General features: G+C 39.7%; 3 protein-coding genes across 5 annotated transcripts; 1 reads left to right on the forward strand and 2 right to left on the reverse strand.

The window, feature by feature from the left end:
- Positions 1-10774: 10774 nt before the first annotated feature.
- On the reverse strand, positions 10775-25733 carry LOC104219543 (TOM1-like protein 9). 3 transcript variants are annotated; one of them, XM_070155697.1, is made up of 11 exons: positions 25385-25461; positions 23640-24147; positions 23128-23206; positions 18269-18367; positions 18055-18171; positions 17416-17576; positions 15087-15168; positions 14758-14843; positions 13269-13457; positions 12291-12724; positions 10775-11710 (listed from the first exon to the last, which is right to left on the reverse strand). In XM_070155697.1, the coding sequence occupies exons 4-11, from the start codon at positions 18323-18325 to the stop codon at positions 11037-11039; spliced, it is 1800 nt and encodes a 599-aa protein (XP_070011798.1). In that variant the 5' UTR covers positions 18326-18367; positions 23128-23206; positions 23640-24147; positions 25385-25461; the 3' UTR covers positions 10775-11036. The 3 variants fall into 3 exon arrangements, with proteins under 3 accessions (XP_070011798.1, XP_009768540.1, XP_009768541.1); XM_009770238.2 differs by lacking the exon at positions 23640-24147 and having other exon boundaries at positions 25385-25733; XM_009770239.2 differs by lacking the exons at positions 18055-18171; positions 18269-18367; positions 23128-23206; positions 23640-24147; positions 25385-25461 and adding an exon at positions 17952-18014.
- Positions 25734-42763: 17030 nt separating this feature from the next.
- LOC138875817 (uncharacterized) lies at positions 42764-56131 on the forward strand. The gene is made up of 2 exons (XM_070154688.1): positions 42764-42905; positions 55455-56131. Exons 1-2 carry the CDS (start codon positions 42764-42766, stop codon positions 56129-56131), a joined length of 819 nt encoding a protein of 272 aa, XP_070010789.1.
- A 10653-nt stretch (positions 56132-66784) lies between these two features.
- Positions 66785-67455, reverse strand: LOC138875818 (uncharacterized). Its single transcript, XM_070154689.1, has 3 exons — positions 67408-67455; positions 67160-67246; positions 66785-67087 (listed from the first exon to the last, which is right to left on the reverse strand). Exons 1-3 carry the CDS (start codon positions 67453-67455, stop codon positions 66785-66787), a joined length of 438 nt encoding a protein of 145 aa, XP_070010790.1.
- Positions 67456-72089: the final 4634 nt, after the last annotated feature.

Here is a 72089-nt window from a genome sequence, read left to right on the forward strand (position 1 = left end):
GAAAGAGTGACAGTCTTAAATGCCCTGTAGCCTCCTACTTATAAGTGTGGTTCACAACACACCCATAAACAAGACTCTACTAGACACGTCTTGTAGACTCCCTAGGGCAGATCGGCTCCGATACCACTTTTGTCACGACCCAAACCAATGGGTCACGACGGGCACCCGATACCTTACTTAACCGAGTACCAACATAATGTATCTTTCGTATCATATTATCATAGGTAAATGAACCAGAAAGGCTGTCAGGAGATAACTAGAATAAAGCATGACGGAATACTCGGTATAGGATGACCCAACATGATATACCAACTTATACATATGATGTACAGGCCTATAAAGCTGGCATGATCCTTTATATACTCAAAACATAGGTCGACAAGGCCATACAAATATCCATATACATGACATGTGTCTACAAGCCTCTAAGAGTAGATAAATACCATAAAGGTTGGGACATGGCCCCGCTATACCGATCAATACATGTTAAAAGCATACTGACCAAATAGGTGACTCCAGAGCAAATAGAGCATACCAACACCTTCTGTTGAGCTGATAGCCTACTTGGAGGACTCTCAAACTGTCTATCGGGACCTACGAGCATGAAATGCAGCGTCCCCAGGAAAAAGGATGTTAGTACAAATAATGTACTGAGTATGTAAGGAATAAAAATCAGTAAATAAAAGTCATGAGAGAAACATGGAGTAAAAGACTCAACATGTGAGTCTGAATAACTCTGTGAATTATTTAATATTTATAATGTCATGCATATGCGTACAAATGGCATAGCATGCATAGTTATATGCGTACATAACATCAGGCTCTGAGGGCATCCCATCATATCATCTCGGCCATTGTGGGCAAAATCATCACCGTATACCAGCTGATCAGGTAGTGGTGCATATATAACGCCATAATCTTTCCTCATACTCCATATACATATATATATACGCGTATATAATGCTATCTAGTCATAGGTCAATGTGCATGTATAATTGAACGCAATGCATAAGAAGTGAGTTAATAAGATTTCTCGGTATGTCATAAGATCATTACGCCTTTAATTAATATCAAGAAATAAACTTTATCAACTTACATATTTTCTGAGACCCATGAACAGATGATAGAATAATAGGACATATAGCGAATCAAGAACATAGGAACCCTTAGTACATTTAAGAATAGAGTCATTTGTGAAAGTTGCGTGTTTGCTCGTTTTGTGTGTATCATATAGACCATGTCAAAAGGAAAGAAGGGATAGCCTTAACATACATGAGTCGATTCTCTTAACAATCCCTCTAACCCACGTCTTTTGCAAAAAATACGTAACGACGGGTGAAAGTATGAAAGAATCTGTATGATATTCTTGAGAAAGATTATACCGTGCTCTCTTAAAATTGCATCTCACGTTGCTGTTAAGTTATGAAATCTCGCATGAATTTTTGTTGAAGCTTTCCTCCATTACTTAGCAACCATAACCTCACATTTTAATGATGTAGGGAGATGTCTTATCATTGTGGGTTGTGGGCCCCATTTGATAAGAATGAATTTTGCCCCAAATCTCCTAAATATGTCACCTAGCCCTATGACTTAGTCATATGAATTCCTTTCTTGCTGCCACGTTGGGAGGTTAATGTTTATCCATCAATTCCTAATTAGCTTGTTAATGTTTCATTAAACTAATAATTAATTAACTATCCACATAATTAAGAATTATCTCAAATAACTTAAAATACTAATCACTTTTAACACATATTATACACCTTACTATCATGGTCATGTGGTATATTGTGTGGCAATAGTCCATAAATACGGGGTATTATAGCTTGGATCATATTTTATTCCAAATTGGCAATCTTCAACGAAACTCATTTTCTTTAATATGTTTACCCTTTCACCCTCACGAATTTACTTATCACTTGTTTAAAATAGCATAATATTTATAACCTCAAAATAATTTTGTCCTTGGACTGATGTCAATTATCTTACGACAAATCCAACGTACAATACTACGGGGTGTAACAAGAAGGAAAAAAGTTTATATTTTTTTTGTGGTATTTTTAATATATTATTTAGGTTAAATAGAGGTGTTGTTATTTTATTTCTTGTTTTTTGCTATGCCACCGCGTTTGATTTCACACTGTTGGTTTTGTTTGCCGGTGGTTAGTCGATGGCGTAATAGGCACAGTTTATGTTGGAATTAAGTGTTTAATAGGAAACGGTTTTAGTTGAAGTGACAAAATGGAATTCGGAACCAACTTTAAGGGGCTATGTATGTATTTGGCTTTTTTCTATATAAATATTTGATATTGATTATTACTTCTTCACTCGTACATAGTCTCTTTCGTCATCAAAAAGGCAAGCATTTGTTTTGAAAAAAGAAGATTTAAACGTAATCAATCGTTTATTATCAAGTACTCTCCATTTTTCTTTTTCTTTGGTCGAACAGTCGGTTATTTTTCTTTTTCATGCGCAATTGAACCCAAACGTATTCTTTTTATTGTAGTTCAATTTGGTTAAGTCTACTAAACTTAAATGACATTAATTCACATTTTTAGACTAAAATTCAAACGTTTAAAATCACCTGAACTATAGAAATACTTAATGATAAATAAATTGTTTTAAACTCTGTAAACCTATCATAATTTTTATTTTTCAAGTCGCCAAATTAGAACAATTTGATTAGATTCATCCGTTTAGCGAAAAGGAACATGAATGATCTGGAATGTTACTTTTTAAATAATACGTAAATCAACATAATATATTATCCTGAGCTTGAATTCAATTTGGATTTAACAAATTAACTTGAAAAATTATAAAATAGGAAGAATACTTTGATGTGTTCTTGTTGTAGGTATATAAAATTTGCGAAATTAAATTCATAAATTAATTTAGACTATATTTTAAATTCAAGATATATTGATCCCAATAAATATGATGGGCTAATATAATTGGATTAATTATATAAATCCAACATATATGGATTAAATAAATAAGTCTTAATCCATTGGGCTAGCTCATTTAATTGGGCTACAAATGATGAGCCCACTTCGTTTAGCCCAAGATGCCATCTTTCTAGAGGCACAGTTTGGTGCCACGTGTCAAATGACGTGGCACGCCACGTCAAATGGAAGAGCCAATAGGACCATGCAGCGTGCCAAAATGACAAGGCATGCCAAGTCACATTAAAAGGCTAATGAAATCGCGCCACGTGTGCAAGTGACATGTTCTGACCAATCAAATGCGGTCATGTCACACTTCAATTTGATTGGTCGGAAAGAGTTTGTTCTTATCACAACTCCTCCATTCCACAACTATAAATAGGGTCTTCATAACTCAGAAAAGACACCAGAAGTTATAACAAGAAGCAAGAGAGGGCTCATGGATCAAACGCTGCAAATTTCTCTACAAGTTTCAAGCTTCAAGCAATCAAATTCAAGCTCAAGAACGAAGAACAAATCAAGGTCAAGTTCAAGCAATCAAGCTCAAACTCGAGAACAAGATCATCGTTCGTGGCAACAAACATAGATTCAAGATCAAGCTCAAAGGCCCTTGAATTTATTTACTATTGAAAAGAAGGATCAAAGGATTCATAGAGATTGTAACACTCAAGTATTTAAAATAAAATACTACGATTGTTACAATATCTTCAGTCTTGATTTTATTTTCTTGACGCAATTTATTGTCTACACTTGTATTCTTAACAATACAACATACGAGTTAGATCAACTTATTTGTAACTCCACGTTTAGTCAAACTAAAATACAAGTTACGTACTATTCACCATCAGAACGACATGTTTTTGGATGAGCAAACCTTGGCAAAAAATTCTCTATTTATTTTTTCTTTCAATTCAAATAACGACATGACTATGACGTTCCATTGAGTGACCGGAAAAGTGGCAATAATTGTCCTTTTTTTCCTGGTGTATCTTGATTCGAAGATTTAGTTCGACAAGGTAACTTGTGTAATTGCTTGAATTAAAGGAGAGACCGATGTGTTGCGGAAGCCAACTGTATATAGTGTGAATAAGTCACAATTACTATACCAAAAATTATGACAGCCACCAAATAATAAATAAGACAATAAAGCAACAATAAAGGGAACACCAGAATTTACGAGGTTCGGCTAATTTTGCCTACTCCTCGGACACAACCAATATTTTATTTCACTCCAAAAATACAAGTGAAATAATACTAAAGAGAGAAGATACAAATGCCTTAAACAGATGAGAAGGCAAATGAGAGGTGTATTTCAATCCTAAACATTAGGCCTTCTTTTATAGGGGAAAAATCCCCCCCAAACTTAACTCCCAACCAATGTGGGACTTTGGCATTTTGCCAAACTTCAACAAATCTCCACCTTGGCAAAATTTCACATTTTCAATTCTCTCTCAATAACAAATTTTGGTTGTGTCTTCATCTTCAATCTTCAGTGTTCAACAATGTTGATCAAATCCAAACAATGTTGAAACTTGATCGCAGTCACCACCTTAGTTAGCATATCAGCAGGATTCTCCGTAGTATGAATTTTCTTCACTGTGACTCCTCCTTCTTCTATGATTTCTCGTACGAAATGATACCGAACATCAATATGCTTCGTCCTTGCATGATAAACTTGGTTCTTCGCTAATTGAATAGCACTTTGACTATCACAAAAAATTGTGATACCTTTTTGTTCAACACCAAGCTCCTTTAGCAATCCTTGAAGCCAAATTGCCTCCTTCACAGCCTCTGTAATAGCCATGTACTCTGCCTCTGTTGTAGACAAAGCAACTGTTGACTGCAAAGTAGACTTCCAACTAACTGGTGCTTTTGCAAAAGTAAACACATAACCAGTAGTTGATCTTCGTTTGTCCAGATCACCCGCAAAATCTGAGTCACAATATCCAACTACAGACTGATTGTATTCCTGCTCAAAAACTAACCCGACATCTACAGTATTATGAATATACCGTAGAATCCACTTCACAGCTTGCCAATGCTCCTTCCCTGGATTGTGCATATATCTGCTAATAATTCCAACAGCTTGTGAAATGTCAGGCCTTGTGCAAACCATTGCATACATCAAGCTACCAACAGCATTTGCGTATGGTACCTTTGACATATACTCTCGTTCAGCTTCATCCATTGGCGACATAATAGTACTTAGCTTAAAATGGGAAGCAAGTGGAGTACTAACTGGCTTAGTCTTGTCATCTATGCCAAAACGTTGAAGTACTCTCTTCAAATATTCCTTTTGAGATAAACAGAGTTTCTTTGAACGTCTATCTCTAATTATCTCCATGCCAAGAATTTTCTTTGCCTCACCCAAATCCTTCATCTCGAACTCCTTCTTCAGTTGAATCTTCAACTTATCAATTTCTTCCGAATTCTTGGAAGCTATCAACATATCATCAACATATAGGAGAAGATATATAAAGGAACCATCTTTAAGCCTGCGCAAATACACACAATGATCGTATTTGCTTCTCTTGTACCCTTGCTGCAACATAAACTTGTCAAATCGTTTGTACCATTGTCTAGAAGATTGTTTCAAACCGTACAACGATTTTTCAAGTTTGCACACCATATTTTCTTTTCCAGCAACTTTGAATCCTTCTGGCTGAGTCATGTAGATTTTCTCCTCCAAGTTTCCATGTAAAAATGCAGTTTTTACATCCATCTGAACTAGTTCCAAATCCAATTGTGCTACCAAAGCCAACATAATTCTAATGGAGGAATGTTTTACAACTGGAGAAAACACTTCATTGTAATCAATTCTCTCCTTTTGAGCATATCCTTTGGCCACCAATCTTGCTTTGTAGCGAACATCTACTTGGTTAGGAAATCCTTCTTTCTTTGCAAATACCCATTTGCACCCAATTGCTTTCTTTCCCTTCGGGAGATTGGCCAATCTCCATGTATGATTCTGATGAAGGGACTGTATTTCATCATTCATGGCAATCCTCCACTTATCTTCTTCTGAACTTTGGACAGCATCTTTATAAGTGGTAGGAACATCATCAGCTACAATTGAGGTTGCACAAGCAACCGTCTCTATGAGACGAACAAGTTTCGTTATTGTTCTTTTTGGCCTGCTGGTTGCTATTGATTCAAGTTGTTGTTGAGGTTCCTGAGTTGGAATCTCCTCTACTGGCTCTTCTTCCAGAGGGTAATCTTCATTTGTTTCCTCCTCTGCTTCTTGTGTAGGAAAAATAAATTTTCCCTCAAACTCCACCTGCTTAGAAGCACCTTTATTTTGTTTGGTGTCTTCTGTTACCTTATTTACCATAGCAGATTCATCAAAGGTAACATCCCTGCTGAATATTACTTTCTTTGTCATAGGACACCATAAGCGATATCCTTTGACTCCAGAAGTAATTCCCATAAAAATAGCCTTCTTTGCCCTTGGATCCAATTTTGACTCCGTCACATGATAATATGCAGTTGAGCCAAACACGTGCAAAGAGTTATAATCTACAGCAGGTTTTCCATACCATTTTTCAAATGGTGTCTTGCCATCAATAGCAGCAGATGGTAGACGATTAATGAGGTGGCATGCATATGTAACTGCCTCAGCCCAAAATTCTTTGCCCAAGCCAGCATTGGACAACATACACCGTACCTTCTCCAGCAAGGTCCGGTTCATACGTTCAGCCACTCCATTCTGTTGTGGTGTATGTCTAACAGTGAAATGTCGGACGATGCCATCATTTTCACAGACCTTATTGAAATGATCATTTTTGTATTCACCTCCATTGTCTGTGCGAATACACTTGATCCTCTTGCCTGTTTGATTCTCCACCATCGTCTTCCATTTGAGAAAAATTCCCAACACTTCATCTTTGCTCTTCATTGTATACACCCATACTCTTCGGGAAAAATCATCAACAAAGGTTACAAAATAGTGCTTCCCACCCAATGAAGGTGTTTTGGAAGGACCCCAAACATCAGAGTGTACATAATCCAAAATGCCTTTAGTATTATGGATCGTTGTACCAAATTTAACCCTTGTCTGTTTCCCTTTAACACAATGCTCACAAAACTCCAAGTTGCAAGCCTTTACTCCTTTTAACAATCCTTGATCTGATAGAGTTTTCAAGGATTTTCCTCCAGCATGTCCCAAGCGCATGTGCCATAGCTTGGTTGCTTCTGCCTCTTTGTCGTCACTGGATGTCACTGTCGCTGTCCCAATAACTGTACTGCCACAATAGCGGTACATATTATTATTCTTCCGATTAGCCTTCATTACCACTAGTGCACCGGAGCATACTCTCATCACTCCATTTTCTGCAATGATTTTAAACCCTTTTGATTCCAGGGCTCCCACAGAGATGAGATTCTTCTTCAAATCCGGTACATATCGAACATCTGTTAATGTTCTGATCATTCCATCATGGTTCCTTAATCGTATTGAACCAATGCCATATGAGGTAAGAGGGCTGTTATCCGCTGTGTGGATGACTCCATATTCTCCTTCTTGAAATTCCACAAACCAGTCCCTGTTGGGACACATATGATGGCTACAAGCCGAGTCCATCAACCATATGTCTGATGATGTTGATGACTCTGTTGTAACTAATGAGAAGTCTGAATCATCACAATCAGCTACATTTGAATCCATAATGGCCTTTCCATTGTTATGTTTGGCCTTATTCTTCAACTTCGGACAGTCTTTCTTCCAGTGCCCTTTTTCTCGACAAAAGGCACATTCATCTTTGCTGGGTCTGGATCTTGACTTGGATCTTCCCTTCTTTGTCCTCGTTTGATTTTGAGGACGACCCCTCACAAACAGTGCTTCTCCTTCTCCGCCCTTCTGTTTTTCTCGCTTTCTTTGTTCATAGCTGTACAAAGCCGAACAAACTTCTCTGAGAGAAATTTCGTCATTTCCATGGAGTAGAGTAGTTTCAAGGTGCTCGTACTCATCAGGAAGTGACGCCAACAACATTAAGGCCAAGTCACCATCATCATAAGTTGTATCCATATTTTGCAAATCTGTGACCAACTTATTGAAACTGGTGATATGTTCATTCATCGTGGTACCAGGAACATAGGTGAAGTGAAACAGTCTCTTCTTCATGTACAATTTATTTTGACTGTTTTTCTTCAAAAATTTATCCTCTAGTGCTTTCCATAATTTACTTGCAGAAGTTTCCTTTGTGTATGGATATTTCTGCTCTCTAGCAAGGTAGGATCGAATGGTACCGCAAGCAACACGGTTGATAATTCTCCAATCTTCTTCTCCAATAACATCTGGTTTCTTTTCTTCAATGGCCAGATCTAGCCCTTGTTGAAAAAGGACATCTAGAACCTCGCCTTGCCACATCCCAAAATGTCCGGACCCGTCAAAAATTTCTACCGCAAATTTCGCATTTGACACAATTCTTGTCATAAGCGAAGATGCCAATGATGACGTATTGTTGACACTTGATGTAGATTCTTCTTGTTTATTGTCTCCCATATTTGACACAAATATTATTTAATAGCTGACGACACAAATCAAGATTATTTCCTTTCTGATGTAGAAGATCAGACTAAGCTGCAACCACAGAGCATACTCAGACAGAACCTTGACACAGTTACCAAGATAAATCTTTTCTGATGTGGAAGATCAGACTATGCTGCAACCACAGAGCATACTAAGACAGTACCTTGGCTCTGATACCAATTGTTGCGGAAGCCAAATGTATATAGTGTGAATAAGTCACAACTACTATACCAAAAATTATGACAGCCACCAAATAATAAATAAGACAATAAAGCAACAATAAAGGGAACACCAGAATTTACGAGGTTCGGCTAATTTTGCCTACTCCTCGGACACAACCAATATTTTATTTCACTCCAAAAATACAAGTGAAATAATACTAAAGAGAGAAGATACAAATGCCTTAAACAGATGAGAAGGCAAATGAGAGGTGTATTTCAATCCTAAACATTAGGCCTTCTTTTATAGGGGAAAAATCCCCCCAAAACTTAACTCTCAACCAATGTGGGACTTTGGTATTTTGCCAAACTTCAACACGGTGGAGATTTTTCGCGTTAAAGAGTAGATTAATGTAACGGACCTTAAGACTCCCTTCTTGAGGAATGAGATAAACACATATGTATGAAATAGAAGGGGAAAAAATATCAGTTTTGCGAAGTATTCCATTTAACCATTGCTTATTAATTATCACAATGATGCTTAACCTTTTCTCAGCTTTTTATATCCGCGGTGCTTAACCTATTTGTAATGAGTTGTTGGAGACAACAATTAAATAGTATATGTTTTTGATGTTGTAAATTGCGAATGATATGTTTGAAACGAAGACAAGTCAATATGAAATGTTCAATGCTTTTGTTAGTACAATTGTCCGAACAGTCGTTTTCTATACATCTGTATTCAGTTCTTTTCTTTTAACAATATTCAATATGAATTACTCCTATTGTTATGCACCATAAATACCCACAAATATATAATATGAAGGCGCTATTTTGGTAAAAATTGCATGGGCTAGTCAGTTTTTGGACTGGTCATTCAAAAATAGCAAGCGTTTGCAAAGTCATTGAAAAATAGCCACTATTTTGTTGCAACATGGAAAGTTCCGGCATAATATACTTGAGATCAGTGCACTTGTGTATGAACTTTCAGCAAATTATGTTGGACCGGTATATTATACTGAAACTCCAGTATATAATATGATGGAAATCCAGTATATTAAACTGGAACTCCCCAATATACTTTGCTGGAACTCCAATATATTATACTGGAGTTCCAGTATATTATACTAGAATTTCAATATATTATGCTGGAGTATTTTTCGGATTTTGAACAGTGGTTTCATTCAGATTTATCTTTACATGAAAAGTGCTAAATTTCGACTACTTTTGAAATTGTGGCTATTTTTGAATGACCACTTGTAAATCTGGCTATTTTTTTTAATTTCTCCCGCTATTTTGTGTATTCTTTCAAGTTTCAAGGGGCAGCTGAAGCATAACACAACTCATTAATTGGATAAAATTGCAGTCTTATCTCATAAATCCCCCAGTTAATCAATAATCAACAGGGAGTAGAAAACATACACAGGCATGGTCAAAACTGGGGATTTTTGCAGCTGCAAACCATTATTATCTACATCCTCCAAATCAATCTGGCAAATTTAGCCTAAAATGGATAATCTGAGACCTATAAACCAAAAGACACACCCTTAAATGGTCTTAATGCAACTTACAAGGGCAATACGAATGATTTATTGAAGCATTTGTTAATATCCCAGCTCAACCAACCAGTATAAACACTTGGCAGTGTAGAATCTCAATCTTCCATATAAACCAAAGAAATCTAGTACGACGAAACAACTACCACAACAGAAAACAGCAAGAGACCGTAAAAATTAACCTCCCAGGTTGTAGCTCAGCATCGTATTTCTTATATTGATGTCATTTTATTATGATTCTATTGATGGTACTAATATATTGTCTCTTGTGGCCTTCTTGAGCCGAGGGTCTCCTGGAAACAGCCTCTCTGCCCCTCGAGGTAGGGGTAAGATCTGCGTACATATTACCCTCCCCAAACCCCACTTGTGGAATTACACTAGGCCGATGTTGTTGTTGTAGCTCAGCAATCATTGGACAACAATGGATTATCTTATCACTTTACAATATTGTAAGGTGAAATATTGATGCAATATTTCCCCTGTGAGCCATAAAGTTCTTCCGCTACATGGGTTTCCCAGCATTTACACAAACTTCCCAGTAAAAGCACAAATAACTGCATGACTAGTTATAACAGCAACCAGCTGCACAAAAAAAAAACATAAATGAAGGCATTCTATACATATTCAAGCTGATAAAAAGGAGGTTCGTCGACTTTCTTTCTTTGTGATTTTGGTTTTACTCTCTACAAGAAATGTACAAACTCTCATGAAGAACCATTAAATGAATATGGACTAAAAGGACCAATCTGCGAAAATCAAGTGTTAAGGAAAAAATCAGAACAAACAACAGAAGCTTGATCGCTAAATAGAAGTGAGAACTATATCGGAGGAAAAACAGTGCAGAAACCAGTCACTGTCACATGCTACCAGCTCTGCCAGGAGTAGTTTTGGATGATTTGAACTTTGAAATGTCAACAAGATCCCCAAATAGTTTGTCTTCCGGCTTTGAGGGCTTTCCAGATGGTACATATGAAGGAGTTGAAACTGGATATGACGAATTATTTAGGACGCCATCATCCCTCACGGAGAGCCCAGACATTCTCTGGTTAAGAAATTGAGTGTTCTGTGGTTGGGCATAACCATAGCCATAACCAGCCATTTGGTTGCCATAAATTTGCTGAGGATACATATAACCCATCTGCCCAGATGGCATTTGTTGTGGAAACATACCCATCAATTGCCCACCTTGCATTGGTTGAGGTGACAAGCCTACCATTTGATTGCTTTGGATAGTCTGGTTCATCATGGCAGGATGTCCACCAGTGATCTGCTGTGCATACATACCATGGGCATATGAACCACCAGCTAGCTGCTGGCTGTTAGCTGCCACCAGCTGATTATTTTGCATTGATAAAGCATTTAGACTACCAGACATTAGCTGATTGTTGTGCATTGGTAGAGCATGTGGACTGCCTGGCAACAACTGACTATTTTGCATCGGTTGAGCATGAGGATTCCCTACCATTTGGCCATTCTCAGCTGCTTCAGCTTCCCATGGAGGTGGTGGAAAAGAACTATTGCTTTGACCACCTAAATCAGGAATTGGACGAGCACTATGTGAGTAACTATTCAGAAACTCAATGAGCAAGAGGGGGCTTAAATTAGGCAATCCGTAAGACTCTATCAGAAATTGCAAGGGGTTTTACACGTGACAGATAACAGTATCAAACCTATGCCTCTATGCAACCATAACTCTTATGAGTCTTTGCTATTACAAATACTCCCACCATTCCGATTTGTATGGCACTATTTCCATTAGTCCATTCCAAAAAGATTGGCACCTTTCTAAATTGGAAACATTTAACTTAAACTTCTCATTTTACCCACAGTAAGAAGTTCTAGATGTTATGTTTAAGACCACAACTTTCAAAAGCTTCAAAACCACATAAATAATATGGCATGATTAAGACCACAAGTTTTAAAAGTTCTCATTTTTTCTTAAGCTTTGTTACCAGACAATTTATGCCAAACAAATCAGAACTTAGGGAGTAGTTGCTAGGTCTATTCAGATAATAGACAGACATATAACAGGGAGGACAAAATTTGATCTACAGGACACATTTCCAACTGTATACACAAAGAATGCAGGCAGAATGACAAAGAAATGCACCATAAACCGGAGAAGATGACTGCTGTTGCTGTGATATCTGTCCGTTCCACGCCGCATTAGAGCCTTGTGTATAGGTTGTTCCAGGGGCACTTCCATTTGGGTACATAGATGGCAGGGTAGAACTGAAACTCTGTTGTTGAAATTGAGGAGATGAAGGATGCTTCTGCCCAACTGAATATGGAGATTGTGAGTTGCCAGGTGGTGAAAACATGTCAACAAGAGCAAGGGCATTCTGCTGTGAAACAGGACTTGCAGGCTGAGGCTCTCCACCAACAGGAACAAGAGCCAGTGCATCCGCAGCCGTAGGCAAGCTAAAGTCATCTCCACTCAGAAGATCAATTTTTGGGCCAACATTTGCTGTTGTTGATGGACTGCTAGCTGATGGAGGAGCTGGAAGAAGCAACTGTGTCCCTAAGCTAGTACTTGAAGTAGATCTGAAAAGCACACCAAATGACTTAGATGACAAAATTGCTTCACAGTTCACATCAAACTAAGACTCAAAAACTAAAATGAATACCCAGGATTCCCATCGTCTTCCCCCTTTTCTTTTGGAACTTGGGATTTGGTTTTTTTTTTTTTTTTTTTGGGGGGGGGGGGGGGGGCGGGGGGCGGCGCTTACTCGGTAATGCTTCATCACTCTTGTAATAGCAGAAGACTAAGGACTTCTGAACCTTGATAAAATCCTAATCTAATTGATAGTAACTTTAGGGTCACTATTTTAGGCAATTAACAATTTAAGATATCAATCTAGAAAATCCATGTATACTTTTTTAAGCTATAAGCTTTCTCATATACTTATTCAAAACCAATCATCATTCATACATCAAAGAAACTAAAAATCAAGCATACTGACTAGGTTTCTTTTTCTTTTTTCTTTTTTTTTTTTTGGGGGGGGGGGGGGGGGGGGGGGGGTCCGGTTCGGACATACAGACGGAGGACGATACAGTTAATAGTCACGACTAAAGAGAACACATTTACCCTTGGTCTGACTGTCTGCTGTCTCCAGTATCAATAAGAGGAGCATCAACATTTACAAGTGGTTGAGCTGAATCAGATTTTGGTTTTTCCACTTTAACAGAAGTTCCCGCAGCAATAGCTTCATGTTTGGCCAATACACGCTGCAACTCATCATTCAGCGCTAGCCCTTGACAAAGCAGTGATTCATCCCTGCATCAAGTGAATGTAAGGATCCACAGGAATCACAACCAGATGGTGCATAATAAAGATTGGAAGAGCAGAGAGGAATGATTTGGAGAGAAAAATATCATGGTCAGTCCAGTACATTTGTAATGTTTGATCAACTATCGTTCTCCTAACTAAAGTACTAGAACATTGACTGCAAAAATAACTGACAGCAGATGGCACTAAAAATGTTCAGCCTTTAGTTTTATTCCCGGCAACGACTTACCCAAGTCTATCAGATATTTACTTAATTGACATGATTTTTACTTCATATGTTTCACTAAGTTATAGTAGTTTTTAAATCTTTATCCAAATAATAAGTGTGACTTTAGAGTTACATTCTATAGCATAACATTTTTTTCTCCCTTCATTAGCGCCTTTCTTCACAAACCTTACAATTTGATTGTTTTTTGTGTAAAGTCCCATCAGGCCCTGGTGCTTTTCTACACTTTTGCCTTTGACACTTACAATATCAAGAGGCCATGAAGTAATTGTTATCACATGCGTATTCCACCACTCCCACCAGTTGGAGTCGTGAAGTGCCTATCAAAATTAGAGAATCCCAAAGACTATTGACACTATAAATTGTATGATTATCTCACCTAAAAGCTTAAACTATTGAAGAGCGCACACTTTTTTTACTTAATTAAGTCCTCAACACGCCCCATTAAGTGCGAGACTGACTCTTATTCATGAGCCAAGCACGTGAAAATTCTTTTTGATAATAGGTGGTGGTGAGACTCGAAACCACGACTTCTGCCTGCTTTGATACCATGTTCAGCATGTGACCATTTTACCTAAAAGTTTAAGCTTTTAGAGAGAGCACACTTTATTTACTAATTATTTCCTCAAGAAGCACCATGTATACCAAACTAATTATGACACATCTATGTCCTAGCAAGTGTGCTTTCCTAGTCCTTATGACATTTCCTTCACAAGAGGATGATGTGGGCTAGTGGTAAACTATAGCGAGGGTATAATTAACAGTCAACATGTGATAGGGGTTTCTCTGCTTCCAAAACACCTAAACGGTTGATCCAACCTAACCAAGTGTGTAGTTTTATTTGGTTCATTTAACACAACTTTCTCAGAGTTGATTCTGAAGTTTTAGTTGTTTGGAGCATCTGTTGAGCCAGTGGTATTCAGAAATCTAGTTCTTCTCCCCGATCAGTTCCACTTCATCTATATGAATATTGTACCAACAACTAAAACTTTGACAAATCTATCAAGATATCTCGAGAAAGGCACTTAATGAGAAGCGGTCAAGAGTAAAACAAGGCCTTACGTAGTCGAGTTTACAAGGTGTACCACTCTTTGCTTGTAGGTGCGACACTGTTCCACCAAATCAACAATCACCTCTTGTTTCAGTCCCTGTAACCCGACAAGCAAATACATTCTCAGGGAACGAAGAATGTCAACTCAGCAAAAAAAACAGATAAAATTTCAACCAAAAATAAGAACAAAATCAAAGTTACGAAAGTTCAACCCCAAATACCCAGCACTCTACTTAGAGGTAAATATTTCTCTACAACTGACCTGCCCAATTTGCATCCGAGTAAGAATATCTTAATTGTTGAATGATAACCTGAATAGATGATATAAACAAGACTCTACCTCTTTGTTTTCCGGATCTAATGCACTCAGCATTTCAGCAAGTACATCCATGATACCACGTGCATTCTGGATCTCTGTCAAGCTAACAACAGAAAAAGAAGACAATGAACATTAACTACCAAAGCAAGCCTAGCAGACGAAAGATATGCAATAAAGATATCAGGTGTCATTCACCAGCAGCTGCAAATCATCCCCCCCCCCCCCAAGCAAACAGAAATGTCTTGTCCACCAAAAGAATATAATATAGGAAGGGGCATAACACATAAGTTTGTGTGAAGATTGGTATACAAATTGCAGATTCAGAAGTTTAGCAGCTAAGTCAACCTTAAAGGGAATCCAAAGAAGAAAAGGAAGGTCTAAATAATTTGTATTTCTACTGCGGACCCTACATGGGATCACTTCAGCGATCTCAGCATCGCATTGTAGGATTGGACAATAGACTCATAAAATCTTACCAGACACATTATAACAAATACAACATATTGATACTTGATGGATAACATGAACGCGTTCAAAGTAGTCTAAACAAGTAACATAACATATTGCTAGAACTAAGAGAACTCATATTTCTAGAATTAAGAGTATATGTTGACAAATTTTGTATTTCTGGTGCAATAGTGGCCCATTAGTTAGTTCAGATCAGTACATGGATTTCTTGGAGCTGTTAGGAAGAAGGCTGTAGTAGGCTGATTTCTGTGTCCTTGTTATTCTGTTCCTTTTCTGTACCATCTTGGTACCATTCAATATAATCTTTATCTTATCCAAAAAAAAAGTAACATCATGTGTAGATATAATGATGCATCTCAGAAGAGAGATATCAACACAAATCATAGACAAAAAATGTATCAAAAGATAAGTGCAAAAAGAAAAAAGAAAAGTAAGATGCAAGAATGGAAATATATACATGTCCAAGCCTTGTGGACAGAGTTACCATACCTATACTAGTGGGAGTTAGCAAATACCCCGTGAAATTAGTCAAGGTGCCCAAGCTGATCCATACTCCTGTCATCTTCTCTTTTGCATTCTTGGATTTAGTTTTCTAAATATGTTGTATGTTTGCTATTAGTGCTTCTTCCATCTTTTCTTAGCCGAGGGTCTATCGGAAACAGTCTCTCCGCCCTTCCAGGGTAGGGGTAAGGTTGCGTACATCCTACCCTCCCCAGACCCCACTTGTGGGATTACACTGGATTGTCGTTGTTGTTGTTGTTGTTATTTCTATTTACTTCTGAGTAGACTAAATCTTGGATTATTTAACCTGACATCTGGAGGTCAACAAAATGAAGAAAAATAGTATAATTGGAGTAGTAGTTGGAAACTACTACTGATCCTATGACCCCCCCCCCCCAACTACTACTGATCCTATGAACCCATTAGTGATCACACAGAATCCTACACTATACCTGCTATGATCCTACCATTTCTCAGTTCAACCAGAGATTTGGATCGACTCAATGAACTTGGGAGAGATCCTATAATCTTTGGCAGTTCAAACCAACATAGCACAAGAAGAAAGATATATGAAATACCAGCAATCACTCCTAAGGTTATTCACTGTTATATTTGAGCAATAAGATACTACGATTGCTAATAGAGGAAATTAGTGCTAAAGTTCTCTTCAATTACATAAGCGATGCCTCAGAATGTAAAGGGTTTGCTGGAAGGTTGACAGCAGCAGGTGATACCAAAATAGAAAAAACAGATACAGAGAACTATTCCATTGTGCATCTTCTGGACAATATGGCTGGAAAGATACAAGGCTTGCTTTTAAGGGCAGAGAACTCACATTTCTAGAATTAAGAATAGTTGTTTACAAAATTTGTTCTTTTTGTGTAAAAATGGATCACTAGATAGTTTTAATCAAGTACATGGATTTCTTGGATCTGTTAGGAGGAAGGGTGGTAGTAGGCTGTTCCCTGTTGTTTTGTTTCTTTCCTGTACCATCTTGGTACCATTTCAATAAATCTTTACCTTAACCCCAAAAAATATCTCTTCCATTCTTTATTGCACTCTCATCAAATTGACAGGTTTCGTTGACTTTAAACATGACTTGTTTTATCACATGCCTAAATTTACATTTGGTTGAGGCGTTGAGCTCAACCATCAAACTCTGTAAAGGCATGCACTATCAAACTACTCATCAATCAAGTCGTGCAGGGACAAGTAGGAGAAGATTCTCCTAGACTGGCTCTCCCTTCTCACTTCTCAACACTAACTTTACTAACCGCACTTGCTGACAGCTCCACAATAGGACAAGAAAAAGGAGAAAGAAATCATAGCAAAATGAATTAAAAGTGTTAACTTCTTTCCAGAGTTAGAAATAAAGATTCACCTCAAGGTTGGATATTCAACCTCTGCAGAAGACTCAGCTGCTTCCTGTCCGGATTCAGGATTCCGTAGATTCTGTGGGTATGAAGCCAGTGGATGTGTTTGGGGGGGGGTGAACACTGGGGCTGATCTCTCAGATCTCTGAGGGAACACAGCTCCAATGCGCTGAAATGTAAAGCAATATGTTTAAAACTCCATTTTGAGAAGGAAAGGTGAAGCTAAAGGAATGATATGACATGACTAACTGTGAATGAACAAACTACATGTAGTGCAAGCTGGAAGTTTGGTTCAATAAGCATCTGTATTGGAATTTTAGCGACCATTGTACTGTTTGGAGATATGCAGTCCCCCAACAACTTCTATGCTGCAACTGGGCCCTATACCAATTAGTTGCTGATGGGGTGATATTCTAGAAAACTAAACTATCATACTCATCAAAAGACCCAGTTTCTTTTCCAAATTGTTTTAAGACCTCTTAATGACATGAACTATTATCAAATAGATGCAGATACACAAACTAAAACCAGTAAGAAGAATTACCAGCAACTCCTGGTATGCTCCATAAAATTGTGGACCTCTTAATGACATGAACTATTATCAAATAGATGCAGATACACAAACTAAAACCAGTAAGAAGAATTACCAGCAACTCCTGGTATGCTCCATAAAATTGTGGGTATCTTGCCCTTGGTCCTCCAAATGCTTCTTGCCATGTGTCTATCAAAATTAATACTTTTTCCTTGACATGCAAGTCTGGTTGCTGTTACAAACAGTATATATAGATGCCTTAACTTTATGAAGAGAGAAAAACGTTTTAAAAAAGACATAAGGGAGTTCGAGAGTCGGTAAGAAGTCACCTTCTTTTTTACAATTTTCACCATCTCATGAAGGAGATCTTTCTCAGCAACATGCATATGGACAATATCCCCACAATTCTTCACAATTGTTTCCAACAGCTGAAAAATGGAAACTCAAATTATCTAATGTCCAGTCAACTGTTTGCTTTGATAGGCTGGAGTACTGACTTCTGAGCATAAAAGAAGGTTGATTTCGGTAATCCTTTATGGTTTTAGAATCTTCTTTCTTTATTGGTTTATAGATTTTTAGAATCATAAAAAGAGAACATGAAATTTCAGACTCTCATAAAGGTCACAGTGCTAAAGAAGCAAAAAAGTCTCACGAAGCATGAAGATATGGAAAACCATTCCCATTTGTATATTCTGGACCACATGGCTGGAAAGAAATAATGCTTACTTTGAAGGAAAGAGAAGCCATATATAAGATAAAAAGCAAACTCTCATAGTTCCGAGCCTAGCTCCAACAACTTCTTCGTGAGGAAATGTACTTCTTTTGGTTTGAATAGGGGGTTGCCCTTTTTTTGGTTGAAGTAGCCACGACTTTGGTGGTAGTCAGTTTAAACCCATAAACCCAGGTCCACTTACTTGTAATTTTGGTGTAAAAGTAGTACATTAGAGAGTATGGATCAATATCTCCGTTTTTTGTATTTGCTGGGAGGGAACATATAGCTTAGTTGGTTTTTTTATAACACATATAGCTTAGTTTTTGTTTGGCTGGTTGATTAGTCCTGTACTGTTTTTGCACCATCTTGGTACTTATTTAATAAAAACCTTACCTTATCTCAAAATAAAAAGGTCACACTGCTAATGAGGGGACATCTAGGCAACTAAAGACTTTTAAAGGTTAAAGCTTGATAGAGTAAAAAGATGTGTCTATTTGAATGCCAAAACAAGCCTATCTTGAGATACTTCATAGAGTTTTTGCATGAATATTAATTGTTGTTTCCAACTCTTGCAAGGATTTATGAGAAGTAAACTAACAGAAAGGACAAGTTTGATGAATATTCCAAGCTGAAGATAAGAATGTGACTAACTGCTGCTGATGGATTTAGACCGCTGCAGCACCCTCAACTTCAAGAAGATAAATGACTTTCCAGGCAGTGAGTTAAAGAAAGAATGCCTGCTGCAGTGCATAGATGAGCTGGAACAGCCACTCTCGAGAGGCTTTTATACTGCTGCAGTGCCTCATATTTAAAGAAAAGTCGCATCTTCGGGTGGTGAACTGGAAAGGAAGACCACTGCACGCTGTAGCGCTCCTGACACAAGCTTGCCAGCCGCTGCAGCGGCCTCATAGTCATCGGCTGCAGCACTCGAGCAGAAAGTTCCGTATCAAGAGGATAACCCACTAAACCCAGCTGCTGCAGCGGTCAGTTTGGCATCCGCTCCAGAGCCCCTGGACGCTGATGCCAAAATTTGACTAGACGCGATTCTAGTCAAATTTTGGGGGGTCTAAATAGAAAATCTCATCACCCTGGAAAGGGACTTACTTTGGAAAAGAGGCAGAGCCTAAAGATTGAAGCTTCACTCCTTCAACCCCAAGATCAACAGATTCCAAGAGGCAGATTTGTGAAACTTTTCATCAGATCTTTCTTCTTCTCATGACCTTTTCCATATCTGTTTATGTATTCTGTATTTGAACTCCACTATGAGTAAATCTTTTTGTTGGGATATTGATGGATCTTAATGTTTTGAAGTAAGGTTTAATTAGTGTTGTCAGAAGGCTCACTTAAAGCACGCTTTATCCCTGAAACTCCATGAAATCGCAAGTTGTGTGCTTCGCCTCACTTAGTTAGCCCTTTAGTATCGGCTAAGGTGCCAAGGAGTGCACCTCTTCACGGACTCTCTTTTTGAGTGCACAACACTAGACCATAAATATAGTTGAAAAATTCATATATTAATTGTTAAGAAAACCTTTTGCCGAACTTCTAGTTATTAGGAACAAGAAATTAGAGCTTTCTGGGGAAAAAATTTAAGAACGAACTTTTCTCAAAAAAGAATAGGAAATTCGAAATTTAGAATAAGAAAAATATCCCCTAAAAACTTAAAACTGCATCTTTTCTTCTAAATCAAAATTTTGAAATGGTCTTTGAACTTGATTGACATGATTTTTACTTCATATATGTAACTTTATTGTAGTTCTTTTTCATTCTTTTGCTCAAAAAGGTATCGTTTGTTCTATACCCTATAGTTACATTTTGCTGCATTACATTTCTATTCATTATTTTTTCCATAAGCACTTTGCACTATTGCCTACGCTTTAACTTTGTTTTGCACTTAAATCCCCGACAAACTTGGCGTTTCTCACTTTTGACTACTCTGGGTTTAATCTTTTCATTCTTCATTCATGCTTGTATGAATTGACCTATCATTTACAAATCCATTGATGATTTTGGTAAGGGCATACCCTTAGTAATTAGGGTTTGCGATACTTAATTATGAAGTATGTTAATTCTAATTGAAAGAGGAAAACTAATCGAATTTCCATATGAATCTACCGCATCATGATTTCCTTTTCCACTAGATCTTAACCAAAAGGGAACGACTGAACAAGTGAATGAATCTAATTGTGGTAGTTACGATAACCAATAGGAGTCTTGAATAATTCTATAAACCCAACCAATTGATAAAGCTTTCTTCATTTTAATGCATTACAAGAGTTCAACTAGATTCATAACCACAAGGAGTTACTGTTTGCAACAAATTATTTGTGATACAAAAATAAATCGTAACCACAATATAAATATGAAGAAACACAATTTTATTGATAAACAATGCGGGTACAATTCTGTTTATCCCTTGATTCTTCCTCCGCTTTATTCTACGTGATTTGAGGGCCTTAGCGGCGTATTTCTCGAATGTAGGACTTTAAGAAAGACATATTTGACATGTCTTTGATCTCTTAATGAATATTCCAAGAGTTTCATGGAATTTCGGAGATCTCATATTTGATCTCTTTGTACATATTCTGAGAGTTTATGGAATTGTTGAGATTGTCTTTGAAGAAAATATATAGCCTTATTGATAGGCATGAATTAAGGTTAGGGTGGAGTAGCCACCAAGTAACCCTAATAGACTCCTAATATTTCAAGAGTTGTCTTGAATTTAGGACTTATCTTGATCTGTTAAAATTTTAGTCTCTACAGTTACTTAACTAGATAACTCGTAATAGTTCAATGCAATTGAGAGAGGCATTCATACCAAAGGAAGCTTACTTTCAAACATCAAGTGAAATCAAGATCCCAAGTCCCAACCTTGTCTTCTATCACATCAATTTTTCTCATCGTTCAAACTTCCCTTTCCAAGTATTCTACTGGCTTATTTAGTATAGTTCACTTAGTTGCTGGAAAAGAACTACCGTAAATTGATTTCTCATTAAGCATACCTACTTTGTTCCATAAAGAAGCCAATCACGTGGGATGACAATTTGACTTGTTATGAAAGAATCTAATCACCCAGCCCAAAGCAGAAAGGCAGTGGGTGGAGTAGCTCAAGATCATTATAAACCCCGAAACCCTTGTACATTCAATGATGGACAAATACAACATTTTTTAACACTACATGGATTATATTTTGTGGCCTTTTTCCGGAGAGAGAGGGAGAGAGAGAGAGGAGGTTCAATAGGAGTGAGCCAAGAGTCGAGCCAAAGACTAGGCTTGATAGGTTAATGAGTGGACCTAGAGTAATATTAGTGGCTTGATGGGTTGAATTGAGAGAGAGAAATCTTGAGCAACTCCACGGGCTGAACTGAGAGAAAGAGAAGCCTAGAGCAATAGAAAATAAAGAGAGAAAGCGGATGTGAAAACAAGTTCACCAAAGTTTTGCTCTGATACCACGTAAAGGAATCCAAACATCCAACTCAACGCCTTAAGGCAATAAGTGGAGTAACTCGGGATCTTTACAAACCCCTTTGGAAAGTGGAAATTTGTAGACAACCTATGAGAGACAAGTGTACCATTCTCTATCAATTGCAAATTCATTTTAAGTTTGACTAGGTACATATCAAGGCTACAGCTTTAAGGTAACAACCACCAAATAAAGTGAGAATTTTCAGGGACGCGGATAAAGCCTTACCAAAACTAGCAATACACGGTAATAGCTTATTAGAAATTCTTGAGATGGATAGTGGCATTATATCACCACTCCACCTCAAGGGTAGTCCATATAATGTATATGTGGGTTTTTTTAAATAAAGATCATATAGCATACATAAATAGATGTGGTTAACAAGAGAAAATGAAAAAAAAAATAATGAACATGAAACAATTAACACGAGGAATCCAAACATCCAACTCAACGCCTTAAGGCAATAAGTGGAGTAACTCGGGATCTTTACAAACCCCTTTGGAAAGTGGAAATTTGTAGACAACCTATGAGAGACAAGTGTACCATTCTCTATCAATTGCAAATTCATTTTAAGTTTGACTAGGTACATATCAAGGCTACAGCTTTAAGGTAACAACCACCAAATAAAGTGAGAATTTTCAGGGACGCGGATAAAGCCTTACCAAAACTAGCAATACACGGTAATAGCTTATTAGAAATTCTTGAGATGGATAGTGGCATTATATCACCACTCCACCTCAAGGGTAGTCCATATAATGTATATGTGGGTTTTTTTAAATAAAGATCATATAGCATACATAAATAGATGTGGTTAACAAGAGAAAATGAAAAAAAAAATAATGAACATGAAACAATTAACACGAGGAGGTAGCATAAATTTAACAAATTTGTGGGAATGACTGAATGAACATCTACTACACAAAAGAAAGAAAGTAAAAGAAAAACAAAAGGTGGAGACTTAACAATCACATGAATGAAGTACTAAAACATCAATTTTGTCAGCTTTAGAAACTTACTGTCAGAGCGAGAAGTTGGACTTTGGGATTCTTACTACCAAGACGCCTTTTTATTCCTTTCACCACATCTTTGGCTTGCCTGGTAACCCCAAAAAGAACATAAAAACAGTAACAACTTTAAACAATCTTCCGCCGAAAGTAAAATAAAATACCCATATGATCAAGCCAATAACAAGAGGAAAAATTAAAAAGGACAAACGGAAATTTTTTGTTAACACTACTACATGATGCGAGTGCAATCTAGTTCATCGGATTTCTATTTAATGTTTTTCTTTTATATCATATTATTAATAATAAGAAGCACCACAGATGTGCAATATTGCAGAAATTATATACAAAAGGTCTAAAACCATAATAGGTAGGGTATATCATATTATTAATAATATGTACCACAGACGTGAAATATTGCAGAAATTATACACAAAAGGTCTAAAACCCACACTACCAGTTATGCGAAAGAGCTAAGAAAATCTAAAATTTGTTTTACGCCGTTTAAGGATTCATATTTTTACCAGCAAAGAAAAATTTCAACCACCAGAACGTGAGTTGATAGCCAAGAGGTCCATCTCTTTCAAAGCATCTTCCACTCCTTTCTCATCCACAATACCCAGATTTCCATTTAATGAATGTAAAATTAATCCTCAATCTGAGTAATGAAATTATCAACTGTGAATATGAGGTGTTCTTCTCTGGAGCCAGAAAAAGCCGTCAAATCATGGAATATATGTGCTGCACATATAGCTGAAAGGACAGATTCTAAACCACTTTGACAGGCTGCATCGTCAGATGCAATCAAAATTCTTTTCCTTTTTTCTTTTATTTGTTAGATTGTAAGTTTGTCAGATCCACTCATTTTACAGGGCGTACTCAAGATTAAACAAATGCTCTTCATCAAGGTAGTCCACCTAGTTTAGCTTACCGAAAATTGAAACTGAACTCCAACAAAACAGCAGATGAAAGAGCATAAATAAGCCAGACTGCTCGTAGCTTAACTTCTGAATCTCAAATTAAATCTGCCCACTGTTGACCAAGAGATCAGCCTAAATATGAACACTCTCAAGATAGCCAAATAGACAGATATACACTTCCTTTAGAAGAACGTAAGCAAAAATATTATTACTGCAAAAGTTAGATCAGCACTAAAAAAGTGCAGATGCGTACAAAAGTTGATGTTCCATTTACAAAAAGGTTCAAGCTGATAAAGAGCTAATAAAGTCTTATCATATCCTCTTTTCCATATGCATTATATGACTTATACCAGACAGCTAACAGAAATAGGCAAAGCTCTTCGTTTGTTTTTTCTTTTTTAATCAGGTGCAGTCGAAGCCCTCCCCCTTCAAAGCACCCTAATTCTTTTCTGTCCATACTACCAAGCAACATAGGTATATAGACGCTTTTAACACACTGCATAATGTTTAACCCTTGAGGTTGTGCGTTCCAGGAGTCTTTGATCAACTTAACATTGATATATTTGCCTCCTCACAACATTGGCGTAGAAGTAATTAAACTTGACAAGGAATAAATAAGATAATATACAAAACTCCTCATTGAAAAAACTAAACTTTTAGATAATATAACTTTAAACTTCAGATGGATCCATCGCCAAGCAACATCTCCCTGAATACAATTGTAACGTGAAACCAAATTGCTTATTGAGTTTCTTGAAAACTAAAATTTAGAATTCCCAGCTGACACGACCAGCACTATTATACCTCCTAAAGAGATGATGAGAATACATGCAGGGATTTCTCCACGAATTCTTGAAATCAGGAGTTATCAATTTTTCATTATGTAAATTGAAATTACGTCAATAAACCGAGAGTACAAGCAGTTTGGTCCCAGAAGATCATTCTATCTAGCAGGAGCTAATAACACAATCCTTCACTTACTTTTTTGCATAATATCGCTTGTACTCTCCCTGTCTTCTTAACCAAACAGGACTTAGTCTCATTATTCCCCTCATCAAATTAACAGTTTCTTCAAGAAATCCTCAACACAATTACTATTAGTATTTTTTTATGGTAAAGAGGACATTTGCCATTATACTATACATTTAACTCAACGAGCAACTACTTAAGTACTACATTTAACTTCATAATCCAGTTCTAAACTCAGTCTAAATCATCCACAGTTAGTGTCAACTCTCTGATGATTAATAAATCTCAAATCACATAAACTAAAAATAAAACAAAAATAAAAGATAAAGAGGCAAAAGTTTAATATACGCAAAATCATAGATTAAATAGAAGCATCATACGCGGGATCGTGATTGCAAATATCGCAGATCTCGAGATTCATAGCCCAATCAGGACCTATGAGCATGTCGCTCGTTGCTCTTTCCACCATTGAATTGACCATCCTTGTTTACTTCTATTCACCTTGAACCAAAACTCTCCAGCTGTCTCCTATCAAAATCACCGGTCAACTCCCCGGCGATATCGCAAGAAAGATTCGCCGGCGAGAATTTCAATCTGCACGCGAATCCCTGAGTTTACGAATCAAACAGTTTTCTAGAATCACACGGCTCTCTCTCTCACACTTTCTCTCTCTTCACTGTGTTCGCTCCTTTTTCTTTTTCTTCCTTAGATAAATTTTTCAGTGACGAATATGAATATTTAGTCCCTTAATTTGGTTGGCTTTTTAGTCCATTTCAAAAAAATCAATACATACCTATTTTTAAAAATTCTTAATATTTGCATTCCTATTTTATCTTAAGGAGATATAAGTGTAGGGATGATTTTTTGTGAAACCTACTATAAATTATTGTTGATATTTTATATATATTTAATGTTTGACAATATTACTATTAAAGTCAATATGTGCTCACTCTCTATTCAGTATGTGCTCACAGCTCACCTAATCACCTTCTATTTAAATGTGGTTACATTCTATTAGTTATTTTGGCTGCATATTTATTATTTCACTACATAAGTAGTACTAAATAGTTTTCTTCATCAAATTTAAATAGATAGTAATAGAATTGAGGGCTAGCTAACTTGGTAAGTTTTATACCTCACATTTGAGGTGGAGCGTTCATAGCATCTCCTTTCATTTTCCCTCCCCTCCTTTGATGTAGTTCAGAAAATAAATGATAATAAATTGTCAATATTATTTCATTACTTCGAATGCTATTTTTTAATTTCGTGTTAAGAATATCAAATAAATCAGGACGAAAAATAATTTATTAAAACCGGAATAGGGAAAATCAATTAAGGAATGGAAGACTTTAAGAAAAGGCATGGAAGAAGACCAATAGAAGAAAAGGCCAGTAAAGTCTAACTATGTCATGGAATTGTTTACTTTGCATTGGTGGTCGTAAGTTCGGCCGACATTTTTTGATGGACGGTAAGGTAAGAACTTGCTTAATAATCATTGGAAGTGGTCGCGTCACCATCGCATTATATAGGTCAAATAATTGGAATATTAACTAATAAACCCCTGTGATTTCTTGGATGTGAAGAAAGTCCACAACTCCACATAGTTTGTAGATACGTACCATTTGGATCTTGTAAAATTTAGAAGGAATTTCTGCTTTTTTTACTCGTTGTCAAGTAGTAACACTCTTTTTATGACACTAATCAATAGAAACTAATAGCATCTAATCACACTACTAGTTAAAACCAACATTTAAGTTAGACACATACTCAAAGCTTCTATTGACATTAATATATGAACATGTCTCATTGACTAATACTTGGGCATGCCATATTATTATGCGTTTTGGAGTGCTCGATTTGTCATTTAATTTTCAGCACATCAGAATTGAAAATAAGAAACTATGACTACAGTATCTCATTAGTAATTTTTCATTTATCGGCCAAGATAAATCATAATATATCATTGGACATTGGTTTCCCTCTTTTTAAAAGAATCTATCAATTTATATTTAGATTTAGTCATTTGTTGCATGTGCTTACAGAGTCATTTGTATATTATTGGCTTCATAGAAATTTTCCCTATATTCCATCTTCTTATGTTCTTTTTTCTTCTTTTTTTCAAATGTCAAGCATATAATTTATTGATTTTTTATACGTGATATAAATGAATATTTCGTTTCATATGCATGTCAATATGAAATTTCAAAAAGAAATGAAGCGAATGTGAGTAGGGTTAGACCAGCCAGGGGTGGATGCACATAGGTGGAAACAGTGTCATCCGATACCGCTTCCCTGAAAAAAAATATTAAACGATTATACTAATATTTTGCAAAAATAAAGCAATATATAATAACGACATCGCGTCCTAGCAGAGAATACTTTTTAGTCCGCTAGTCAAGCTTATATTTGAGCTTGTAAAGGTCGTACGTTTGAATCAAGACCTAGAAATTCTATTGTTTGAAGATATTTGAGCGAGCATTTTTGTTAAAAAATTGAGGCTAAGGAGATTGAACTTACACCTCCCTTGCAATAATATTTAGCTAAATCATTGGACCAAGACTTGTGAGAAAATAATATTAACTTGTACTTTTTTTTTATTATTTATGTACGATACCACTTACAAAAAATTCTGTGTACGCCCCAAAGACAAACACATTAAAGTCATGGTTAACTAACATAAACACACTTATGTGTATATTTATATTGAGGAAAGAACGAAAGAAGTAATATGATATATGCTGCACGAAAATGTTTTCAAAGGAATATTAATATTCCATTTCAGTATGGGTATAAAAAGAGTAAGATGTCCCCTTCTCCTCTTGTGACCACAAGTTTTAATTATGACCTCTTTATATTGGGAAGCGCATTCAAGATCCAAAAGGTAGTCCATGCCAAGACATGCTGGCTAAATCTTATAGAAAGCTGAAGTTGCATTTCTTGTTTGCTTTTGGTAAATGCGCTTATATACATCATTGATAACATTTTTAACTGCATAGGGAGCTTTGGAATCTTTAAAGCTAGCTCCTCTTAGGGATTACCTCTACTTAGAGACTGACTTATTCCGCAATCTAATTTCTCTTAGTAATGATAGATGTAACGTATTATCATAATGGACTGATAGACTATTATGATAACGTACTGTAATAGATTCAAACTACATACATTGATTGTAATAATTTTTTGTACCATCAGTATATCAAACTATATAATCTATCTATATATATAATTCTGGAAATAGTAGAGCTGATGTGGCATCCTCTATAGATGAAAATTGTTATTTATCTTTTTTCCTGTTTTTTTGCTTTTTTACCAATTTATTTTCGTTTCAGTTTTCTATTATAATTTAAAAAATGGTTTGTTCTCTTAGTCCAACCGTTGCAATAATTAATGAAATGGTAGAAAATTGAAAAGACGCCTTAGTAATGAAACGTTACGCCAATATTTATAACTGATCGACTATTAATCATTGTATTAAAGTTTCTCAATTAGCTTTCTAGACCACTACATATGCATTGCAAATGATAATGTGTGTTTTAAAATAATTTTCGATTAGCAGGTAAAATCTTGCTAATGCCTCATTAAAGAGTATACCACTCTTCTAGAAAAGAGATGTTTGGAAAGAGGAGAAACCACAACGTTCAAGATTACGAGAAAGGCAGTTTCTTTTACTTCAAATCCTTGGAGATTAAATTACAGCATGGTTTGAAAATTTTGAATTTGAAGATTTTGTTCATCTACTACAGGTGCTAATTTTTTTTCCTTTAAACCTTCTTATTGAACTATTGGTAGATTCTTGATCTTTTTTATGGCACATGTATGTTGTTGTGAGAAATTATTTTTTTTAAAAAGGGTTCATTGAATTTATAGAAAAAGGGTGTTGGACAGTTTGAAATGGTTAAAAGATTTATATAATAAATAAAGAAGAATATTTTGAAATTTTACAGAAAAAATAGGAAGAAGAGAATATAAGAAATTATCTGGTTGATTAAATGGTACTGATAGAAAGGAAGAGAGGGAAAAAAAATGGTAAGAAGATTTATATAATAAGAGAAAGAAGAGATATAGGGATGATTGGTTGATTGAACGTAGAAAATAAGACGGAACATGCTAATTGATTATGTTATTTGATGGCTTTAGCTGATCTAGGAGTTAATTATTTTTCTTTTTTTGACTTGTTTCTATTTATTTTTTCCTATAAAGTATATGATTTTTTTATAGTAGATACTTTCCAATTTCTCTTATCTTCGTATTCGTACTTAGTAAACACATTTCTGTTTCTCTCTTTAATTTGTTTTTTGTCAATTTTTTCATTCTGTTTTATTTGAAAAGACCAAGAGTCATTCTTTTGAACTTCTTATATATCTTGTATATTTAATTTTAGCATTACTGATATGTTATAGGGTAAAGTCTATGTATACTATCTTTCCCATACCTCACTTATGCAATTACACTTAATTTATTTGTTATTGCTGATGATTATTGATGTGTTAAAATTTTGACTTTATTTCTTCTTCTTCAAGACATTAGCAATATCTTAATCTCCTTTTCTATTTTTTTTTTCCTTCACCACTAGCGGTTCTTTTTGAAAATTCTTCAGCCGAACTTTATCCATTACATTCATTAATATTATATTCTTCTCAATAACTTACACTTTTATCACCTCTTCCCGTTTCAATAGTGAACAAATGAACGAAGTTTTCTAGACGGAACACCATAAGGCAATTCGTCAAAGCCGGTGAGGCTTTAATTTTCATGAACCGGAATTCTATGTGCTTTACTTGAACCTTTCCCTCTTTTTCTCAGTGTGAATTGAATAATTCTTAACCTTCTTCCTTTTTGTATTTTTCAACAGTTTAGCGTATGTATTTTTGAGTACAAGAGAACAATATTTAGGTAAAGTATCAAATACTATTAGGGAGCCAATAATCTAAGCGTGTGTATGTTCAGACTCATCAATATCACTAGCTTAATTTTATTGGACTGTTTTTTGAAAATTATGTTAATTTGAGTTTAAGTTTTGATATTCAACATATTTTTTCTGAAGAAAGAATGCTTAGGGAAGCAAGAAAGCAAAAGAATAAAATAGAAAAAGAGGAAAAGATAAAAGACGAGAAAATGGTATAGTTTTATCTAAATAGGTCATTAGAAAAGGAATCGACTATCTCGAGAAGATAATTAAATCGAAACGATGAAGAATTATAAAAAATATAGAATTATTTTTTAATTAATTAATACTTGAAATCTAATATATTTATATATAATGATTAATTTATATCTAACATGTGATATTAGAAAATACTATTTAGGTCTTTAATAACCGCGCAGAGTGCAGGTAAATTTACTAGTTAATGTGATAAAAGGAAGGAATTTTTACCCCCTATACCAAAGTTTAATACCCTATTTATTTTAAATAAATATCATTTTACAAAATTATATTATATAGCTACCCTTTACTCTTTATAGCAAAATATCTAATTATGGTTACATCCTACCCTTAAACCATTATATATGCTAATTATTATTTTTCTCTCTCCTTTTTCAGATTGTCTCTCACATAATTACCGGTAAAATTCTCAAACCACGTTCTCTCTCTCTCTCTCTCTCTCTCTCTCTCTCTCATTTGATACACTTTATTCTCTTCCCCCATAAAACCACGATTCTGCAACTGAAATTATCTCCCACCCACATCGCCTAGGTCTTCCTCATTCTCACTCACCACGTCAATCTCTCTCTCAACTCTCGGTTATATTTTGATACAAGTAATTGCTGTAAGTATTTACCTTCTCAGATTTTTGTTTGGATTTTGTATTTGTTTGTTTTCTTAAACAATAACAATTGTTATTTTTTACTCAACAGAAAGCTCACGTTTTTCTCTCCAATGTCGGATTCAACGTCCCACAAGAAGGTTACCAGAGGTATACCAACCAAAGTACTCAATTTCGATAGGCCCCCTTTCTCTTTGCAAATCACTCAATTTGATGCCAATTTATGGGGCCCTCCTTTGGGACTATGCTATGCGTAAGATAGATGTTGATGCCATAAGCGAGAGCGAAGCACCCTCAAAGATTGTTAGGCAAATTACGGATTCGGATACATCGGTTAAGATAATGTTAGAGTAGTCTTAGGTGAATGTAGTTTAGGATGGTAGTTTTTGTGAATACTATTTTTTGGATAGTGTTTTGGTAAAGATGGTGTTTAGTTAAGAAAAAATTATGTATTCATTTTATTCACTGTATTAACACTGTTTATATATGATCATTTCAATTATTCAGTCAATGTGTTAAGTTTTTGTGCATCTGAATTCATCTGTAATCAATAGGTTGTGTTTGTATGGTTACAACAGGTTGTGTTCATGTGTATTCAACAGATTGTATTCATATGTATTCAACATATTGTATTAATCTGTATTCAACATCTTGCATTCATATGGATTCAACAGGTTGCATTAATATTAATTTAACAGGTTGTATTCGTTTGTATTTCAACAGGTTGTATTTATTTATATTCATTAAGTTATTTATCTGTATTCACCCGGTTATATTCACATATTTTCTAAAGGTTTTATTCATATTTATTTTACAGGTTGTCTTCATATATATTTAGATATATTTACATATATTAGGAGTCTATGAGACCTTTATACAATACATATTTAGACCTTCATATGTGTATAGCAGATTGTATTAATATGTATTCAGGATTATTTGAATACATGTATTTAATATTAAGAGATCATATACAATCCCTAATACAATAGTCATTTTGTATTTATATGTATTCAGAAAAACGAATTAGTTCTAATGAATGAAATATTACATCTTTTTACAATACAATCATATCGTATGTATATAACAGATTGTATTCGGATGTATTCGAATACATATATTTAATATTCAGAGATCATATACCAACTATGTATTCAGATTTTATTCATCTGTATTCAGAAATCATGAATTAATATAATAGTCGTATTGTAATTATGTATTCAAATTTAATAAACTAACTAAATATATCCAGAATATATTTGCGAACAAAAAAAGCCAACATGTATCATTGGTTGACCGATTTCTGTTTATGAATGTATCAATTCTCTATTTTATTTGTTGAACATAGAAGCACACACACACACACAAAAGGAAGAAACAAACTATTAGCGAATGCTATGTTTTGATGTATATAACGTTTTAGGGGGAAAATGCAGATTATTCACGTAAAAAAATGATTATGGGGTTAGTTGAGTTATATTAGGAGTCTATTATGTTAATTTATACACTTTCCGTTAAAACAAATCTGAATAGACCTGAAATTGCGTAGTTTATGTTACGACATACAGTCGAATACAATCACATACACCCACATACATTCGTCTATCCAGCTGTAGCCCCATATTTCGCGCCGACTTTTGCTACTGTATTCATGAATACAGTAGCTTAAATACATCAAATACATCCTATAACAACAGAAAACATATCTACAATCCTTAATATAACAAATGATATCTATATATAGCTAATTATCGCTAAAAGATAGTGCCTTATGAAAAATTCTCTAAAAAGAATAACATAATCAGTGACGGACCTAAAAATTTATACAAGCGGGTTCAATCAAACATCATTATAGTCAATTGTATAAATAGAGCAGTAGTGCACTGCTCTTTTTTGTTCATCAAATCACTTCAAAATGAAGTCATTTATCTATAAAAGAAAAGGTATGGGGAAATTTTAAGAAAATAACAAAGAAAATCTCGGCATTTTTTTAAAGTTTATCTATATAAATTAACAAATTTTATTCAAAAAATTTAGCAATTTTAAAAAGTTCTTAACCTACTTAAAAATCGTACTATAACTTTAAAAAGTTTAACATACAAAGTTGTTACAAATAAAAGACACGAAAAAAAGAAGTTATAACCAAAATTAATTTATACAAATTATTAAAGAAAAAGATATTTTATCCCAAACTAAAATTTTGAATATAACAAAAATTAACAATTTTAACATAAACTAAATTAAAAAATTACAAGTAGTTTCGATAAAGTACAAGAAATCAAAATGGGCATCTCCAACCATTCCCACATTTTCGGTCCCCAAAATGGGGATTTCCCCATTTTGGGGACAACTTACTCCAACCATTCCCCCATTTTCTTCCCCAAACTTTTTTATATTCTTCTCTCTCTTCTATATTATATTATTATCTTTCATTTCAATTTCATTTGTTAATTTCCATTAAACAAATTCCATCTTTTATTTTTATTAATTTGTAATTTCCATAATTAAAACAATTCTACAATAAAATTAACTTATAATTTTACATAAAAATAATAAATACACGAAAATTAATTTATCAAAATTATACACCAAAGTTAAGATATAATATTAATATTATAAAGACATTACATAAACATAATTAAGTATATATAAAGAGATAAATTAAAAAATTAAATAATAAAATAATAATAATAAATTGATGAATAGTAATGGGGGAGATGAATAGTGTACCCCATATTTGAGGGAACACTATTCATCCCCCATTTTGGGGACAAAAATGGGGAAGAATTGGAGCTAAATTTCCCCCAAAGTTTCTCCCATTATGGGAGATGGGGGCAAGGTTGGAGATGGCCTAACTGAACCCCCTCCCTACAAGGTGGTCCTTCCTCTAATAATGAACCTTTTTATGAGCGGTATAATCTGAATGACGAGGCAAGATTATTTACTAAAACTTTTTTGCAAGATCGAAAAGGAGGGGAAGAAAGAGAATTTTTTTAGGAGGATTCTCTCCTATTTTAGTTTGCAAAAAGGAAGGAGGGCCGGAAAGTTTAAGAGGTTTTTTCCCCCTATATTTAGTTTGCAAAAGGAAAGAGGAACTAAAAATTTACTAGTGAAAAGGTTATTTTTGGTTGAGCTCATTCCCTAAGGAGTTTCATTTTATTTCTTTGGGCAGGTGTTTACTTTGAAAATGATATTAACAATTATATTTTATTTTGTGGTTCTAAAAATATGTGATTTATTTTAATACTAGTTGTTAGGCAATAAATGCTAAGTGTAAGTAAAGAGAATAAGATAGCCAAACCAATATTGATGAAGGACTGGGGTCTCGAACTCAATGGAATCAAGGACCTCGGGTCCGATAATAGCAGTAAATGAAGAATAATGAGCGAAAAATAATAAAGCTGAAAGACAATGTTGAGCGTGAGAAAAGTAGAAAAATGTTCTATTGTATTCAATATTCATGTGTGTTACAAAATAACAAGGGTCCCCTTTATATAGGAGGGGAGAATTCCAACATAGTACATGTCTAATAATGACGAGGAAATTGTCACGACCCCAGTTCGCCCTGCGTGAACTATTGTGACGACACCTAGTATCTACAACTAGGTAATCCTAACAAATGCGGAAAAAGAACAATTTGCGGAAAGAAAATAATTAAAAACCGAGATAACAAAATAAAACAGTGTTTAAGATGTCGCCTGACATATAACAGTACAAGAATCTCAACCTAACACTCCCAAAATTCGGAACCCCATGAATCACAAGCTAAGAGATACATAAAAAGCTCTAACTCCAAGAATGTCTATCAAAAGAAAAATACAACAGGGCTATACTCGTACAGAAAATAGAAAGGGACTTCTCGGTCTGCGAACGCGACAGATATACCTTTAAGTCTCTACAAAAGCGACTCGCCTCAAGGATGATAAGACTGAGTGGAAGTACCTGGATCTGCACATGAAAAACATGCGCAAAAAGGGGCATGAGTACACCACAACGGTACTTAGTAAGTGCCAAGCCTAACCTCAGTCGGGTAGTGACGAGGAAGGTCAAGGCCCTACTGAGGTTAAATGAAATACAAGGTATAGCAGTATAGAATAAGATGGCATACTTAAGTGCAATAGTAAGATGTAACACAGGAGAGAAAGAGCATCAACAGCTACCACAAAGACAAAATAATCACAGAAGGTATACAGCTCAACACAGAGATAACAGCCGGGAATCTCCCAGGATACCGTCTTATAGTCCCAAATATAAATATCCGATGAATCTCCCGGGATATCGTCCCGTAGTCCAACTCATAATGCACGAGGATCTCCTGGAATACCGATCTGTAGTCCCAAATGTAATTACTCAGTACAGGGGGAATCTACCGGGTGCAGTCCCGTAGTTTCAATATAAAAGTGCAGGGGGATCTCCCGGAATACCGATCCGTAGTCCCAAAGTAAACATGCAGGGGGATCTCCCGGGATACCATCCCATAGTCCCAAAGTAAACACACAACAACAACACGAAGAATACACAATTCAATTCAAATTTCATACCAAGGTAAAACAGGTATTTCTATCCTAGCATGTTGCACATAATCCAAATAAGGCAGTTTGAGCAAGTAAAGCAATTAACTCAATTGGACATGCTTCCATAAGCTAACAACAGGCTTAAATTGCAAGTAATATAAACATGAAAAGGAAACACAATTATAATTACTTAATGAAAACCGGATTTTTCAACAATTAGCACAAGTACGCACTCGTCACCTCATATACAAGGCATTTCAAATATCAATAATACCAAATCCTAAGGGGAGTTTCTCCCCACATGGTTAGGCAAGCCACTTACCTCGAACCGACTCAAAGTCAACCCGAGACCACATTCTTGCCACGAGTACTCGACTCCAAATGGCCCAAATCTATTCAATTCAATTGCACAATGTAAATATAACTTCAAGTAACTGATTCCACAAATAAATTCTAAGCTAATAAACGAAATTAGGTAAAATGACCAAAACACACCCGGGCCCACATCTCGGAATTGGGTAAAAGTTACGGATTATGAACCCTCATTCACTCACGAGTCCAACCATACCAAAATTATCCAAACCCAATGTCAAATCCCCAATCAAAACTCGAAAATTAGGTTTTTGAACTTTTCCAAAATTTTTCCCAATTTCTCACCCCAAATCCGAAATTAGATGATGAATTCATGTTTAGATTAATGGGTTATAAGCAAAAAGGAGTTAAAAATTATTATCCGCAAGCTCCCTCCGAAATCTCTCCAAAATTCGTCTCCTACCGAGCTCCTAATTCAATTTTGTGATATGAACTCAAAACCCTCGATTTTGAAATTTAAATTCTGCCCAGACGCGTTCTTCTTCGCGAACGTGAGACACCAGTGGCGAATGCGATGCACAAAAATCCACTGGCCAGTCTTCCTCTTTCGCGAACGCGATGTCCAAGCCGCAAACGCGATGACCATCTTCCCTCCTCCTACAGCCTCGCGAACGCATAGGTATAAGACCCCCACAGCCTCGCGAACGCGGGAATACTTTTGCGAACGCGAAGCATTAAACCTTCACCAGCCCCAGCTCCTCTTCGCGAATGCGAGACCCTACTCGCGAACGCGAAGAAGGAAACCAGTACTGACTGCTACAATTTTTCTCTGCAATTCTCTATGTTCCAAAAATGACCCGTTGAGCATCCTAAATGCACCCGAGGCCTCCGGGACCTCAACCAAACATGCCAACCAATTCTAAAATATCATTCAAACTTGTTCCTATCCTCAGAATGCTCAAAACAACATCAAAACACCAATTTAACATCGGATTCAAGCCTAAGAACTCCAAAAACTCTCAAATTACGCTTTCGATCAAAAAGTCTATCAAACCTCGCTCGAATGACCTAAAATTTTGCAAGCACGTCATATTCAACAATACGGAGCTACTCCAACTTTTAGAATTCCATTTCGACCCCGATATCAAAATCTCACTATCGAACCGGAAACTTCAAAATTCAACTTTCGGCATTTCAAGTCTAAATAAGCTACGGACCTCCAAAACACAATCCAAACACGCTCCTAAGCCTGAAATCACCCAAAGGAGATAACAAAACCGATGGAATTCCATTCCGAGGCCGTCTTTACACTGCTCCAACCACGGTCCAAATTTTAAAGCTTAAGCTCTCATTTAGGGACTAAGTGTCCCAAAACACTCCGAAACTCAAAACCAAACATCCCAGCGAATCAAAATAGCAGAAACAAATATGGGATAAGCAGTTAATAGGGGATCAGGGTGTTAATTCTTAAAACAACCGGCAGGGTCATTACAGAAATGTTATTGGTACAACTGTATAATGGCCTAGTACGGATTTGTACTATTCTTGCAGACCTGGTCAGCTCTAACCACGTGTCCTTGGGAGCTTTTCTGCCTTTTCATGACAATCATGGATTTGTACTGCTCCGAGATTGACCATAGTGAACCTTCGATATGCTCCGTCAAGGAACGCACCTCGGGGTTACACTTTAAATTCTACTTTGAGCTTCTCGAGGTTAGGCGTGGAGTGCCACAGCAGCCCCAAAGTCGAACTCCCCGATTTTGGCCGTATACAAATAGTCCCCGCATTTCTTAGAATAAAATGATAAGAAACGATATTGAGTTCTTGCCTCTTCGATACCCCCATTCTAACGTCAGCCACGGGAGATCATTAAATTGGGTGACGGAAAAATTGTACAGAGGTCTTGTCAAACACGATTCTCGAAAAGCCCACAAACCGCTATTGGTCGCCCGTTCAACTCCTCCAATACACTTAGATGACTCTTATAAATACTTCAATTCCATGTCTTTTAAATCTTTACAACATCTTCAAATCTTCGAATCTTTGTTAATAGTTTCCTGTCTTCATCATTCTTCTGTGTTCACTTCTTCGTCAGCTTACTTTGAAATTTTGTTGTAACCATGACCAAAACATCTAAGATAGTACCTCAAAAAGAGGAATCCCCTTCTTCGTCATGCTCGACTAAAAGCAAAAAGATAGTGCCTCCTCGTATTGAGGAGTGTATTCCTGGGCCCTTCCAGACGTCCTCCGATTTCAAAATTGATAAACCTTCTTTGGTACCGGGCCGATGCGAGCCCATATCTTAGTACATTAATCTAATAACCGACATAGAGAAAGTGAAAATGGGTTGCCGCTGGGTATAGGCGGTACAAGTAGATATCCCTTCATCGAAAGAGGATATAAATACACATAGAGCTGGTTTCCTCGGCGTATATACGTATCCCTTTACCTTAGGTCCTGTAGATTCTTCTTCTCTACCGATAAACCCGGTGATCCTCGATTTTTGTCGACAATATCGAGTGACGTTTGGTCAAATTTATCCCTCTTTTTGGAGAATCATCTATTTGATTAGATATTTCTCGAACATGGTCAATGGGATGAATTTTGCCCTCGATCATCTGATTAGATTGTATAGCCCACGTCTCTATCAGGAGGGCCTAGTCAAACTATAGTGTTGATCTACCAAAGCATTTTTTGCCAGCATCGATGAAGATAAAGACCGGGGGTGGATGAGCCGCTTCGTTCGAGTCAGGACTTCGGACCTCATCCCTACCGGGAAGATGCCATTCCCTGAGGAATGGAATATGAGATGTAAGTGTCGTTACACCGAGCATGTTTTATCATTTGAATGTCCCATTTTCCTCTTTCGAACTAATTCCTTTCTTATTTGAATTGATTCTCTTCCAGTTACGTAGCCACCATGTAGTTCCCCGGCGCGGTCGAGGATCTTCTGGGCTGGGTTAAACTTTTAGACTCTACCTCCTCGTATGACAAGCGTGTTTGGCGTGATTTGGCCAAAACTCGATGGGAAGCCAAAAATCATGGTACGCCCTCACCATTGTCACTTCTAAATTCCTTATAAATAGATTTCTTGGCAGTTTGTTTGGCATTTTACGCTTGTGCAGGCCTCGGAGAAGCTATTTCAATGAGACCGCCTCCTTCTAGTGAAGAGGAGACCCAAAGACCCCCCAAAGATAGAAAGAGAAAGAAGGAGACGCCGACGGAGTCCCCGAAACCAAAGAGAGCTAAGGCTCGAAAGCCTAAGGCCGATGCAATGGTCCTCACTCCGGCAGTTTCTGAGAGTCTTCGTGCTGAAGACGAAGATGCTAATGGTTGCCCACTGGTACATAGGGCAAGACGAAGTGCTGATGCTTTGAAGGTTACCGGGCAGAAGACTGCCGAGTCAGATGTGGCCGATGCAGTCCCATTTCGTATTGAGGAGATCTTGGAGGAGGGTTTGGATGCAGTCCCAAAGCTGACCACTGAACGGGATACAACTTGTGCCAATGAGCACTTGGTTGGTGCATTCGGAGGATCCAGCTCTGAGGCCCTTCGAGGGCGAGAGGAAGCCCCGATAGAGGTTGATGTTATAGACGATCTTCAACCAGGCCCCGTCGTTTTCCCCGGGGCAAATACGAGATACTTAGAATAGGGAGACTCCCGATTTGGGGGTATCCCAAGGAGAGGATAACGCATTTGGAGATTTTTTTGCCGGTGTTGAAGAGGATGCTGATCTCCATGCCCCAGTCATTCCTCGAGGAGGCTGCGAAACTCCAAAAACAGGTGATTTTTGACATAACCTTTGTGCTTTGAGTTTTTACCTTTGTTTTTCTAACTTATTTCCTTCGTGCTATAGGTCACGATGCTGTACGACCAGGCCTTCTCCAAGTTAAGAGATGAACTGACTCATTGTGAGGAGGAGTTTGAGAAGCTTGCTTTGGAGTGAAAAGAGCTAAAAACTCTATACGCCCGGAGGGAGGAGGAACTGAACAGCCTTCGAGCAAGCTCGGAGAAAGTGCTCCAAGAGAGAGCCAACTTCATCGAGCAGGTAGTTCGGTATTCATGAGCTTGCCTTTTGTTTTCATAACTTGGTATTTATTACCTTGACTCGGCATTTGCAGATTAAGCAAAAGGATGCCCTAGCAGGGCAGCTTCGGGAAGAGATTGCAACCAAAGATGTCGAGATCCTTGAGCTGAAGCGGTACAAGGATAACATGTCCTCGGAGAGGGATACTCTCCGAGGGGATCTGGCCTCGACCCAAAGTCTTCTTCAAGGTGCTAAAGAGGAGGCTCACAAATTCAAGGCACTTCATGCTGAGTCGGCTGCCGCGTTATCCTGCGGTCGATGCACTCATATTCTCGTATCGGCAAGATGCTGCTGCAGTGAATACTCGAGCCAAAGAGATATCTGAAGAGGCCGAGCTCAAACTGGCTCACGCCCTTACACATGCTCGATTAAAAGCTCGGAGGCTGGCCTTTGAGGAAGTGCATGCCACGGGTTTCGATCTCTCTGCCGAGATCAAAGAAGGAAGGCCTTGGAAGAGGAGTCAGCAGCCCCGACTACTTCGGACGAGTGCTCTGTGAGTAGCTCGGGGAGTAGCAAAGATGAAGACTAGGCCACCTTTGCTCCTTTCACTTCTTCTTCTTTTGTATGTGGACTCCGCGTGGGAATTTTGTAAATGCACCTTTGTAAATATATTTTTGGAATGCAAAGGATTTTTTTGTTTAATGTTTTCAAAGTTTTGCTTTTTATTGTTCGTGCCAAAGTCAGGCTTCGAACTTGAATTTAACTCCTTCGAGCTCGGTCTTGGAGTAATAGAGACCTTTAAGATCGTGTTATTCTAGTTTCATCGCATACCTTCCCCAGGTCAGGTTGGTAAGGGATTAATTTGAACCCTCGATCCTTCGAACGCTGTGTGGTGACGTCATTCTTGTGACACCAGCGTGAAGTGACCGAAATGGCCCCGTTGGTACATTTTCCCAAAAAGTCATAATTGCTTTGTCAGAGCTGATTGGCTATCAAAGTTAATGAATAGTCGCTGCTCTTCTTATATATACTTGTTTTCCTTTCATTGAGGGCTTTGCGGCTTTGTGCAACTGCCTTTCTTTATAGAGTTCCTTTTTTTGTGCTAGTTCTAGTGTCGCATTAGATCAAAGCTTTCGCCTTAGTTTTCATCTTTCCTTTCTTGTTTTAAAGGAATCATGGCTACCACACCCAAGTCCGCTCACCAGAAAGGGGGAAGTCCCACCTCTGCTTCCCGCCCAGCCGGTGGTACAACTCCGGCGTTTGGCAAGCTAACTTCGAACTATTTTGTCTCGATGAGAGATTTAATGATAGAGAAACCTTTCAATGTTCCGGGCCATCGAGAGCATGCATCGAGGTTCATTCGATCAATAGAAGAGAGACACCTCAAGGTTGTGAGGAGAGACTGCAGATGGGGAGAAAAGGTGAGGCTGAAGATACCCTCATGGGAAGAGGATATTATGTCCCACGTAGAGGGGTTTTTGAACGTGTACACGTACCCTTTTATGTTGGGTCCTCTCGACCGACTTGTGCTCGAATTCCGTCGAAGATATCGAGTTACTTTGGCTCAGATCCATCCGTATTTCTGGCGGATCATATTGATGACGAGATTTTTCGCTGAAAAGGCCGAGCTCGAGTTCACTCTTAGCGACCTCATCAGATTGTATCAGCCTTTGCATCATCGAGGTCTAATTACACTGCGACGCCAATCCACCAAGCCCTTTATTGCCAGTGATGACGAAGATAGGGATCAAGGGTGGATGAGTCAGTTTGTTCGAGTGAGGACTATTGATATTATTCCTACGGAGTTCTTACCATTTCCCGAGAAATGGAATTTCAAGCGTAAGTGATATACTCTATTATTTTTGTTCTCGGTGGAGCCAAACTCCGTAAGGACGTTTTCTTTCCTTTTCCGCAGCGATTCCGTGGATGCCAAATGAGGTCCCAAATCTTGTGGTCTGGGCCCGCAAACTGGTGGCCTCTTCAACTTATGACGAGCGCAAATGGCGAGATTTGTCGAATGGCAAATGGGAGGCTAAGCACCATGGTATGTGCTATGTAGTCCTTCTCTCGAGGAGTACTTTCCTTTACGTACACTAATTTCTTTGTTGCAGGCATTGGTGAGTTCTCTAAGGTAAGACCGTCCCCTTTCGAGGAGGAGGAAGCACCTTCGATGTCTGAGATAGAGAAGGATAATAAAAGGAAAAGGTCATCGAAAGATGAGGATTCCTATAACAAAGCAGGATCCACCTGGGGGCACGAGGAAGACGTTGCCGCTAATGAAGATCTTATTTTTATCGACTGTTCTATGTATATCAATGCACCCGGAGAGGATGACTCTACATTTATGGCTCGAACTAGGAGGCCTTACGAGACTGTTGAGCATGCTGGGCTCGAGGCCCCTAGTCTCGAGGGAGGGATTCCACAAGAGAGGAAAGGCGAAGGTCCTTTATTACTTGGTTTGACAGCTGGTTCTCGAACGTCGGGAAGTACTCCAAGGGAAAGACTTTGATGTATTTCCGCCCAATCAGAGTGCCTTGGGTTGCTCTACCAGGGCCGATGAGACCGAGCCGGTAGATGCAAAATCGACCTTCGAGGAAGCTCAGCGACTCTGCTCTATGGTGAGTTTTGAAGTTTTTTCTAACTTCATACTTTCTCCCTTTTAACTGAACCTTCTTTTTCATAGGCCTTCGACAAGCTCAAGTCTGATCTACTTCACTGTGAGGCTAAGTTGCATAGAGCCTTGAATGGGGAGAAATCTCTCAGGCTTCTTTATGATAAGAAGATAAGAGAGCTGATACATCTTCGATCAGAGTTGAATCAAAGTCATGATTACGAGGACAACCTCAAGAAACATGTAACCTATATTTTAAGGGAATACAAGCTTTTCCTCCCATCTTCGGAAACTAACGTTTCAGTATCTCAGTTGCAGAGAAAGACAGAGATGTTGTAATGCCTTCAAGGTGAAGCCAACCAGGTTAATTCTGAATGCAACAAATTGAAGGCACAAATAGGTGCTCATGCTACGGCCAAAAGGAATGCTTTAGCTAAGGCCTCCCCCTCGAGATACAACTTCGTAATGCTCGAGAAAACCACTTGGTCCAGACGAGTAGAATTGCTAAGCTTGAAAAATATCTTTTGAAGATGAAGTTCAAAGTCGTGGACGCTCGAGCTGAAGCCGAAGAGGTCCGAGTGAAGGCTGATAAGAAGGTGGCCATCTATTTGAAGGATGCTGCTGAAGCTCGTATGAAGTTGAAGGGGGATTCCGATCGAGAGAGGAGAAGCAGTAAATATGCCCGATGCAGATCCCGAGGGAAACTCTCGAGGGGATTCATGGTAAGGGCTTCGATCTCTCGGAGGAGATAGAGCAGGCCAAGACGGATGAGTTCGACGTCAAGTTCCTCGTTTCCGATGCTGAAGACAACAAGAAGGAGGCTAGTGAGGGAGCTGGTCCCGAGGGAGCCGATGGAGACATAGTCCCCGAGGGGGGAAAGGCTAAGTTTCCGAGGGTAGGCTAGGTTTTTCTTTCCTGTTGTTTGTATAGGTCTCCCTGTGGGAGTGTTGTAAATGTATCTTTGTACCATTATTTATAATAAAAAAGGAACCCTTCGGTTTTCCCTTTATATAAATTTCCACATGCTTATGTATTTGTTTATGTTTTGAGTTTTGATGCTTGCTGATAATTAGTCTGATATGTTGGACTTTAAGATAAGAACCCTTAGGTTGTACTTGATGGGTAATTGATAGTAGTTGACCGTTTAGGGCTCAGTCCTCGAATCAAGTTTTGACTCGGGCTCATTAACCCTTAGGTTTTCAACATATTGGCCCTAAGGCTCTTTAGATCAGCCCTTAGGCTCTTAGGCTAGCCCTTAGGCTCTTTTTAGATTGGGTCGATGCGACCTCTAATATGGCTATAGTTTTCCCTTATTTTGGCTAAAGACTTTCTGAAGTTTTGATTATGCCTTGGCATGTTTTATGTTCGTCCGACTCTTCGACGACTCAAACAAGAACCTCGATTATGAGTCGATATATGACGACAGCTGAGTACCTCGGGAGGTTCGCTCGAAGGCTGAATTTTCGAAACCTTTTCATCGAAGGCTGATTATTTTCGAAGCCTTTCTATTGTTCTGAGATGATATTATCGAAGCTCCTTTGCTTATGCCGAGGGTAGCTTGATTAACCAGTTCTTTTCGAAGTATTCTCGAAGTATTTGAAGGCCTTTAGTTTTATGGCGGTAGTCGGACATCTTCGAGCCGCGTTAATTTGGCCGTAGACTTTTAGTTCGACCGTAGTCTTTATGTTTGGACATAGCCTTTAATCCCCGGGTGAGATGACCTCGGCGTCTATATCGAGGGTATGCCCTTTTAGGGGTCTTACAAGTTCAGATATATAGCCTTGGCCTTAATATCGGGGTCATGCCTTTTTAAAGTCTTATAAGTTTGGGCATGCCTCGTTGAGGTCTTAGGAATTCGAGTTTTCGATGGCTCGATAAGATGGCTGTCGATGACAGTCCCCGAGTGTTCGAGAGTTTTTGGCCCTTGAGCCGTCTTATGAGAAAGTAGTGAACTTCTTTGAGGCACAAAGTGTTTTGATAAGCAAAAAAGGCTTCCTCAATTACTTGATATATGCGTACATGTTTCTTTGCCTTTGGAAACTCGATTATTCTACATGGACACGGTTCATTTGAACGTTTGGCCCAATACAACATTCTCCTATCGAGGTCCTCCTAGGCATAGTTCGATTTCTTTGAAGAGGTGACCTCCCGGGGTGATGCCCCCCCCCCCCTATTTGAGGTTGTTCGAAGAGAAGCCTTGAATACTTGATGAGTTCTCCTTAGGTAGCATATGGATGTTGCCTTGTTAAAAACCTTGCCGTAAAACCCGTTTGGGATAAAACCCGATCTAGGGGAAAAAAGCGCAACGCATGCTTTAAAAACCGAGGTCTTCGAGCTGGAGGGTGCTTCAATTCCCCTCAATCTAACACCTGTAATAAGTTAGTATAAAACATAAATGAAAAGGGAGAGGGTTGTACCTTAGCAATGATAGCGTTTGAGCTTCGATACGTTTTAATTGCTTGCTCTGAGGACGCGGCATGGTCCTTTATTCACTTATTTGGGTGCAGCCGAGAATGTAGATTATGGTTGCTACTTGGCGCCAACAATGTATATTCGGGTGCTACGCGGCATGGGATGCACCTCGGGGTTTACACTTCAAATTCTACTTCGAGCTTCTTGAGGTTGGGTGTGGAGTGTCACAGTAGCCCCAAAGTCGAACTCCCCAATTTTGGCCGTATACAGTAGGAGAGGTATGGGAATTGGGATTAAGAAAAGTGAATTATTGCATCTCTATGCGATTCAAGACAAACCTTATGTCGTTGAGCTATTTGCTCAATTTTCCACCGGTTAAGTTAAAAGAATATGAAAAAAGATGTTTGAATTTTCATGTTCTTCTCACCTTCATTTATGTTAGAAGGAAAAGGAAACAAATTAAAAAAATTCCCCACGCTCTATTTTTCTCCCTTTTTCCACTTTCCTTTGTGGTTTCAAACCAAAAGCATTATGCTTTTACAGTAGTTAACTTATTAAACTCGATAATATGTATATTTCCTTCTTTCTTGGGTCGATTGACAAGTGAATTTGGAAAAGGAAATAAATAATTCTCTTCCAGTTCCTTAACTTTCCTTGAGGCAGCGCCATAAATTTTAGATAAAGCTACGCGGCACCTATATTTTAACCAAAGGTCTTTTAAAAAACAAAAAAAACGAAGATATTTTCACATACGATTTAGAAGCAGGAAAATTTGCTTCATTGTATAATCTTTTTTGAAATGCAAAGAGAATATAAAACATGAGTATAACTTAGTATTCTAATTATACAGGTGTATGAAGACGTTAGCAATGAATTAAAAAGTTTACAGGTACTTGTGATTTAAAATATGAGCGTGGTAGTTGGTACTATATCCTCTCATCAGCATCTTTTGTATCGATGACTATCAAGTTGAAATGCTTATATAGTATCTGAGTGACTCGCTATTGTTGTTTTATCTCAAGGATACAAATCGAAATTCTTTTAATTTATTCCTCTTTTAATTAACAAACAAAATGATGCAAGATGAATCATATTATTTTGGGAAAGTTACCTATCAGCATTGAATGTGATTGTCCAAACCCGCATCTTGGCCCTTGTAAATTACAGGAAATGCTCTACATGTGTTTGACGACCCATACATATTATTATATGTATTTAGTACTTCAATATGTGATTCTAGCATATAATTCTCTTGAACATGCTCCATTTTGCATGCTATATTGAAGTTGTGCAAAAGAGTGATAAAGCTGAGGAGAAGGGTCTGATGTTACAGCTTTTTAGATGCTTCTAGTGAGCATATGTAATGTCATGGGCGGCTTTCCAGCCGTGCCCCATGACCCCTTGGGCGCGCCCCGTGGCGTCCTAGCAAGCCTTCCAATGCCTAGCGCCACGGACGGCCCCGTGGTCTTGGTCGCGCCAAGTGACAAGCGCGCATGTGCCTCTGTCGCCCCACCGATATCCCTCGCCAGCGCCCAACCGCAGGCAGATGCCAACAGCGCCGCGCGCGCAGACAATGCCGCGCGCGCAGATCCTGATGCCAAAGACTATGCTGCCGACAACGGCCCTGTTTTCTGCCTTATAGCAAACTAAGTCTTTTTCATTGTAAATATAGAGTAGTTTTATTCCATGTAATTTCATTATGTTTCTCTAGCTTAATCAAGTCTAGTCTTGTAGCTTTGGATTATTTTTTTAAGCATTATTAAGGGGGACCAAACAATCAAAACTTTCTAGCAAGCAAACAATTCTCTGTACTGGTGTCTCTCCCCCTCGACACCGCATTTCCTTTCTGTAATAGCTTTCATTAATGCAATCAAGCTTTCTTTCATTCTCAATTCTCATTCCTGTTCTCTCAATTTCTCTTGACATTGGTTTTCCCGTACGGCACTGACAATCTAGTCTAGCGTACGGAGGGGACCTCAGTTGGCGGACAGCAACTGCACTGACATCAGTTGCTTAGCCTTACGTCGCCCTTCCAAGGAATCTCAGGAAGGCGCCGCGTAACAGTTGGTATCAGAGCCTAGGCTCGACATCGGACGAGGGAACGCATTGCCATTACCACCATTTCTGACCATGGTGAATCATGGGGACCGCATTGCGGCCCTTGAACAGACGGTTGACGGATTACTGCCCATCATGGATACGGTGCCTGAACTAAGAACCAGCCTAGGGCAAAGGTTGGATGACCTGGACCGCAGGGTGCTCCAGGCCGAAGTTGACATAGAAAACATCAGTCGTGACTCCGAGGGAGATCGGCAAACGGCAGCCACAGAGGCAGCCGAAATTTTTGGCAAATTCGAGGGACTCCAACAGGAGCGTGCCGAGGATTTAGCTTACAGGGCACAAGAGGCAGATAGGGTGACTGCCATGCAACAAACTATTGACGACTTGACAGACAAGCTCAATGTTGTCAATGCTGCCTTACAGGGCCTACTGCGAGGCGGTGGAAACCAGGTCGGGGGCGCTGCAAACCCCACCTCCGCGACACAAAAACTGAAAATTCCTGAGCCAAAGCCATACAGTGGAGCTAGGAATGCCAAGGAAGTGGAGAACTTCATTTTTGATGTCGAACAATATTTTGATGCTGTGGGGGGCCTAGAAGAAGCCAAGAAGGTAGCAACTGCTGCCATGTATCTTCAGGGTGATGCTAAACTCTGGTGGCGGGTGAAATACGAAGCCATCAAGGCCGGTGAAGATGCTCTCGAAACATGGGCAGAACTGAAGGCAGCCATCCGCCTACAATTCTTCCCCGAAAATGTTGAATACAATTCAAGGAGAAAGCTACGGGAGCTCCGTCAGACCAAATCTGTGCGGGACTACGTGCGGGAATTCTCCGCGCTCATGCTAAGCATACGCGACATGGGGGACAAAGACAAGCTCTTCACTTTCCTAGAAGGGCTGAAACCTTATGCCCGTATGGAGCTACAAAGGCAACGGGTAGATACCCTGCCCAAGGCGATCCAAGCAGCTGAATGCCTTGGGGACTATCAAATGGAAGCTCGGAAGGATAGGCCTCAACCGCCTACCCGAGCGGGATTCAAAGGGGGCCAGTCTAGCAATGGTGGCCCTAGCAGAAGTGGGGGAGATCGGAACTCAACCAAACCTAAGGCTCCCTCCACAGGCAGCAACAGTGCTGCATCTAACAACAATGATCGGGGGAGGAAGCCTCCTTCAGGGTGCCGTCATTGTGGCGGACCACATTGGAACAATGAGTGCCCACATGCACAGATGAATGCCCATCAGACTTTTGATGATGGGACGGATGACGATTCAGACGATGCGGATCAGACTGAACCCGTAGGTGCCTTCAATGCAATTGTTGGCTCCATTTCTGAGGCATTAGCATAGACTAGTGCTGGTATCCGTAAAAAGAAGGACCCATGTCCCGTCACCAAGAAAGGGAAAAAGAAGGCGGATGATGAGACTCCTCTTAAGCACGAGAGGACCTTAATGTTCGTTGAGATGAAGGTGAATGGCAAGCCCATTCGGGCCATGGTAGATACGGGTGCTACCCACAACTACTTAGCCTCGACTCAGGTGGAGCGCCTTGGTCTAGTCGTAGGGAAAGGTAGAGGCCGTGTCAAGGCTATCAACTCACCTCCCCAGCCAGTGGGTGGAATAGCCAAAGAAGTACCGATGAAGCTTGGCCCTTACGAAGGAAAATTCAACTTGCGCGTGGTGATCATAGATGACTTCGAGTTGATAGTTGGATTGGAATTCCTGAGGCAAACCAACACCATGCCTGTACCGTATGCTGACATGTTACTGATGATGGGAGCAAACGGGGCCAAGCCCTGCGTTATCCCGTGCATGCCCATGAAGATGGCCGTTGAAAACATCTCGGCCTTGCAGTTGAAGAAGGGGGTCAAAAGAAACGAACCTACGTTCCTGGCAACCCTCTGCATCGAAGATGTAGAATGCTCCTCGGGTCCCATTCCTGAACCCGTGAAGGAGCTACTACTAGAGTTTGAAGATGTCATGCCACAAGACATGCCAAAGCGACTACCGCCTAGGCGCACTGTGGATCATGAAATTGAGCTGGTGCCGGGCGCGAAGCCACCTGCCCGGGCGCCTTACAGAATGTCACAACCCGAACTCACCGAACTTCGGAGACAATTGACGGAAATGCTAGACACAGGGATTATCGTGCCCTCCAAATCCCCATACGGGTCCCCTGTGCTATTCCAAAAGAAACATGATGGTAGTCTACGACTCTGTGTGGACTATCGGGCTCTAAACAAAATTACTGTGAAGAACAAGTACCCTATTCCGTTAATGGCAGACTTGTTCGATAGACTGGGTGGTGCGACAGTGTTCACCAAAATAGACCTGAAGACAGGTTATTGGCAAGTTCGGATTGCAGAGGGTGATGAGCACAAGACGACCTGTGTGACAAGATATGGGTCGTACGATTTCCTAGTTATGCCATTCGGCTTGACTAACGCCCCAGCTACATTTTGCACTTTGATGAACCAAGTCTTCCGGGAGTACATTGATGAATTCGTGGTGGTCTACTTGGATGACATTGTGGTATATAGCCAAACATTGGAGGAACACCTGATGCACTTGCGGAAGGTCCTAGCTCGATTGCGGGAGCATGAACTATATGCGAAGCTATCTAAGTGCTCCTTTGCTCAAAAGCAAATTGACTTCCTCGGACATGTCATTGGGGAAGGGCGGATCAAGATGGACCAGCAGAAGATTCAGGCAATCACAGATTGGCCGCCACCTAAGGATATCCACGCCTTGAGGGCGTTCCTTGGTCTATGCAATTTCTATCGGCGATTCGTGAAAAACTACTCCCTCATTGCAGTACCATTGACAGAACTCCTCAAGAAGATCACGCCTTGGGAATGGGGACCCAAGCGAGCGGAGGCCTTTAACGCATTGAAAGCGGCTATGTCTAGTAGCCCCGTCTTGGCCCTTCCTGATCTGGCCAAGCCATTCGAAGTACAAACAGATGCATCTGACTATGCCCTCGGTGGCGTCTTGCTACAAGAAGGGCATCCTGTGGCGTACGAGAGCCGGAAGCTAAAAGATGCAGAGCGGCGCTATGCCGCCCATGAGAAAGAATTATTGGCTGTCGTCCACTGCTTGCGCCTCTGGAGGCACTATCTGCTGGGAACCCCGTTCGTGGTCAAGACAGACAACACAGCTGTTAGCCATTTCATGACCCAGCCGAAGTTGAATGGTCGACAGGCCAGGTGGCAGGAACTCCTAGCTGAATTCCACTTCAACCTGGAATACCGAAGTGGGAAGACCAATCATGTTGCTGATGCGCTCAGTCGGAGAGCTGATCTAGCATCAGTGTGCTTACTCGCCACCCTAAGGGGGAGCGAGGTAGCCACCTCCATCAAGGACCAGATACAAGATCTACTCATCAAAGATCCTGCTTCACAGTATTTGGTTGATTTGGTAGGACAAGGCAAGACTCGCCAGTTCTACATGGAAGATGGTTTTCTGAAAGTGAAAGGGAACCGACTTTATGTTCCTAAAGGAGGAGATCTACGAAGGACTCTTCTAGCGGAATGTCATGATACTCTGTGGGCCGGCCATCCCGGTGAAGAACGCACCATGGCGTTACTTCGCCGTGCATATTATTGGCCTCAAATGGCCGATGACGTTGCTCAGTATGTGAAGACTTGTCTAGTATGCCAGAAGGACAAGTCAGACCGCTTAACACAGGCGGGACTCTTGGAACCACTAGCTGTCCCAAAGAGACCTTGGGAAAGTGTTTCCCTGGATTTCATCACCGGATTGCCCAAGGTCGGAGATCTAACAACTATCTTGGTTGTGGTAGATCGGTTTTCCAAATATGCTACCTTTATTGCTGCCCCACAATATATATCAGCAGAAGATACAGCTCGACTCTTCTTCTCTCATGTCGTCAAATATTGGGGCCTACCCAAAGATATTGTTAGTGATCGTGACTCACGCTTCACTAGCAACTTTTGGACCCAACTCTTTAAGTGTCTTGGGTCGAAGCTGAATCACAGCTCAAGTTTTCATCCGCAATCTGATGGCCAGACGGAGCGGTTCAATGGTATGTTGGAGGAATATTTGCGTCATTTTGTAACCGGATCGCAGAAGAATTGGGTGAAGCTTCTGGATGCTGCTCAACTGTGTTTCAATTCACAAAAGAGCTCTAGTACAAACAAAAGCGCTTTTGAAATTGTTACCGGACAGCAACCGCTACTCCCACACACCGTCAATGCACCAAATATGTCTAAATCTCCTCGAGCTGCTAGCTTCTCTAAAGAGTGGAAGCAAAATTTGGAGATAGTGCGGAGCTATCTTGTCAAGGCTCAAAAGCGGATGAAGAGGCATGCTGATCAGAATCGTCGCTTTGTTGAATACCAAGTAGGAGACAAAGTGATGGTCAAAATTCCAAAACGTTACTTATTTGCAGGGGTCCATGACCCTCGCCTATTGCAAAAATATATTGGACCCTTGTCCATTGAAAGGCGTATTGGGAAAGTTGCATACCGGGTGGATACCCCAGCTTGGTGGAAAATTCATCCTGTTTTTCATGTCAGCCTCCTGAAACCTTTTCGGGAAGATACAGAGGATCCTTCAAGGAGCCAGCTCACAATACCCAGTATTCGAGGGCCCAATTCAACCGGGAAAAGGCGTGTTGAAGCTATCCTTGATGATAGAGTGATTCATGCCTCAAGGAAAGATCACCAGGAGTTCTTGGTGAAATGGCAGGGCTGTGATACAGAGGAGAACACTTGGGAGAGGGGAACAAACCTCAAAGCCTACAAGAGCCTAATTGAAGATTATCTTGCAAGTAAGGCGCCGAGGACGTCGCCAACTCAGGTGGGGGAGAATGTCATGGGCGGCTTTCCAGCCGTGCCCCATGACCCCTTGGGCGCGCCCCGTGGCGTCCTAGCAAGCCTTCCAATGCCTAGCGCCACGGACGGCCCCGTGGTCTTGGTCGCGCCAAGTGACAAGCGCGCATGTGCCTCTGTCGCCCCACCGATATCCCTCGCCAGCGCCCAACCGCAGGCAGATGCCAACAGCGCCGCGCGCGCAGACAATGCCGCGCGCGCAGATCCTGATGCCAAAGACTATGCTGCCGACAACGGCCCTGTTTTCTGCCTTATAGCAAACTAAGTCTTTTTCATTGTAAATATAGAGTAGTTTTATTCCATGTAATTTCATTATGTTTCTCTAGCTTAATCAAGTCTAGTCTTGTAGCTTTGGATTATTTTTTTTAAGCATTATTAAGGGGGACCAAACAATCAAAACTTTCTAGCAAGCAAACAATTCTCTGTACTGGTGTCTCTCCCCCTCGACACCGCATTTCCTTTCTGTAATAGCTTTCATTAATGCAATCAAGCTTTCTTTCATTCTCAATTCTCATTCCTGTTCTCTCAATTTCTCTTGACATTGGTTTTCCCGTACGGCACTGACAATCTAGTCTAGCGTACGGAGGGGACCTCAGTTGGCGGACAGCAACTGCACTGACATCAGTTGCTTAGCCTTACGTCGCCCTTCCAAGGAATCTCAGGAAGGCGCCGCGTAACAGTAACTATGTACGTATATATGGAAATTGTGTCGATATATCTTTCTTGTTAAGAAAGCTGACATTTTAATTGTACTACTATAGCTATCACTAGCCTTCCTATTCTTGTGGATAAGTTCGTCGGGATGGTTCATTTTAATGTACTCGATTTTGAGTGATACTCTATTCTCATGCCATGTCATTATATTTTGGATAAATAATGATTACACACCAATTTCTTTTGTTGTGTGTTTACCCTCAAAATCGGATAACAATTGAATTTGCAAATGGTTTTAAGGATACGTGGATTAAATTGATAAAAGCGATAAATTAAATTGCAATTGAAATAAAGTATGATAAAGTAAATTCAAACCACACGAATTGAACAGTCACAACCTTGAGAGGTGAGCCATCCTTGAACATAATGCATTTCGACCAATGTCAAGACACATTTGTACAAGAACTTTAAAGAGAAAAAAGCAGTATATTGCTTCTGAATGCATGTAACAATGTCTTTTACAAATAATCAGACCCCTTTTTATAGTAGGGGAGTCCTATTTTGGGTACAATTCTATAAAAGGTAAAAACTCCCGATTTGCTGATTCCTTATTGATACGTGCCGAGATTCCCGCCGTAATACTCGACCGGTCACGAGTATTTCAACCTTTGTTATTTCAGTCTTCTGTTGGTTACACTGACAATGTTTCCTCAAGCTCGTTCGGGGTCAGGGTCGATTCCAGAATCATGGATCCAATATTCTCGAGGACGGACATTCTAACCTTGTGTTCTGGTACGATTGGACTCAGGGTCGATCTCCAACCCTTCATGTTCCGAGCCCGATCTATCGTGTAGTAGACGATCCCGATTTTGACTGTATACAGATAGTCCCCTCATTTTTCGGAGAGTAAATGATGAGAAACGATATGAGCTGTCGATTCTCATCTCGGTACTCTACGTTAGAAACGTCAAAATGAACGAAAGGTCGCATCAGTCACGTCTTAATGGTATTAAATTCTTGTCGGCCACCCCTGGATTTGAACCGCCGTTTGAAAGCTATAAATACCTTCTTTTTCATTCATTCAAACTTTACATTCAAACCTTCTCACTTTTCTTCCTCTGAAATTTCCAAATTTTCTATCACTTATATCCTGATTTCTTGAGATCTTTATAAGAACTTTCACTTGTCTTCATTCCAAACCACCTTTCACCTTTTACCCTCCATTTAAAAGAAATTTGCGAAGACTTCAAAAATGGTCCCCCAAAAAGAAAACGCTTCTACTTCATGGTTGGCCGGCGAGGAACCAGCGGCAGAACCTCCTCTTAGCACGTTCATTCCTGGTGGGTGCTTGATGACTGCCGATTTTAAAGTTGAAAAACCTCACCCATACCGGGCCGGAGTGAGAAGGTCTCCAGGTACATCTGTTCGATCACTGAAGAAATTCTTTCCACGGTTAAAAAGGATAGTAACTGGGTTGGCAAAGACGTGGTGGTTCCCGAGCCCGATGAAGAGATCACTACCCACGTCGAGGGATACATAAGTGTTTACACTTATCCCTTTACTATGGGTACGTTGGACCCGGTAATCATCCATTTCTTCAAAAGGTATAAGGTGTGCCTTGGTCAGATCCACCCTTCATTCTAGAGAATCGTCATCCTTCTCCAATTTTTTGTGAGCAAGATCGACGGTTACTCGTTCATTGTTGACCACCTACTGCGCCTATACAGTTGCTAGTTCTTTCAGGGGGGACTGATCAAACTCGTGCGCCGGAGTGAGGACCGAGGTTGTCTCAGCCGTTTTGCCCGAGTGAGGACCTCGGATTTGATCCCATCAGAGTTTATGTCGTTCCCCGAGAAGTGGAACACAAAACGTAAGTAAATTTGTTTTTTCCAAAATTTCATTATACTCTTCTCTCCTTCTTTCTCATCGGTGCTCGGTGGTAGTGCAGCTATTACTCGGGTCTTGAATGCACTCCCTCGACTCAAGGAGTGGGTCGAGGGCCTCATGTCCCAAAAGCCATATTCCGAGCGTGCATGGCACGAACTCTCGAATGTCCGGTGGGAGGCCCGTTCCCACGGTGAGTTCCTTTCTTGGGTGAATAATATTTGGGTTTCCTTTGTGTTGATTGAGTTCATACTCATTTCGTTTCCCTTCGTAGGTCTTTCCAAGGATGTAGTAATGAGGCCTCTATCTGGTGACGAAGTCCTTCCGAGTCCCCTACTCTAAGACAAGGTGAGGAGAAGAAGAGAAAAAGGGTTTGGAAAAGAAGAAAACAAAGATAAGGCTGGTGCGCAAATCTAAGGATAGCATCAGCGCTCGAGCGCCCACTTCGGACTCACTTCACCTGCTGAGGGACAAGTCAGAAGAAGAAGCCTCTAAACTGGTGTCCCACGTACAGTCAGGGTTCAAGGTACGAGGGGCCTCCGAGTCAGAGAGAGAGGTAAGGCTGATCTGCCTCGAGCTAGGGAGGCCGACGAGGAGGTCGTGGTTGGGCCAATGTCGAGGCCGTGTCGAGGCCAATGTGGAGGTCATGGTCGAGGCCAATATGGAGGCCGTGATCAGGGCCTCTCGGGATGAGGGTAGAGCCTCGAAGGATGTACTCGGTATAATAGACACCACCGATTCACTTTCATTCACTGAGTCTATGATAAACGAGGCTCAGGCAGTGAAACCTCGCCCTATCGAGAGGGGCCATAGAGCAGACGACCCTTTCCGTGATTTTTTGATGGCGTGGATTCTACCGCCATAGAAGACGTCACCGGATTGGGTGACTTAGAGGTGCCGAGGAAGAGTACATCTTCGGGAACAAGCGGGCCTTCCTCAAGCCCAAAATTAATCAACCGGTTCCCAGCTCCAAGTGTGGATCCTGACCGGAAGCAATCGATCATTATCTCAATTCCAAAGGATGCCTGGGTCCTTTCACCCCCCATAGGGGTGGCCAGTTACCTTCGATGCTTGGTGACCGAGGAGGATCAAGCCAAGATGAACGAGGTGGAGGTGTCCTGCCTATTCAATGAAGCTCAACAGGCGTTAAACTGGGTAACTTCAGATACCTCTTGATGATTTCTAGTTTGTACTTAGATTAGTTTGTATATGATCATAACTTCTTTCTTTATATTTGTAGGCCTCAGTACTTCATCATGAGACTTTTCTTCGATATAGGGAAGAGCTAACCCAGTATGAGGCCGAGTTCGAGGTCTCACTGAGAAGAGAGATGCTTACAAACTTCTTAGTGAGCAAAGTGAAGGGGAGGCTAAGAGCCTCCAAGCTTTGCGAGATGTGGCTAAGAAGGAGCATGCCGACCTGGTCGAGCAAGTAAGACAATTATTTGAGGTTAGTGACAATGATTCAGACACGGTGACTAACGGTCCGAACCCGCAGGTCCAACAGAAGCTTGATCAGATCAAGCATCTCCGGGTAGAGGCAGATGCGGTGAAGGCAGAGGCTGAAGAATGGAAAAGCAACATGGACCGCTTGGCCTCAGAAAAGGAGACTGCCTGGGCATCATTAGCTTCGACTAAGTTCCATCTTCGAGATCTAAAGGAAAAGGCCTTGGTGCAGGCCAAAAAGATCGAAGAGCTCCAGTCTCAGCAAAATTCGGCTATCTCCGATCGAGAAAATCTGGCCAAGGAGCTTGAGACGGCTAAGCCGAAGGCCAAGGTGGTTAAAATTGATGCCAATGAGATGGTGGCTTATAAGGCCAATGCCGAGGCGGCTCAGGTTCGAGCAAAGGATATCATCGAGTACGCAAAGCGGCAATCTCGAAGGGAGGCCCTCGAGGAAATTCATGCTCGGGATTTTGACTTATCGGCTGAGATTGAGAGTGCCAAGGATGATGAAGATTTTAAGGATTTGGGCGAGTCCGAGGGTGGGGGAGACCCCGAGGATGATAAGGTGGCCCCCGGCGAAGACCAGGCCACTTAGGTTTTTGGAAAATGCTTTTGTTTTTGTTTTTTGTATTACCTTTTGGTTGAGGCCATTTGGACTTTGTATAAATTTGTATCGAGGCCGTTTTGGCCCTTGTAAATTTTTTGTGATATGTATAAAAAAAGCTTTTTTTTCGCTTCAGCAATTTCTGAGTTTTTTTCCTTTGCTTTGCCATTTATATTTGCAAAGATTAAAATGCTTTAGCATGAAATAGTTAGGCTATGCCCGGAGGTTCGAACAAGTATTGCCTTCAACATTATTTTATTTTTAAGGCATTGTGGGGGTTCGGTGTAACCAAAATTTCCCCCCAAAGTACTTATACTTTTTTAGATTGTAGTTTCTCGAGGGTAGCTTTTAGAACCGATTAAGAAATTTTAAGTCCATGTTGTTTTTGTTCCGGGTCTCGGACGTCTCTGAGCCATTTTAATTTGGCCGTAGTCTTTTAGTTCAAGTGTTTCACCCCCAGTCCCCAAGTGGGGGTGGCCGTAACCTTTAAAATTCAGGCATTGCCTAATAGGTCTTGTGCCCTGATAAGTAGGGATTTTGACCGCTTATTTGCTCTCTTTTACTTGCGTTTTAGCTCAAAAATGCTTAAAGGTATTCCCGAGAATTAATAAAATGTACTTTCGTGCAGGATTATTGGGAAACAAGCCAAAGAAGTCAAAATCAACTCACAAACGAGTCAAAATTGGACAAGGACCAAAACAAGGCAAAAAGGCCTACAGTGCGGGCCGCACAATACTGTGTACAATTGCAAACAATGAAAGAGCACTATCAGATTTCCTTTAGAGTATACGGACAACATAATTATTGTGCGACCACAGAAGAGGAGATTCCGAGAGTTGGTTTTTGGGCAAGCTGAAGCTATGCGGACCATACCATTATTGTGCGACCGTAGGATGACAAGTGCGGTCGCACTCACAATTATGCGGTCCGCAGAAGAGAAGAATCAGAGAGCCATGTTCCGATTGAAGTATGCGTCCACACTTAGAAATATGTAGTCCGCACAATCAAATGAAGTACAGCCGCATCCCATTTCTATGCGACCACAGGAGGCCAGTTGACCCCTCAAGCTCAAAGTGCGAACCGCACAATCTCCATAGAGGCAATTTTGTCAGATATTTTCAGCTTAGTATAAATAGAACTTTTTGTCATTTTTAGGGTAAGTTGTATCAGTGTAGAGCACCTGAGCCATTTTTCTTTACTGTTTTGAGTAAAATTGTACTAGATTAGCTTCTAAACATTAGATTTTCTTTCCCTAATCAATTATTATGCATTCTATCTTAATTTTTTCATTTTTCATGAGTAGCTAAATTTCTAGCTAGAGTTGTAGCCCAACCCTAGTGTGGGTACTTAATGGACGTTTGATTTAGGGCTTGTTTGTGATTGGGTTAGTGATATTTAGCCTAGTTCTTGCTTGAATTCAAGAATTAATGATTGCAAACATTGATTCATCCCTAATTGACTTAGTTTCTACTTGAGAAGAAAGGCTAAGTCTAGGAAAACTTGGCTAACAAGAAATTAGGGTGAACTCAAAAAATTGATAGCCCCAATTAAAGAGTCAAATCTAGAGATAGTAAGACCTAACTTGAACATATATCACTCTTTTTGTGCAATACCCATTTGGACTTGAGAAAGCCAAATTGGGCAAAATCACTCAAACTACCAAGAGGTATAGAGTGAGTAATTGCATGTGATTGCTATATTACAACCCCGACCAATCAAACTTGTCCTCGAGTTTGCAACCCATTAGGTAACCACCTAGGTGGAAGTCATGATCCTAGATCTTTTATCATTTGAAAAACAACCAAAACCAAAAATATTGTCTTCTAGTTTTATAATTGCAATCAATAGCTTAAAATAGAAGTAGAAATAACAAATAAGAATGTGGAAGTGTAATTTGAGGCACATCATACAATTACACGAAATATATACCTAATCCCAATTCTAACTCCGTGTGGATTCGACCCCGACTTGTGTTGGGTTTTTATTATTGCTTCGACTGCCTCACTACCTATATTTGTGGTGTGAGTTTGGGCGATATCAATTTTTGGCGTCGTTGTCAGGGAGTTAAACGGATTTAGCTATATATCTAGGTTTTTGTGTGATTTGTCTTCTTTTCTTTCCGAGTTACTAACTTTGTTTTTGAATTGATTATAGGTACAAGAATGGCTCTTAATAAAGAGCCCATCGGGAATGTGCCATTGGGAGAGGAAGTGGACGATGACCAAGAAGATGAGGTTCTTCCCGAACTTCAAACAAATAGGCGAGGCCGACCGCCTTATGATAATGTTCTCGTCCCTCCCCCACCTCCACCAAGAGTGTCAGCGCACCGGGTGTTGTCGAACGAGAATTATGCAAGTGCTATAGTCCCACCCTACATTAGGGCAGGTAACTTCCAAATCACTAATATGATGCTTACACTACTTGAGCAACAGGGATTCTTCACCGGGGCTCCTAGGCAAAATGCTTACAAGCATCTCAAAGGGTTCATCGATACTTGTTGGGGGAGAAAGCAAACCAATGTCTCCGAGAACGCGCTGAGGTTGAGGCTATTTCCCTTTTCTCTACGGGGAAAGGAATTGGACTGTTTAGAGAGACTACCCAATCATTCCATTCATACATGGGATGAATTGGCGGAAAAATTCATTGCCACATTCTTCTCTACGAGGCATATGGCGACACTACGGGATGAGATTCTTGCATTGAAGCAAGATCCAAATGAGCCATTGCACGAGATTTGGAAAAGATATTGTACCATGGTTAAAGAATGCTCGAATAATGATTTCACCGAGGCCATGGTCCAAAAAACCTTCTACAGGGGGATGAACACAGCAAATCAATGTGTGGTAAATCAACTCACCGGTGGGAACTTCATGAGCACGCCTTATGCCGAAGCTTGTAAAATTTTGGATGAGATGGCGGATACCTCATCGGCATGGCAATGTCGAGCCAATATTCCGCAAGGTGACCCAAATGTCATTCACCTATACAAGGAACTTCATGATCATGGGCAAGCTATAGCCGAGTTGACAACTACAATGAATCAATTGGGCAAAGCTCAGCTTCAACAAGTTCAAGGGCCGAAACAAGTGAATGCAATGAGAGGTGTGACTATGATGATGAATAAGAGATGATAAAAAGGTCAACAAATGCAAAGCCGTCCAGAACAATTCATGCAATATGATAGTGATTATGGCCAAGGTGCTTCGTTCAATAAGCAATAAGAAGAAGTGCAATATGTCAACAATTATCAAGGTCAAAGAGACAATGCCCAAGGACAAAATCAACAACAATAAAGGTCACAAGGAAACCAATGAAATTGGAATAACCAAAACCACCAAAGCAATTGGAGTGGTGGAAACCCTAATCAAGGCAATTGTAATCAAGGTAACCAGGGCAATTGGAGAGGTAGTAAAAAAGGCAATTGGGGTGGCAACTGTCGCACCTCCTTTTTACACACCCGAAGGTAGTACAAGGGAGTTTTTCCACTTTAAGTGACATTATTCGAAATGGGATTATTTATTCATTTTTTGTTCAGAGTCGCCACTTGGGATGGTTTGTTTTATTGTGTCCCAAGTCACCGGTTTATTTTTAAATCCCAAATCTAGGAAGATTCGACTTTCTTTGTGAAGTCTCGAACCAGAAATTCTAAGTAAGGAATTCTGTTAACCCGAGAGAAGGTGTTAGGCACCCCCAGATTCCGTGGTTCTAGCACGGTCGCTTAAACTATCACAATTGGCCTATTATATGATTTTAATACATGTTTTAGCCTATGGTATATTTTAAACAATTAACCGCTTTTAATTAATTTTAAGAAGATTTCAACGTCATCTAAAATGCGTCTTTGGAACACGCCACATGAAATGCACCCGCATTCTAAGACACATTTTATTTAACGTTGTTGAGATTTGGATTTGGGTCACATGAAATACACACCCGAGTTTAAGGAAATTAATTTAAATTACGCGCCTAAAGCAACTACGCACTTTCAAGTTTGCGAGTGCCATGGAAAATTCACTAATGGCACGCCTCGATTTCTAAAGATTAAAATTAATTAAACGAGGGCCATGAGCTTTGAGATTTTATTTGGCATGGTACGCCTCAATTCCAATTTTTAAAGGAAATTCAACACTAAACTTTTGAGGGCAATAGACTATTGGTGTTACTAATATGGATCAACTCCAATCTAATTAACGTGCTTAATTTGCTATATGCTAAGTGCAATTAAATGTGTTACTGAAACCACTAAAAGCTTATGCGAGAAAGTGTCAAATATCTTAAACGATAGGATTCGACCCAGCCCAGATGGACCAGTAGCCCAACAAGAGAGGAACGACCCAAGTCTTATTTGAAAGGGACAATCACGCCTGAACCCAAAGTCAAGCCCAAACTCAAAAAAGGACGGTCTCAAATAATGAAGAGGTCCTTAGTTCGAATCCACAACTCAACTCGGAGGCCAATAGCTCGCATTTCCATTTTAAAACTATTAGACCATAAGGGGAACACAGATTACGACAAAAGCTTGCAAAGCTTTGGGCCTGAATTAGGCCCAGTCCTGGCAGAGAGGAGAGAAACGATGGGTCTTGCCTAGGGATCGAATCCCTGAAGACCAAAAATACAATTTCAAAACCCCATTTAAATTCGAGGCATCATAATATCCAGCATTCGTTCTCATAATTAAAAATGACTTGAGCTATTCGAAGCATAAGTGCATAAAGTTTTAGAATATCTCATGAAAAGCTTTTGAAAAGCAATTAAGTGTCAATCGGCTAAGACTACATGAAACGTGAGATTAAACTAGCATTTTTGTTTCTGTATTTTAACTGTTCAAGCACAGGGCAATCAGCTAAACATTCTGAATTTTAAACCACAAATTCAACTTAAACATGCTCATAAGCAAACCAGAATCCAATCAGCGCAGAGTTCAATTCTTAGAGTATTCCGGACCACTTCCCCCTTTTTAAGCATGATTCCATATTCACTAAAGTTAAGAACATATTTCACTACAATTACATGAACACAACACCATCCAAACACAACTAATATGTTGTAACAACTTAAACGAACTTATCATAGTAGAATAGACTCCAATGTAGTCCTCATTATAGGATTTAACATGATTAAATATAGGTTCTAACTACTGCTTCAACAAAACAAATTGTTCTCCAAGTTTTCATAATAGTCCCAAGTTATCTACAATACTAACAGTTCACTATCCAAAACAAAAACTCGACTAGACGATGTACACATCAATTTACTAAAAACAAACATTAAAAGAAATATGACTGAGTCACAAGATAATTGATGATATGTTCTAAACTTTTGCTTTTCATTTCACTCTTCAAGTCAAGCCTTACATGAAGTAGAATTCAAAGATCATGTACCTAGGAATAAGGGGAAAGCAAGAAGAAGTAAAGATTAGTAGGTAGCAGCAACAGAACAGAGTCTCACATTCAGCAGTAGAACAGTGAAATCAACTCAAAAGCACTCAATGAATCAGTGACCTTGACCCAGAAATCAACCCCAGACTTTAAAAGAAGAACAAATTCAAACCATTTCGTACACCCACTGAACCAAAGATTGCCTTAAGCAACGTGGAATTCAAAATAAAAAAATCAGAAATGGACTCAATGGAACAGTGATTTTTCTTCAACTTTTAGACGTTCTTTTTTTTCTGAGTTTCTTAGCTTTATTTTCCATCCCCCCCTCTGACTTGAGCTTCAAGTAGCAATGCCTTTATAGGCAAGCTATTAGGGTAGCAAAGATAATTCAGTTTTGCACTTAAAACCTTCAACAATTTTCATTTTTGCAGCTCAGTCCCTAAATTATTAACTTGTTTGCCGAGCAAGTCTGGTTTTCAGCTTCTAAGATGCTTCCTAAAGTTGTTATTAAAAGATTCCCTAGTTGAACTGCCTAAGTTACCCCTATTACTCCTGCATTTTACCTTGAAGCCCAGCCAAACTTCAAGTATTGGCTATGAATCCCCAAACATGCTCGATGTTTCAACAGACATGGGCTCAGACTCAAACTAAATAGAATTCCTTTAGAATGAGGTCTTAGACTGACCTCAGAGCCCAAATAACAAAGGTGAAACCCAAACAAATTCAGAAAACTTAAAAACCAAATAAATCGACTAATTAACGATCACAAACAAGCGGGGAACTAATTAAGCTAATAAATTAAGCTTAGTGACCAAATCAAAAGTTCTAACAGGACAACTAATAGAACTAGGCAAATCAGAAAATAAATTAAAAGAGAGGAAAAGAACAGAAGTGACACGTAGACGAATTTGAAAACAAAAATGAACGGGACTTACCAGCTAAACTTGAAATCAAAATTGAGGCACTGATTCGACCCAAAACAGTGGCAAGCGTTTGTTCTTGGTGAAGAACAAATGAGTGTCACTATTTTGTGCCAAAACCAACTTGAAACAACCGAAAAATTCCTAAAATGGCTTGCATGCATGATTCCGACTTTAGGCTCTTAGGATCGACTCTTCGATTTGATATTCGAGGAGTTCCAGAGATGTTCGAAGGAATCTAAGTGAGGATTTGAAATGAGGGATAGAAAACGGTCCTAGGGTGTTAATTTGGGGCTGAACAGAGGCGGCGCCGCCACCAGGGAAGGTTGGGCGGCGCTAGGATTTCAAACTTCAATCAAAAATCCGAGCAATTCTGGACAAATTTGAGAGGAGTTGTTTGGAGATTTGGGATGGGGAGGTGGAGAGGAGTCAAAGGTGTGATTTTGGTGAGGATTGGTGGTGGCGCCGCCACTCTAAGGCGGTGGGAACTGGTGGCGGCGCTAGGTTTCCAAAGCGTCTCTGAAGAAAGGGTGAGAGAGATGAGAGATGGGGGTAGGGGGGAACGTTTGGACAGTTATATATTATGGGGTGCCCAATTCCGGACTGTCCGATTAAGTGAGATGGACGGTCCTGATCGAGAACAATTGAAACGGCGTCGTTTTGGTTACTGGTAGGGTTAGGACCGGGTTGGGACTTGGTTCTGGGTTGGTTTGGTCGGGTAGAGGGTTGAATTAATTGGGCTTGGGGAATTTCATGGATTTGGCCCAAAAAATCCGATTCTTTTCACCTCTTTTCCTTTCATTTTCTTTTTATTCTCAAATTCTTTTGATTCCTTTTCCAAATAAGAATAAAAACCTAAATTAAAATCTCAAAACTAAATTATCATACCAAATCAAATTAATTAACTCTAAACAATAATTACCACAACTAATTAAGTGCCAAATTAAAAGAAAACTATCGAAATTCGAATTCAAACAATAATGAATGCAAAATAAGTTATTTTTTTGTGATTTTCCATTTCTCTAAAACGTTAATTTACTAATTAATCTAAAAAATGTAAAATTAATTCCTAAATGCAATGCGTGATATTTTGCTATTTTTTCATGATTCAAAAATAAAATTAAATATGCATACAAAATGTAAACAAACACGAAAATTGAGTTATTAATTCTTAAAAACCAAATAACGAAAGGAAAATCCTAATTTTGGGGATTTTGTAGGAGTAATTCGTGCGAGGCAAAAATCACGTGCTCACAGCTGCCCCTCTTTGCTCGGAGACACGAAGGGTTTTCGAGCAATGACAAAATGAGCAATCATGAGGGATTTTTGCCCGTTTGACACTCCACGAGAAACATTTTTGAAAAATGTCTGATCGAACCTTGCTTCAGAGGTTGCCTACATATCCTTGGCTATAAAGGAATCAGGTTAGTGTCGTTCTGGAAGTTTTGGTAGCTGGGACTACCGGGAGCTGTGATTTCGTTGCTGCTGCTACTACTTGATAACCTCCTTATTACACCAAAAAGGAAAATCAAAAGCTAAGCTAGCTAGGCCTATCAGCTACGAGGTACAAGATTCCTATCTATAAATCTCTTGAAACTTGATCTTGAGTCTTAGCTGATTTTGCTGTAGACCCCGATCTGAATCCTAATGCTCGCAAGCTGTAGGTGCTGGTTCTTTCTTCAGCATTAGATCAAGGCGGGACAGGCGAAGCTTGTGACTTCAATCAAGTTTTGAGCAGTTCGCATCTTTGTCTGCCTCAGCACTTTGAATTCACTTCTTTTTGTTTTTTTTCTTCTTTTCTTTATTCTGGATTGAGACTCATTCTTTTGGTCATCTCTAATCCCAGCCTTGAGGTAAACCTGCTCAGACACCAAAATAAACAAACGAACGAAATTTTTCTGCCCCAGTTTTCACTAGGAAAATTTCGTGAGTTATTTGCAACACAAATCCAAGCTATCTCTTTATCGAAAGCAATAAAAATCAGGATTGTGTATCCTTGGGAGTAGGGTGTAAAGCCCTAAATTAGGAGGATTGGCAGGTTATGCTGGAAAGCTGATCGGGTTATGCCGGAAAAGAAAAAGGGTCCTCGGGTTATGCCGGGGAAGTCATCGGGTTATGCCAAAAGAAAAGAAAAAGGTCCTCGGGTTATGTCGGGAGGACAATGGGATATGCCGGGATAAAAGAAAAAGGTCCTTGGGTTATGCCAGGGAGATCCACGGGTTATGCCGGGATAAAGGAAAAAAGACTCTTGGGTTACGCCAGGGAGATCCATGGGTTATGCCGGGATGAAAGAAAGAAAATGTCCTTGGGTTATACCAGGGATATCCACGGTTTATGCTGAGATAAAAGAAAAAGATCTTTGGGTTATTCCAGTGAGGTCCATGGGTTATGCCGGGATAAAAGGAAAAGGTTCTTGGGTTATGCCAGGTATCGACCAGGGAGCGGAACCCTATAATGGAAAAAGATTAATAGGTTATGCTGGGAGTGACTAGGGAATGAGACCCTATGTTGGAAGAACGTAGCTAGAGATTGGAGACCCTAGGCTACCACGCTTTTGGAATTTTTCTTCTTCTTGTTTTCATTACATCACTTTCATTTTATTTAGGAGAAATGAATGAAGAGTTTAAAAGGACTTCCCTTTTCGGGTCAACTTTTTTGCTGCAGAACCATTTTGGTTTCTGCGTGCCTTGCTTTTAATGCACCTGCTTCTTGCAGGGTTGTTTTGAACTGCACCCGTTTTCCTGTTTTTAAATCAAAGAATAATTTGTCAGTTTGAAATGGTGGTTGGCTTTGTGGCCTTGATTGTTTTGAGCGCTTGATCTTGCCCCAACTCTTTTGGTGATAACCTTTGCTACTTGCTGGCTTTTCTGAAGTTTGGTCTCTCTCCTAAAACCGAGGAACTCAACTTTTCAAAATTTCTCATGACGGCTCGCCCGTATGGGGCTTTGACCCTTCCACTTTATTCTGCCTCTGGGGATTTTGACTTGGATTTCTTTTAATTTTCAATAACTCTGGTTTCAGAGCATCGGCCATCATGGCTATCCAGGATCGACTTGATGCACCCGCTGAGGTTGGGTATTTTCTTGGACTTGGCTTTTATTAAGCGAAAACCTGTGAAACCAATCTTGCCACCTTTTCTTTGTATCAGTTTCAGAATAGAGTTAGACCGAAAGGGATTCAAGTGAAAGTAAACAAAGGACAAGAAAAATGAATTTAAAGGAGAAGCGTCCTTTTCGGGAAGGAAGGAAGGACTTATCTGGGGTGCATGCGGGCTTCAATAGACATGACATGCTTCTTGGACTGTATGTCCGATCCGCACAAACTAACCACACTTCTCATAAACCAATTGCGGCCTGTGTCTTAAAACCGAGAAACCTTGCCAGGATTCTTTCAATACTAATGGTGGTGAGGGGTTTCTTCTTTTCGATCAACGACACCCTTTGCGGGTCTTCGCCAATCGACCTCTCTCATTTCTCTTCTTACCATCGCCTTATAGTGCCCTTTTACGAGTTTTCACTAACAAGACTCTCATTTTCAATTTCTCTGCTCGCCATCGCCTCAAGGTGCCCATAGGTTTTCACCAATAAACTCTCTCATTTTATTTCTCTCATTTTGATTGTGTTAGATCCAAGCAGTTGTGTTTTCTAATTCCAACGCCTTTGCCGATTGATCAGAAGGACTTGGACAGGGTTCGGGTAAAAAGGGAATTGGATCGCATTACAACTTTGGAACCGTTCGGCAGGATCATCACCGAACCATTATATCATCTGCCCCAGTTTCACTTTTTGGGGAAAATTGGCTTTTTGTTTTGGTGTGACTGAACCCCAGGGAGAGGCTGCCTACGTATCCTTTCGGAATCAAGTCGAACATAATTCAGGGAAACATTTTGTTTGTTTTTTTTACTTCATAGCGCTTTACGGTTCCAAAGGGGGTAATCAAAGGAGAGTAACCGATTCAAATAGGTTTGCAAAGGGTAAATATTATTTGGGTAGTGAGAATGAAAGCCTTCGTCATCCCAATCGGACAATGTTGTCACTGCAGAAAGCCTAAACATAATACCTTTTGACTGCATACACATTTACAGCTGCTTCGGGATCAATTCCTTCGATATCGCCCAGATACAATGCTCCTCTCGGCAATATCTTTCTGATGATGTATGGGCCCTTCCAATTAGGAGCAAATTTTCCTTTTGCTTCCTGGTGATGGGGAAGGATACGCCTCAAAATGAGTTGCCCCACTTCAAAATTTCTAGGCCGCACTTTCTTGTTGTAGGCACGGGCCATTCTTTGCTGGTACAACTGCCCGTGGCAGACTGCGGCCATTCGCTTTTCATCGATCAAGGTTAACTATTCCAGACGGGTTTTAACCCACTCACTGTCTTCAATTTCAGCTTCAACGATGATCCGAAGAGAGGGAATTTCAACCTCTGCGGGTATCACGGCTTCAATGCCATAAACCAAAAGATATGGGGTGGCTCCAATTGACGTGTGAACAGTAGTGCGATATCCTAACAATGCAAACGGAAACTTTTCATGCCACTGCCCGGAACTTTGAATCATCTTTCTCAAAATCTTTTTGATGTTTTTGTTTGGTGCATCGACAACACCATTGGCTTTGGGCCAATAAGGAGTAGAGTTCCGGTGCGTTATCTTGAATTGTTCACATATCTCTACCATCAAATGACTATTCAAGTTTGCAGCATTGTCTGTGATAATAGTTACAGGAATGCCAAAACGGCAGATAAGATTGGAGTGCACGAAATCTACCACAGCTTTCTTGGTAACAGATCTGAGAGTGATGGCTTCAACCTATTTCGTGAAGTAGTCAATGGCAACTAGTATGAATCTGTGCCCATTTGAGGATTTCGTTCGATTGGCCCAATGACGTCCATACCCCAAGCAATAAATGGACAAGGTGCTGACATGGGATGCAGTTATGTGGGAGGTGCATAAATCAAATCACCGTGTACCTGACATTGATGACACTTTCTGACAAAGCTAAAATAGTCCTTTTCCATGGTTATCCAGTAATATCCTGCTCGAAGGATTTTCTTTGCTAAAACATACCCATTCATGTGGGGTCTGCATACTCCCACGTTTACCTCATGCATGATTCTTCCAGCCTCTTCTGCGTCAACACATCTTAACAAGTTGAGGTCCGGAGTTCTCTTGTACAAGACATCACCACTCAAAAAGAAACCACTCGCGTGCCGCCTAATGGTTCTCTTCTAATCTACACTGGCTTGCTCGGGGTATTCTTGCATTTTCAAAAACCTTTTGATGTCATGATACCATGATTGGGTATTTGGTGTTGTTTCAACCGTATTACAATAATCATGCCTTTCCTAGATTTGGATTTCCAAAGGATCAATGCGGGCATTGCCTGGGTATGGCAGAATTGAGGCTAAGGTGGCAAGTGCATCAGCTAGTTCATTATGGCAACGAGGAATGTACTTGAACTTTATTGACTTGAATCGCTTGACGTCTCGGGTTTCCCATTCTCCTTGAGCTTGTCGGATAATCAAATCTGAGTCTCCCATGATTAACAGTTCTTCGACATCCTGGTCGATTGCCATGTTCATACCCATAATGCAAGCTTTGTACTCGACAGTGTTATTTGAGCAGAAAAACCGAAGCCTAGTTGTGGCCGGGTAATGCTGACCAGTGGGCGAGATCAAGATTGCCCCAATCCCAACACCTTTTGCGTTTACCGCTCCATCGAAGAACATTTTCCAAGCATTGATGTCTTCGGATATCGCCTCAACTGAGTTTACCTCTTCATCCGGGAAGTAAGTATTCAAAGGTTGGTATTCATCATCGACTGGATTTTCAGCCAAATGATCTGCTAACGCTTGGGCTTTCATTGCCGTGCGAGTGACATATACTATGTCGAATTCCGTAAGCAGGATCTGCCACTTTGCTCGCCTCCTAGTGGGCATTGGCTTCTGGAATATGTATTTTAAAGGATCCAACCTGGTTATAGGGTAAGTAGTGTAGGCTTGCAAATAATGCCTCAGCTTCTGAGCAACCCAAGTCAAAGCGCAGCAAGTCTTTTCCAACAAAGTGTATTTGGCTTCATAACTGGTGAATTTCTTGCTCAGATAGTAAATGGCCTGCTCTCTTTTTCCAGTCACATTGTGTTGCCCAAGGACGTAGCCGAAAGAATTTTCCAAGACTGTCAGGTACAAGAACAAAAGCCTCCCTGGCTCAGGTGGTACCAAGACTGGCGGGTTTGACAGATATTCCTTGATTTTATCAAAAGCTTCTTGACATTCCTCTGTCCACTTGACTGCCGCGTCCTTCTTCAGTAATTTGAATATGGGTTCACATGTGGATGTCAACTGGGCAATGAACCGGCTGATGTAGTTCAATCTACCCAACAAACCCATTACATCCTTCTTGGTTTTCGGAGGAGGCAAATCTCGAATAGACTTTATCTTTGTTGGGTCTAACTCGATGCCCCTCCGACTAACGATGAATCCTAGGAGTTTTCCAGATGGTAACCCAAATGCACATTTGACTGGGTTCAGCTTCAAATCATATTTGCGTAGCCGCTCAAAGAACTTTCTCAAGTCCCGAACGTGGTCGTCCTGGGTTTTAGATTTAATGATTACATCATCCACATACACCTCTATCTCTTGGTGCATCATATCATGAAAAATGGCAGCCATGGCCCTCATGTAGGTTGCCCTGGCATTCTTCAGACCAAATGGCATGACTCTGTAACAGTATGTACCCCAAGGTGTGGTAAAAGTTGTCTTCTCCGCATCTTCTTCATCCATCAACACCTGGTGATATCCTGCGTAACAATCCACGAAGGACTGTATCTTGGGCTTAGTGTAGTTATCAACAAGGATGTGGATGTTCGGCAAAGGGAAGTTATCTTTGGGGCTTGCCTTGTTTAAATCTCTATAATCCACACATACCCGGGTCTTTCCGTCTTTATTTGGCACCGGGACTACATTAACTAGCCATGTGGTATATCAGACCACTCGGATCACCCCCGCTTTCAACTGCTTTGTGACCTCTCCTTTGATCTTATCACTGATATCATTTTTAAATTTTCTTTGCTTTTGCTGGACAGGGGGACAATCGGGGTATATTGGCAACTTGTGAACCACCAAATCAACACTCAGTCCTGGTATGTCATCATATGACCAAGCAAATACATCTTTGAATTCAATCAAGAGTTGGATCAATGCGTCCCAGGTTTTCTCATCTGCGTGAATGCTTATCTTGGTTTCCCTGATTTCCTCAAAACTACCCAAATTAACCAGTTCAGTATCATTTAAGTTCGGCTTAGGTTTATTCTCAAATTGTTCTAATTCTTGATTTATTTCCCTAAAAGCCTCTTCTTCATCGTATTCCGGTTCCTGGTTCATCATTTCACAGTTAAACAGCGTGTTTGGATCTGGGCATGAAGTCCGCAAGCATGTCATGTCATTTAAAGCCGCATTACTAGAACTGAAAGAAGAAAATAAAAGAGAAAAATAACAAAATCAGAACGAATAAAGAAAGATGAACAATGAAATATTGATTTCATTTTTTGGAATTTGAAGATAACGAGTTTACATCGGAAAATTAAAAGACAAGAAACTAAAGAAAACATCCGAGTTACACCCTGAAATAACTCGTGATGCAGAAAGGTGGCAGGACAGGTCTACCAGGACTCCCGCCTGATTGGGAATGGCGTAGCCTTCCAATTTTGTAGCTTGGCGTTAGGTCCCATATAAAACACCCCAACGGTGCTTGAGCCCTCCCCCGGCTAGACCATGTGGGTTTCATATAGTATCTTCCTCATTGTCCCACATATCTCTTCAATCTCTTCGGCCATGAAGGCCTCATATTCTTCTTCCTCATGGTATTTTGGCTTGACAAATGTTCTGCACGGATGCGGCAACTGCTGAGGCAATACCCAACCATCATTATTTCTGTCATTTGCCCATTTTTACATCAGCTGGAGTGGGTCAGAAGCCTGTCCCAAAGAACTTTTCACTGGCAGTCAAGGTGACAAGTTCAGTTATTCCTTGCAATGGTTTCCCGAGCCCCTTCCCCAGTTTGAAACCATGCCTGATCATTTCTTTGGCCACCATGATTGATGCATTAGAAAGAAAGGGTTGGGGGTAAGGGTTTCCCTCTTCGTACTGGTCGGTGACCGCAATTTCAAAGGCCTGATAAACTATGTGCTCACTCCATCCTCTCGCTTCAAGATATGGGACTGATAAGTACCGATAAATTGATTGCTCGTCTTCTCCAAGGACCACAATCTCTTGATCTTCATGCTCAAATTTTACCATCTGATGAAGGGTAGAGGGTACATCCCCTGCTGCATGAATCCATGGCCTCCCCAAAAGAAAATTGTAGGAGGCAATACCCAACCATCATTATTTCTGTCATTTGCCCATTTTTACATCAGCTGGAGTGGGTCAGAAGCCTGTCCCAAAGAACTTTTCACTGGCAGTCAAGGTGACAAGTTCAGTTATTCCTTGCAATGGTTTCCCGAGCCCCTTCCCCAGTTTGAAACCATGCCTGATCATTTCTTTGGCCACCATGATTGATGCATTAGAAAGAAAGGGTTGGGGGTAAGGGTTTCCCTCTTCGTACTGGTCGGTGACCGCAATTTCAAAGGCCTGATAAACTATGTGCTCACTCCATCCTCTCGCTTCAAGATATGGGACTGATAAGTACCGATAAATTGATTGCTCGTCTTCTCCAAGGACCACAATCTCTTGATCTTCATGCTCAAATTTTACCATCTGATGAAGGGTAGAGGGTACATCCCCTGCTGCATGAATCCATGGCCTCCCCAAAAGAAAATTGTAGGATGTGTCCATGTCCAGAACCTGGAAGGTTACTTCAAAATCTATTGAGCCGATGGTCAGAATCAAATCGATCTCTCCAATTGTGTCCCTTTTTATGCCATTGAAAGCCTGTACACAGACATTGTTGGGTCAAATTCTTTCGGTCCCGATTTCCATGCGCTGTAGAGTTGAGAGTGGGCAGATGTCTACCCCAGAGCCTCCATCCAACATAACCTTTTTCACATAGTACCCTTCACATTTGTCTGTCAGGTGCAGGGCTTTGTTATGTGTGGACCCTTCTGGGGGCAAGTCATTTTTGCTGAAGGAAATCTGGTTAATTGCGAAAAACCTTTCTGCCATCCTCTCCAACCGTTCTACAGAAGTCTCAATAGGCACATATGCTTCGTTAAGGGTCTTGATCAATACCTTTTGATGTTCGATGGAGTTCATCAGCAAAGCCAACAAGGAGACTTGTTCGGGAAATTTTTGAAGCTGGTCGATCACCTCGTAATCCGCCATTTTCATCTTTTGAAAGAAGGTCTCCGCTTCTTCGGCACTCACGGGATTCTTAGATGGGAAGCGCTTTCTAGTGGCATTGTTCACCTCTTCCAAATTAGAATACTTTTCAACGGGGTTATTTTCTTGAACTTCTCCTGAGATTTCTTTGCCCTTATAGGTCACCACCGTTTTGTTGTAGTTCCAGGGAACAACGGTAGGATCCGTCATGGGTTTCTATGGCGCGCGTCCAATAACCACGGGCTCATTCAGCCTCAGTGGCTTAATTGGCCCCCACATCACATAAGCCTCCTTGGGCACATACATTTGGGTTGTTTTGTTCAGCTCGAATCTCC

This window comes from Nicotiana sylvestris, chromosome 8 (assembly GCF_000393655.2).
Source record: "Nicotiana sylvestris chromosome 8, ASM39365v2, whole genome shotgun sequence".
Lineage (NCBI taxonomy): Eukaryota > Viridiplantae > Streptophyta > Magnoliopsida > Solanales > Solanaceae > Nicotiana > Nicotiana sylvestris.

Coding starts and splice junctions, on each gene's coding strand:
- LOC104219543 (XM_009770238.2), bottom strand. CDS start 25,485: ATGGTCAATTCAATGGTGGAAAGAGCAACGAGCGACATGCTCATAGGT. Junction 15,169..17,415: donor GTTGAATATCCAACCTTGAG/GTGAATCTTTAT, acceptor TTCTGTTGTTAG/CTTGACAGAGATCCAGAATG. Junction 13,458..14,757: donor CACCTTGTAAACTCGACTAC/GTAAGGCCTTGT, acceptor CACTTGATGCAG/GGATGAATCACTGCTTTGTC.
- LOC138875817 (XM_070154688.1), top strand. CDS start 42,764: ATGAAGTTCAAAGTCGTGGACGCTCGAGCTGAAGCCGAAGAGGTCCGA. Junction 42,906..55,454: donor CGATCGAGAGAGGAGAAGCA/GTAAATATGCCC, acceptor AGCAAAGTGAAG/GGGAGGCTAAGAGCCTCCAA.
- LOC138875818 (XM_070154689.1), bottom strand. CDS start 67,455: ATGGAAAAGGACTATTTTAGCTTTGTCAGAAAGTGTCATCAATGTCAG. Junction 67,247..67,407: donor GAAAGTGTCATCAATGTCAG/GTACACGGTGAT, acceptor TTCACGAAATAG/GTTGAAGCCATCACTCTCAG. Junction 67,088..67,159: donor TCTGCCGTTTTGGCATTCCT/GTAACTATTATC, acceptor GAACAATTCAAG/ATAACGCACCGGAACTCTAC.